The sequence below is a fragment of the Prionailurus viverrinus genome, chromosome B3 (genome assembly GCF_022837055.1).
Source record: "Prionailurus viverrinus isolate Anna chromosome B3, UM_Priviv_1.0, whole genome shotgun sequence".
In the NCBI taxonomy this organism is placed as follows: Eukaryota; Metazoa; Chordata; class Mammalia; order Carnivora; family Felidae; genus Prionailurus; species Prionailurus viverrinus.
Window position 1 is genome coordinate 75,449,641 of NC_062566.1, and position 72,089 is coordinate 75,521,729.

Genomic DNA, 72,089 nt, shown 5'->3' on the forward strand with positions numbered 1-72,089 from the left:
TGCTACTTGTGATAGACCAAGGAGAACTGAAGAAGGAAGGTGCAAATCTGTTTAGGGCTGCATTGTGGATGTCAATGTGTGTTCTTAACTTGGTTTTTATAAAGAATGGAGAGAGAAATATCACTGGAATGACTATGCCTCACTTCCTGGGCCCAAAAGAGCTGGCAGAATCTGCAAAGTTTTATTTCAATCTCTCTAAAAAGAGGATGTCCACCAATATGCTGTGTGAAATTCCCTATACAAAGAAGGTAAGAAACCCAGAACAGCAGTGTCCAAGATTCATGTCCTCTTATCCCATGTATTCTAGAACACAAAACATTGGTATATTGCTCTGAAGAAAGAGCTTACTAAGAAAAATAAGGAAGGAGACCCTGGGTGGCTCCGTCGATTGAGCGATGGAGTGTCTGAGTCTTGTTTTCAGCTCAGGTCATGATCCCAGGGTTGTGGGATTGAGCCCCTAGTTGGACTCTGCTGTGAATGTTGAGTTTCTTAAGATTCTTTCTCTTTTCCTCTGCCCCTCTCCCCCACCACACTCTCTCTAAAATAACGAAGGAAGGAAGGAAGGAAGGAAGGAAGGAAGGAAGGAAGGAAAAAGAAAACTAAGGAAGAGGATACAGATTCTGTTAAACTTTAAACCAAGACACTGGGAGACAAAAGAGAAACGCCAGTAGCATTTCCACGAGACAGAGGCTGTCCTCTCTGAGAACTTCTATCCTTAGAGTATCAAATAAATAAGATCAGATGGTTTTTTAAAAAGAGAACTATATAGGGGCACCTGGGTGGCTCAGTTGGTTAAGTGTCCGACTTCGGCTCAGATCTCACAGTTCGTGAGCTCGAGGCCCTCGTCGACCTCTGGGTTGACAGCTCAAAGCCTGGAGCCTGCTTCAGATTCTGTGTTTTCATCTATCTCTGCCCCTTCCCCACTCATGCTGTCTCTTTCTCTCTCTCAAAAATAAATAAACACTAAATTTTTTTTAATATATGGGATTGAAGCTTGGATGAAAGTCAGGGGTGGAATTGTAAATTTTTCACAAACACAGATACCATAAATAAAAAGAAATGAGAAACAATGGGGGGAAAGGTTTGCAGCACATGTAAGAGACAGAAGATTGGTTTTCAGTAAACTTCTACCAACTAAGAAAAAGGTAGATTGTGGGGCGCCTGGGTGGTGCAGTCGGTTAAGCCTCCGACTTCAGCCAGGTCACGATCTCGTGGTCCGTGAGTTCGAGCCCCGCGTCAGGCTCTGGGCTGATGGCTTGGAGTCTGGAGCCTGTTTCTGATTCTGTGTCTCCCTCTCTCTCTGCCCCTCCCCCGTTCATGCTCTGTCTCTCTCTGTCCCAAAAATAAATTAAAAAAAAAGAAAAAAAAAAGAAAGAAAAAGGTAGATTGTGAACAAGAACTTCACAGAGGAAAACAGAAATGACCAATAAGGAATAACAAGGAAAGATGCTCAGTCCAGTAATAGCCAAGGGAACAGAGGTTAAAAGCATAATATATATCATTTATACCCTTCAGGAAATTAGCAAAACAAAAATTATTTTCAATGTTAATACTTTTTGTCAAAGTATTGTATAAACAAGTTTAAGTGGCCACACATCTCACATGCCAGGTTTGCCCGAGTGGCATTTTCTGGGGGAATCCTCAAGGGGGAAGGACAAGTAGCAAGTGCTGCAGAGTACCGCATCACAGTACAGCACTGCCCAACTCAGATCCTTGCACTCTGATGCTTTTAAGCTGCAGGATTAGGGAAAGTCCAACCACCTCCCTGGAAGGATTAAAAACCAAGATTCAAAAGCAACATGATATGCAGAACACTTGCTACAGTTTTAAGCTGCTAGTTTGGTGTTCACAGTTGGGAAAAATGCCAGTCCCTTTCCTGGGAGTCAGGTAGATCTAAGCTTTACACCTGTGACTACATGTTATGGTAGGTTAGCAAAGAATTCACCCCTTTGCTTTCATAGTTAAGGAAACACTGGCCCCTCAACTGGCATGAAGGGGGAGAGGAGCTAGTGTCTAAGCCTTGAGACTGAGAAGTACTGGTGACCTTAACCAGGGGTCATAGCCACTTTCCATGGAGCTGTGCAGGAGTCCAGCATTTGGGGAAGCCAGCCAACAGGAGATCAGTCTTGAACAAGTTTACCTTACCTCTACGAGGGTTAGCAAGGATATGGGGAAATGGCATACAACACCAACAGACGTTTTACATTTTACAGCTGGTTTGGGTGGTAAGGGGCCTACTCCTTGTTCTCCAGAAATGCCCCAAAGAGACTGCAAGACCCCAAAGGGGAATAGCTACCAGTTTCTAAATGCTCCAAAAATCCCATGCCCGAAACACTATTGAAAAAGTTGTGGAGTTACCCTGACCCAAAAGAAGTGTGTGATTTGGACAAGGGACATTTCAGTTCAAAGCAGTGGAGATAGATGACCAATATCCACAGGATCTCCAGAATACCTTGAAACTTGTTGATAATATTGTATCCCCAGTGCAACCTTGGGGAGGAGAAACTTCAAGAATGGTGGAGGAGTTGCTACCAGCCCAAAGGGAAGGGGGACAGATAGTTGAAAACTCAATTGATTCAAATAAAATGAGGAACTGCTGTATTTCTTGCAAAAACGTATAATTTGCAAAGTTAAATTCCAGACAAATTTTATTGTACTTTACCATTTAACACATTATATCATATTCTGGGGGAATGAATACGGTTTCAGAAGTTCTGTGATTTGCTATTTCACAGTGGTTGGGAGCATTCAAAGTAAAACCAATCAGGTTTCAAATTACTCTGTGGTATGTGCCTGAGGTATGATTTTTAATTTCTTGAACCGTAGTTTCTGCAAGTATAAAACACGGATTATTGGGGCGCCTGGGTGGCTCAGTCGGTTGAGTGTCCGACTTCGGCTCAGGTCATGATCTCACAGTCCGTGGAGTTTGAGCCCCACGTCGGGCTGTGTGCTGACAGCTCAGAGCCTGGAGCCTGTTTCAGATTCTGTGTCTCCCTCTCTCTCTGAACCTCCCCCATTCATGCTCTCTCTCTCTGTCTCAAAAATCAATAAAGGTTAAAAAAAATAAAAATAAAATAAAATAAAACAGGGATTATTATTAATCATTAAGATTAATGCAACAATGTTTACAAAGCACTCAGCACAGTGATCTCAATCGGTGGTACTTTATGGATAATACTCTCCTTGTACGAAACTGAAAAAGCATAGAAAAGAGGAAAAGATCACCTGTAACCTGATCACCCTAGCATAAATGCCATTATTTTGGATACATTTCTTTTGAGGTAGATTTTTAACTCCAGGATTGTTGTTTTGTAATTGTTGGGTCAGCTTCATGAGGGCAAAGAGAATGAAACTTAGCATCTAACACAGTCAATGATACAAAGTTACTGAATTTAATGAGTCCATCTGTATTTTTTCCATATTTCTGTCTGGAAATAAAATGGAAGATGCTCTCAAATAGGCAGGAATTGTTCTTTTTAAAACATTTTTTACATAGTTTTTCAATAAGCAATAAGGCTTTTCATTTTTTTTAAATTTTTTAAATGATTTTGTTTATTTTTGAGAGAGAGAGAGAGAGAGAGAGAGAGAGAGAGAGAGAGACATATAATACGAGCCAGGGAGACGCAGAGAGAGAGGGAGACAGAATCTGAAGCAGGCTCCAGGCTCTGAGGTGTCAGCACAGAGCCCAATGCAGGTTTTGAACTTGTGAACCACAAGACCATGACCTGAGCCCAAGTTGACACTCCACCACTGAGCCACAGATGTGCGCCAAAAATTTTCATTTTTAAGTTGCCTATATTGTTTCAAGATATTTCAAAAATATGATTAGGCAGCCTCAAATATGTTAAGAGTATCTTCAACTCATTTTAAAGCACTCTATCTTTAAGTATTTCATTATTGTTTCTAATACATGTAAATAAAGGTAAGTTTTTTAAAGTGGTATTGTATACTAAGAATCCAATTACCCCATATATTTGAAAAGTCAGTTCCTCTTTTTTGTCTCTTTAAAAATAAAATGGCAATATGCATGTGGAATTACTAGCTTACTTAAGATTCTTAAAAATTGTGGGTTTTTTTGCCCCAAGGATTTCTTCATCTTCTCTCAAATTCCAATAAAGTTATTATTTACCAAAGGCAGATCATTGCCTGCCTTTATGCTCATTTGGTACTTTCCTTGGTAGCCTTCCTTGTGTCCCTCCTGTCATTAGTAAGAGAATGACTCCAAAGCCGCTCTGATAGCTTATCCTCCAACTCAGTACTCATTTACAAATCTGTGATGTGGGTAAGAGAAAGCTGACTAATTTTAAAACACGTAAACTGAATCCAGGGAATTAGCACAATCTCTAGAAGACACACTGGGTCTCATGTGAGAGTATAAATTTGCTGATGACCAGCTGTCGCTACTCATTCCCCTGATCTCCCACACATACCCTGAGTCTTTCAGTGGGAACTAGTCAGGCCTTCTCTTTCCTTCTCTGCACCCCAGCAAGATTCATTTTCCCCATGTTCTTAAACTAAGTCTCAGTAATATCATACATAAACATCCTTGAATTAGTGAATCAGTCCCTGCCTTTCTTGATTTATTAATATGTTTCACCACTTTACCTGTCATTAGCAGCTTTAATGTCAGGTTGCTGGGTGAAAGAAAATACAAATTAAATTTTGGTTTTGGATTTCATTGCTGAATCTGTTTGAATAAAAATCTGAAGTTTTATGTACTTAGAGAAAACACTATTAGAGTTTTATTTTGGAGAATATAGCCAAGGAATATCTGAAATAAATGTATATAAATGGGCTCATTTCAAATACTGGAAAAATAAAAAGTATGTAATGAAAAAAATTTTTAATAAATAAGTAAAAACTATTTTTAAATGACCTATAACAAAATAACTATACTTATAACTTGAAAAATAACAATTAAAAACTAAAAATAAAGAATAAACTCATCTTTTGAATCCTTCATTTAAGATAAGGAATTTAGCAAATTCTCCCCTCCCCTCCCTACTGTCCATCATCTTTATTAACATAACCTGAATGAATGGTTTCATCTATTTGATACTAAAATATTATTTTGAACATTTGGTGCTTTCCCCTAAAAATCTTTTTGACGTTGGTATTGTGCATTATAATTACAATAACTTTTTGGACCAGTGTTTAACTGAAATAAAATGTTTACCTGAAAATGCTAATCACAACGTTGTTATGACTACTTCATCCCTGAATTCTTCTGATTCCTTTCTCAGTTTTCATGTATTTCCTTTTCAAGTATTTTTTTTCAGTGAGATTACTTCAAAAAGTAGACTTTCAAATATCTCTGACATACTTAATTATGTCCATGGTATGGGACATACAGTGGATTTATAGCACATAGGTATTCATGCTACTGTAACAAAAAATCCTTGGAAGGTGCCAGTGATGATAGATTATGTCAATTACAAGAAAAGGTAAAGGTATATAATCTTATACTCAATTCACTTGACAGATATTTAAAAGGCTATTTTGTGTTGGAGTTTCTAGGCTTTTGGGAGATACTTAATACCTGACTGAATAAATAAGTACATCACAAATGTGTGACAAAGGACTTAGAAAAGAGGAAGATTAGGCGAAAGACAATCAGGTGATAGTCCCTAAAAAATTATGCAGAAAATGGATATGTAGACCTTGATCCATTTCCAGTAAGTCTTCATGAAATCTTTGATTTAAAACATAACTAACTCTAACAACAACTTACAAGAAATCCAGATTATACTGAAAACTGAAGAAAGTAAATAGATTTCTCTGCTACACGTGACCAATGACCACACATCTAGATAAATTCTAAGATTTTCTGTTATGTATGTTGATATGACTCTTAGTTATGAATACTTTATTATTTTAGACAATGAACTAAGGACAAAATTTCCTTATGCTTAGATTTTTCTGCTGCACTGGATCTCCTGGGAAATAAATATTTACTGTGTCATCTTTCTAATTAAAAATTTCAGGAAGCCTTATTTAGTCACCCAAGTAATGTTGCCAACATTGACAGATCAGTCAGGTATTCTAGGCTTTGAGCAGATTCGAGGTGGTCCAATTATTTATTCAGTATATCTGTACTATACAAATTAATTAATTGCTACTTTATTCTTTGCAAATAAAATTCATGGGCAAAAGACATACAGAAAAATTAAGCTTTCTGATATAGACAGAGAAACAGAATTGCTGCAAAGTTCACTTTTGCCCAATCACTTGAGTAAATTTCCAGGAAGACATAAGCATAATTATGATGACACCTTAGATTCATATATTTGTTCTTTTTATGAAGAACTCAAAGATAATTAACAGTGCAGACAAAATTAGACTGAAATAAAATCAGCTTACATGAGATGCTGTACTTATAGATTTTGTTAAAATGGGACATTCTAATCTTCTGGGCAACAATGTTAAAGTTTTGGTTTCGTCCAACCCAAATAATTACTATGTCTTAAACCTTAATCACTTTATTCATCCCCTGAGAATCATGTGAGAGGCTTATTATGGTCTTTCAAAAGAAAAGGCAGGAAGAGAAGACAAAAAAAGGTGAAAAATATGTCAAAGTCTATCTACAAAGAGGGACTGAGTAGGTAATATTTCCTTAGCATAAGGTGCCAATGCTGAAGTAAAGCTAGAATTTTGGAGCCAACCAAGAAAACAGCCAAAAAATATAGTTTGAATACCTTCTTTCTTTCCTAGAGGTGTCAAAAGGATGCCATGTGGGCTGCTCCAGCTTTGGAGGAACTCCAGAGAAATATCTCACCAAGGTTTCATGGCAGATAGGGGGCCAAATGCATCCTGGATAATATTCTTGTGGTGTGTGAAGAAGGTGTTAAAGAGCCAAAGAAAAGTCATTCTCAGGTTTCTCTGAGCCAGATTTAAATTAAAAAAACAAAAAACAAAAAACAAAAAACCTATAAAAGATAAACAGTCAAACCTGCCAGAGTTCAAGATGAGTTTTAGTTTTTTCATATATCCAATCTGTACCCACATCATTACATCTCCTTATGGAGATGAGGCTGTGTTATCCTAGCCTCTCATGACCTGTAGGAGGCAACACATCAGAAAAAGAATGGCAGACTGGAAATGCATCTGAGAAAAAAAATTAAGAAGTTCAACTTTATTTTAAAGTGGCCTTATCCAAGCCATTTGGCACAGACTAGGCTTCTGACACCCACAGTGGTGTATTGGAACTCATGAGAAGGTCCTGTAGGATTTTAAATATGTGTACGATAAAGATTCTTAGCGAATTCCCCACTGGGAAAATAGAGGGTACATATCAAAAGTTTATTCGCGCTGACCACCAATGCGCTGCTCTATTGTAGCCCTTAGACAGCTGTCTAAAATGAGGGAGGAGAAAAATTGCAGAAAGAAAAAAAAATCCTTTGGAAAGCACAAAAGCCTCCAAACAGTTCCAATGTTAAGAGTGTTACGATGTTAAAATATGAGGCACATTATCAGGAGATGAAAGTTCAAAGAGGCCTCAGCTTCGTGTTGGATAAACAGGAACATATGCCCAGCCTCAGAAATATTTCAAATGTGTTGTGAAACTTCGCTCAGTTAGGAGAGAAATGTTAGAGTTCAACTGTGAAAAATTCAATTGCATATTTGAAAAAAGCAGGTGCTGGGGAAGACCACAAACCTTCTAAGCGTGTCGGCACCATACACCACAGTGGCAAATAGAAGTGAAAACGTTATTAAGGCTTAGAAAGGTTTTCTGGGTGATACATCACATGAGCTGAAGTAGCATCTCCATGTCATTGTGGATTTGTGCATTCCTCTGAGGGAAAAATAAGCCAAAGTCTTAAAGAAGGAAATTGAAACACTGGAAATATTTCATAGTTGGTCTTAGTGAAAAATTTATAAAATTGATGGAAATTTGGGCAGAAGTCACTACCTACCACAAGTGAGAGGTCTGTCGAAAGAAAGAAAATAATAATTTTACCCGCAAAATCTAAGTCTAAAAATCTGCTCACCTGTGAAGTCCTATTCCAAAGGAATTTTATTTGTTGATTTACAAGTTGTAATGGTATAGGGGACTGGGAATCAAAACTTTTTTCTTAATCCTGTTAATGAAGGGATTTTAATATAGCTATTCTACTCTCCTAAGGGTCCATTTCAATTTCTTTTGTATCCTCAACACTGAGCACAGTATTCCATGAATAGTAAGAGAGAATCGATAAATGCTGAGTGATTAGCTAAGTAACAACCCAGTACCAGTGCCCCAAACAAAAGGAAAGTCAGGAAGTTCCAGGAACCCAAGGGGAGGTCAGATGGGAAACAGGACAGGCTCTGGCTCAGATGAAAGGACTGTCACCATTTCTTCAAGTTGCAATAGTCTCCTCTGTCCCAGCCACACAAGGTATACTGGGGCCAGACTATACATACCACCAAGCAATGCTCTGCCAAACTATCAACTCCAACATACTAAATTCTGGGCTTTTACTTTTAAATCTTATGATTTACAAATCGCATTGAACAGTGTCCACATAGAAACTGATGAGAATTATCACAATTTGAGTACTAATTGAAATTACTCATCTTTCCCTGTCTCTTTCCTTAAAGTCTTTCCTTGAAGATTAATTTGGAAAATTAATCCATGTTACTGCACCATGGGATCAAGAAGATAGCATCCCAAATTAACATATACATTTGTTTGTAAAAGAATATAGAGAGAAGAGAAAGTAGACTGACATAGTATCAGGGTTGAGGGAAGCATTTTAGAGCCAACCACTCTTCTGAAATCTGTATTGTTCAATCAATACCATCTCCTTTGCAGTGACCTTTCTTTTCAAATATTTTGGGGTAAACATTTTTAAAAAATACGGTAAAAATGCAAACACACACACACACACACACACACACACACACACCCCTCATAATAATTTATGTAGTATTCACTTTTTATAACAAATGCTTATAGTCTGTCACTTTGTTTCAAATTTTTAAAAAATAAAGCATTTCAGATAAATTTGAAACAGTATTTGTTACTCTTCCCCACCTCACCCCCCCTTTGTTCCTCATCCTCCAGAGGCTATCGTTATTTAATTTGTATACTTCGAGGTCTTATATATGCTTCCATTTTACATGTATACATCTATGTATAAATAATATATGATATTGCTTTGTATGTTCTTTCAATTATTCATAAATGCATTCATGCTATACATATTCTTAAATCTGATTTTTAATTACTCAACATTGTGTTTTACTTGTCCCTAAATACATATATAACTAGTTTGTTCACTTTATTTTGTAGCATTTCATTATACAACTGAGTATACCATAATTTATATTTAATATAATTTATTTCTCTATTCCCCTATTAGATATTTCCAGTTTATCACTACTATACACACTATATGAATATCCCTATACAGATCTCTGCACATGTATAAGAACTGTCTAAAGGTGCCCATACTTCCAAGTGAAATTACTGCATTGTAGGATATGAGTACTTTCATCTTTTTTTTTTCTTTTAAATTTTAGAAAGAGAGTGCAAGCAGGGGAGAGGGCAGAGAGGGGGAGAGAGAGAGAGACAGAGAGAGAGAGAGAGAGAGAGAATCTCAAGCAGGCATGGACCAACACAGGGCTTGATCCCATGTCCCTGGGATCATGACCTAACCAAAATCAAGAGTTGGATGCTTAGCTGACTGAGCCACCCAGGTGCCCCTCATACTTACTACATAGTACAAATAGGTTCTTTAAAGGGTTTATTTGAATTTACATTCCCACCAGCAATGTTTGGTAGCTCCTTCTTCTCTACAAGCTCACAACACTTCATACTTATATTGTCAGATCTTTTGCCAATCTGATGGTAGAAAATAAAATCTTACTTTAATTTCCATAATGATTACCAAGCTGGAAGATCTTTTCATAATTACTAGCCATGTGAGCTTCCTATTTTGTGAATTGTCTTTTCATACATTTTACTCAACTTTCTCTAGGATTTTATTTTTTTGTCATATTTATTTGTAGGAGTTCTTTATATATTCTGAATACTATGATTACATTCATACATGTTTGTAAATATTTTCTCTCTGTATGGTGTCTGCCTTGTAACTTTGTTGTAACTTATCAGGCAGACATTTTTAATATTGATACATCCATTTTCTTAATTCATTATGGTTTTATGGTTTGTTTGAAATATATCATACTGCAATTATAACACAGACATACATATGTAAAATATCAAAAGAAAAATATGTAAATGTATGCACACACACAAATATTACTTTCTCAAACAATCTGCAGAAGTTTAAGTCACCAAACCCATTGAGTGATTTCACTTAAAATCTATGCTATTCATCTGGGTCTACTCTGTTGCTTAGCAATTGTTTTCATCTCAAATTGAGTGCCAACCATATTGGGGAGGCAGTATAACAATTGGCATCAGACCTAAGAGCATGTCACAGCTCTTCCATTCACTAAATATATAACCCTCATCTCTCTTTGCCTCAGTTTCCTAACCTCTAACATGGATTTTTTCACACTATCTATTATATAGATTCCTCTGTCTTGATCTTCCAGTGTATAAAAAGGTAAAAATAATGGCACTCTTCTAAGCCCCTTACAGTTAACTCTTTTGATCCTTACAACAATGTAATGAAGGAGGCCCTATTATTACCTCCCTTTTAGATGAGGAAACTGAGGGACCAAGAGGGTAAATAACTTGATCAAGGCCATATATTTAATACACAGCAGAGCCAGGATTTAAATGTCCAGAAGCCATGCTTTATAGCACCTCACTGTATTGCCTCCCAATAATTACTTTCTTGTAAGTAAATGAAAGAATGAATGTAAAACATTTGACCTACTGCTTGGTCTATAGACATGCTCTACAAATGATATTTATTTTTATTTCCCATGAAAACTATTCTAAATTTTTACTTTATTCCAAACTTGAATATGTTCCCACATATAACTTTACATTAGTATGCCCCAATATCTTCTGTAGAACACTAGAACCATGGAATCTATGGACTGTCTATTAAAATTATCATATAAAGAGAATCTTACTACCTGCATGCTTTTGCCTTCACTTTTGGCTTCTCTCCTTCTCCTCTTCCACCTCCTCCTTCAAAATGCCTTTGAGAAACCTCATATGCCTTAATTTAAACTTAAAAAGTTAGGACCCTCAGGGGTGCCTGGGTAACTCAGTTGAGCATGGGATGCTTGGTTTCAGCTCAGGTCATGATCTCATGGTTCATGACAGCCCCACATTGGGCTTGGGATTCTTTCTCTCTCCCTTGCTCCTGCTTGGGATTCTTTCTCTCTCCCTTGCTCTCTGCCCCTCCCCCACTCACTTTCTCTATCTCTCAAAAAAAAATAAACAAACTTCAAAAAAAATGTTTTTAAAGTTTGAACGCTCACACAGATACACTTTCAAATTTTTTCTTCTGACCTACATACAAAGTACCTAGCATAATGCCTGGAATATAGCATGTATTCGGTAAATGTCATCCTTTATTATTCAAAGTCTTTGTTGTCAATATGCTGCAGGATAATCACTTCCTCTTTACCAAATGACTTGGATTTCTGCAACAGCATGAGTGGGAGGTGGGTATAAGGAATAACAGGAGAGTAAAGGAAGTAATTTCATTTTCTCCTTTCCTTCCAACAAATTTCTCCAAAGAATTTCACTTTCTTTCCCTCTACTTATGTCATTAATTTTACCCACTTTTGCCTCTTCTAGTATCTTAACCCCTCTTTCAAATCTTCATTCAATCTTTATTCACTACTATTGACTCTATTTTATATCCATTTTAACATATCTCTCTTTTATTGGCTCTAAGATATCATCACTTACAAAGAAGAAAAAATGTTGCCATTAAATTACGATAGAACACGTTATCACTCACATATATTCACTATATATCATTCTTGAGCCTACATGAAAAGGAAAATATAAGCAAATAAATTGGATAAGTTATCCCTAAAACTGCACTCACAGTCCATTCCTCACACATTCAGGGTTGTTGATGTTATTTTCCCACACAATATTATGCTCTGTACTATCAAAAGCATGATACACCATTTCCTAAGAATATCCATCATTTGTCTCCAAGACATTCCTCCAAGTGCTTCACCCATTCTCTAAGCCTGAATATGCACATGCTGAGAGTGACTAAGTCATCACTGCTGCCTAGCTAATAGCAACTATAAAATATATCTCAATTTCAAAAATGTGAAAACATGAACCAAGAAAAAGTATGCCACAGAAACAATGAAATATACTAGATTCTTCTCTTTGGATTATAACATGATGAAGTCACCTCATAAAGTCAATGAGAAATTTGAACACTGAACTTGGAAAATAGTGAAGAAAAGCAGATGGGACCAAAACTTTCTTTCTTTGAACCAAGAGTGTGCTTGTTAACTTAGTAACATTTATTTAGATTCATTTATCAAAGATTTGGAATCAGAATTTTTACTCTGTTCTTTGTGCTCAGTATGATCTTTCTGTACATCATATACTTTTTGAAAATTCAACCGGAGTGAGCTTTTCTTTCTCAGAATAATGATTTTTATGGCCTTATGAGGGCTATAATATTTATAATATACTTTATAATAATATATTGCAATATACTTTATATTTCAATATACTCTAATTCAGATAATTAACTCAGACCTCCCCAAAATGCTGATTCCATCTTCTAGCCCATTTTTTTAAATTCTAGCAATATTGTTTGGTATACAAATGACTAATGATTTCCATATATTATTGAGGGAAATATCTGCAAAGTTTATTCTTCAAAATTGGCAACATTTTACTTGTTTTTGGCAAGGAAATTCTGGCAAAACTTGAGAGATTATAAAAATAGCTACTCTAAACTGGATTAATCCGCCTTTTAGATACAAGTAGGTGAATTATTTAATATATAATTTTAAAAGATTATATTTTTATAATAATAATATATATGTAAATTACTTGATATTTCTCATTTCATACACATTGTTGGCCTATTTCTTGAATTCCTGCATTGTCCTGAGCTATTTCCCCCAGAACAATGGAGCATTTTAAAGCATAGGTCAAAGAAACAAATAAATAAGCCTTGAAACAGTGAAGTTCCTTTTTTTCCCTACCCCCACTTGCTGACAAGGGTACAAAATAAATAATATTATTGATGAAGGTAAAAAGAAATGAATATATTCACTACCGCTGTGACAATGTAAATTTGAACATCCATTCTGAAGGATATTTGACATTCTATATTAGAAACTTAGGTTCTGTAAATGCCTTGACCTAGCAGTTCAAATTGAGAAATTTATCCTAAGGAAACAGTTAGAAAAGTCCTCAAAGACATAGATGGGTTCGTCACAGTCATTTAGAGTTGGGAAGAATCAAAACAATCTATATGTTCGGCTATTAAACAAATTATGATACATCTATTTTAAAAATTCTTTAGCCACCAAAAAACATGAAATAGATCCATACTTATAGAAATGGTACGGCAGAGATAATAATGCCTACTAAACATTTTATTTGCTCCTTTTATTTCCTGTCATACACTTGCAGTGAGGTAGAGCCATGTGATTCATCCTGGCCACTGAAATGTTTCCACCTTTCAGGCGTGCCACTTCCAAGCTAAGGCAATTAAAAGCCCTTGTAAGCATTTTCAAACCTCTTCCTTCTCTTATCTTGAAATCCAAGGAAGTGGGGCATTCCAAACTGTGCAGCTGCAAGAAGATGGGTCTTCCATCAGCCTGGGTTCCTAAATGAATGTGTGGTACAGAGCCCTCTGCTGACTCATTTGACATACGTAACAGGAGCAAAAACTAAATTTTTTTAGTATCAAATCACTAAAATTTTGGGACTTGGTTACTGCAGTATATATTGTCCAATCCTAATACACATTCTCTAAGTGTCACAACATATTAAATGAAGCACTAGGTACCAAGGGTACAATATATTAAAAGGCAATACCTAAATAGCTTGTTTTATATATAAAAGGACAGTATCTTAAAATTTGTCTTCATTATTATTTGCTATACCTTGATTTTTAGAAATGAGCATGTTTATCAATAAATAAAATTAATTTTTTTCACTTTATAAAAAACTTTAGAACAAAATAAATTATATACATTGCTCAATTAAAAAAAAAAAAACCTCAAGAATGGATACATAGAAGACACAAAAAAAATCCAAATTTACCAGCTCTTTTGCAAGCTAATAGCGTTTAGAAACATGGGATATAGAGATGTATAGACAGACAAGGTTACTCACTCTATTGCGTGTGTGTGTGTGTGTGTGTGTGCGTGTGTGTGCATGTGCGTGTGTAAAAGGGTGCTTATACGTTGCAACCTTGAGGCAAGTGCAAGAATATTCTTGGTGGTAGAAGGGAAGTTGTGGTACACCATATAACATGGGATGGAGCATCAAGACCAAATGTCCTCTCTGTGGAAAATGCCTTGGAGGTAAGTAATAAAACTGGAGATGAAAAGCAGAACTCTGAATTACCCAGACGGCAGCAAAGGTAGCTGCCTGAGCAGAGAATAATACATATGTAAAGGTTTTGTGGCCATGATGAAATTCTAAAAGTTAGCCTTCTCCGGTCTGGCTCCCCTCAACCTCTCTTTCCTTCCTACCTTGTCTCTGGGCCTTCTACTGCCTTCTCTCTTTTGTGGCATTTTCTGCTTATTTTATTCTCAGGAACCATCATAACCTCAGGACATTTTCCATTACTCAGGAAATTTTCCATTACTATAAAAGAAGTCAGGATGACAAATAGAATATGTGTGGCCTTTCAGTTGAAAGTAAAGTGGGAAGAGTTTCTTCCCATTCCCTCATGGTAAAGAGTTAAGGTTGTAGAGAGAATGGAAAACGTGTGTGTTCCTGATTTAGAGAAGGTTATTGCCCCAGAGGCAGAAGATTGTTTTCCCTGATATTAGTCAGTTTACTGGGGTAAATGTTAGAGCCAAGAGCTTTCCTTTGTTGCTGCATAAGCATTGACTAATCCCTTTCTTCTCTTGCGTTTGAGAGGGCAAATCCAAAAGCAGGGAGCTCCCGAGATCTGTGACATGACATTGATGCAAAGCTTAAAAGATACTTTTCTTAAAAGCAGAGAGAACTGAATGGGGGTTTGGTTCTGTGCCATGGTGATAATGAGGATCAGCTAAGGAGGTCTGTTACTGGCAGAACTGGTGTGTGCTTTAAGACACACAGTAGTGCCAAGAAACAATACAAAGTGTGAGAACAAGCAGACTGAGTCACGATCCATTGCAGATTCTAAATTGTACACTTCTGTCTCTATATATAGCATGTCAAAAGTGTCATTTCTGCTGTCATGAGAACTTTTTAGATTGTCACCACCATAAGTACAGCGACAACAGTGGCATTTCTTTATATTAACTTCATCTGAATCCCACAGCCAGATGTAGCTTCCCCTGACGTATTTGACTCAGAGAATATTAGGCTGGGAGAATCTCTGGGGGAAATGGGGCAGTTTCTTGATTCTATGTAAAGAAAAGTCGTTCTGGTTGACATAGACTACCGAGTGTTGTACTTTTTTGGATCTGGCTGTCAGAAATCTCCAAGTATGGTGTGAAAGATGTAGAATGTTCTTTCAGCAAAGCTATTTTTTCACCGGTATTATGTGGGTTTGAAAACAGAATGGGAGCGCCCTCGTTAATAATCCTTCTGCGTCCTGATTGCGCAGCTGAGGTGCTGGAGGCAAGGGGCTGTCAGATTTTCAAATGTAGGGGGAAAGAAAAACATTTTAAAGGGTCGCATGTATCTCTCTTCTGTTATTTCTGCCTTCTTTAAAAAACTACATCTGGTTCATCTGGAGGGGGTAAAGCTCTTATTTATGCAGACTTGTTATAAAATAAAATCTTCCTTTGTTACATGAGACAAAACAATTCTGGGGAGTGCCTTGGGGATGCTTTAATGAATGATCTCTTTTATTTATTTCTTTTCCATGTGTATTAAAAAAAAAAAGAAACCTCTGGTAAAGAAAATAAATCTAGTTGGTCTCAAGAATACAGAAGTGTTCTGACCACAGAAATTTTACTATGACCTGATACAGAGAAAATTCACTTGAAATAAGCATATTCATTCACCCACTCAATGTGTGGGATTATGACGAATAAGAAGCCAGGGTCCTTACCCTTTAGTGCTACAGTATGAATTGTTTTTAAGCCCCACATTAAAATGTACATAGAGTAAAACTCACTCTTTTTGATGTATAAGTCTGTAAATTCTGACAAATGCATACAGCTGTGTAACTGCCACCATAATAAAGATACAGAATAGTTGCTTCACCCCAAAACATCTCCCAAGTCCCTTTGTAGCCAAACCTTGCCCCCATCCCCAAACCCTGGCAACCACTTGTTTTCTGTCTCCATAGTTTTGCCTTATCCATAATGTCTTGTAAATGGAATCATACAGTATGTAGCCTTTTGGGTCTGACTTCTCTCACTTAGCAAAACACATTTAAGATGCATCTAAATTCTTCAGTGAATACATGGTACATTCCTTGTTATTGCCGAATAGAATTCCATTGTATGGATGTACCAATTTGTCTATCCATGAACTAGTTGAAGGACATATGGGTGGTTTCCAATCTTTGATGACTATGAATAAAGTTGCTATACATATTTGCATATCAGCTTTTCTGTAAACATAAGCTTTTATTTCTCTTGGGTAACTACCTGGTAGCAGGACTGTTAGGTTATATGGTAAGTGTATGTTTAACTTTAAAAGAAACTAGCCAACTGCCTTCCATGGTGGCTATATCATATTATAACCCCACCAGCAATGTACAAGAATTCCATTTGCTCAGAATGCTTACTCACACTCGGTATTGTCAGCTCACTGAAAAAAAAAAATTATCCATTCTAATAGTTGCAGTAATAGTTGATTATGGTTTTAATTTCCCTAATTACTAATGATGTTGACCATCACTTCACGTGCCTATTTGTGATCCATGTATCTTCTTTGTTACTGTATTCCCCCATATTTTTTGCTGTTTTTGAAAATTGGATTCCTTGTTCCTGAGCCCTGAGACTCATTTATATATTCCGGATAAAGTTTTTCATTAAAGGGGTGCCTGAGTGGCTCAGTCGGTTGAGCATGTGACTCTTGATTTCGGTTCAGGTCATGATCCCAGCATAGGATCCAGTCCCAAGTCAGGCCCTGCACTGGGAGTGCAGCCTGCTGAAGATTCTCTCTCTCTCTCTCTCTCTCTCTCTCTTTCTCTCTCTCTCTCTCTCTCTCTCCTTCTGCCCCACCCCTGCACATGCTTTCTCCCTCTCCCTCTCTCTCTCTCAAATAAAAATAAAAACATTTTCAAAAAGCTTTTCATTAGGTAGGTGTTCTGCAATTATTTTCATGAAGCCTATGGCTTATCTTTTCATTCTTTCACCAGCATATTCTATAATGCAGATTTTCATTCTGATGAAATCCCATTTATCACTTTTTCTTCTGGTGCTCTTAGTATCATATTGAAGAATTTTTCACCTGGCCCAAAGTCACAAAAATTTTCTTTTCCTTTTTCTTCTAGAAATTTGATGGTTTTTGATTTTACATCCAAGTCTATGATCTGTTATAAGTTAATTTTTGCATAAAGTATGAGTCAAGGTTTCTTCTCTCTTTTCTTTTTTTTTTTTTTTCCTTGTCCAATTGCTTTAACATCTTTTGATGAAAGTACTATACTTTTTCCATTAAATTGCCTTTGCACCTCTGCCAAAAGTCAATTGATCAGGGTCTATTTCTGACTCTCAGTTCAGTCTTATTGATCTCTTTGTCTATCTTTTCACCAATACCACATTGCTTTGATTACTATCATTTTACAGAAAGTCTTAAAATCAGATGGTGTGAGTCTTCCAACTTGTTCCTTTTCAAAATTGTTTTGGCTATTCTAGTTCATTTGCATTTCCATATGAAATTTAGAATCAGCTGAATTCTACAAAAAAAAATGTTGCTAGGATTTAGATTGGGATTGTGATATATATATAGAGAGAGACAGAGAGACAGAGAGAGAGACAGAGACCTATATAGACATTAAACTTCTGCATAACATAACTAAAAATCCTAAGAGGCATCCTAGAATCAATCCACATAAGCTAACATGCTTAATTGTGAATTTGGCATTTGACAGTTACATAACCTCTCTCTTTTATAATTGTACCCATTGGATAAAACATTGAAGAAAAATATTGAGATTACCAAATCTATTTCTTGGCCCAATACATTCTGGTGGCAGGACTCAGCATAAATAACAACTCAGTTTTCAAGTGTCCAAATCAGCAGAATAGGCCTTAGAAGCCAATGTAATTATGTATAAAAGGATAGCTCATCTTCATAGCATACTCTGCTAACGTGTGTCAAAATACTGAACTTCAAAATGGAAACATGATTCTCTCTGCCCAGGAAGACTGAGTGGTGTCACACAGAGAACCACTATTTCCTACAGTGTCCCTATCTGTTTGTCCTATTTGAAGAATGACAACACAGCTGCTTAGGGACACAGGCTCCAAGTTAAATTATGAGAAGGAGAGACGTAAAGGGGTAGTCACATCATACTGGAATAATTCCTAGTCCAAAGAGAGCTTATGAAATGGAACCTGAAATTCATATTCATGGGGCTCTAAGATCACCCTATGTTAATATCATAGAAAAGCATAGTATGCTTTTCAGTGGTTCATCTACACCCTGTTTGATTCTGCACTTCAATTAGATTGTTTGATGAATTGCCAGTTTTCTTGGTTTCCTGCAGATTTCCATTGTAGAGGTTGTAAAAATCTTTTAATTGCATCAAACCAAGGAACCCTTTTTTGTTGACATGGGGTCAGCTTGTGTCTTGAGAAATTTTCAAACAAAGTCTGCGAATAAAAGTATAGCAGCATGTTTTGCACATATAACAGGAAAAATGAATGAGAATTGGTTTTTTTCTTATTGTCACATACTTTCTGGCATCATTTTAAATTATTTATAACACCGCTGTCATTAATATTATGTTCACTTGGTTGAAATCACTTTGTTTTTCCTATTTGGAAATAGAGCTGCTCAAGACTGATAAATAATAACACATTATATAAGTACTGTGTAGATTATTTAACATTCTGATTAATGAGATATTTCTACCCCAAAATAACAATCTTCAGTGCTTTGCAGATATAAGCTTGTCAATCTCAGATCATGAATAGTGTTTACATTTGAAAGTTGAATCTGGTACATTGGTAAAATGGTTAATTTTGCCCTCAAACATTTTTTTATGAAATCACTGGTGCAAAAGTCAGGATAAAAAGTTCTCATTAAAAACTGATCTTGTCTGTATGACATGCAGTCAGACCAAACAACACCAGCTCATGCAGGTTCAAAGAATTTTCAGAACATGGATTCAAATTCTGCTAAGGTTGTTTTCACCTTGGTTATTTATCCAACTAGCAAATAAGCATGGTGAAAACTACAAAGGAGGTAGGAGTAAAAGTGAGCGTACTATCAAGGAGGTGGGGGGGGGGGAGGGGAGACACAACTCACCTTGCTGCACCTCTCTCACTCTGAGGAGCTGATCCAGCCATACAAGTTGGAATCTCAGGCTCTGTGCCCTTACTACTATAGGCTAGAGGATGGCAGGGGCATCGGCTCCACTCTATTACCACCTGAGGAAATTCTTGCTTTGCCCAGTTACCTACTTGCTGCATTGTCAGCCTTTCTTATCAGGGCACTAGGCTAGGCCATGACCTAGCACAGGTGTTCTTCCTCCAAACGTGCTGCATTTAGAATCGCATCCACTTGGTCCTCATTAGGCTATCTGCTTCTCTTTGTCAAGCATACTTCCACTGGCAGAGGTTTTGTGAAGGTTTGTCATGGCTTTACAAGAAAGATATGTCGGAGGCTCCTGGGTGGCTCAGTTGATTAAGCGTCTGACTTCGGTTCAAGTCATGATCTCATGGTTCGTGAGTTCTAGCCCCGTGCTGGGCTCTGTGCTGACAGCTCAGAGCCTGGAGCCTGCTTCGGATTCTGTGTCCCTCTCTCTCCCTGCTCCTGCCCTGCTCACACTCTGTCCCTGTCTCTCAAAAAGTGAATAAATGTTAAAAAAAAATTTTAAAGGAAGATACTTCCAGAGCAAAGCATATTTAAGCATTCAGATTCCTCAGCCTTTGTGACTAATTTTTAAATAATCTAAAGAGGCTAAGGAAGTTCTCAGGAAGCTAGCTAGGATGCAGGCACAAGAAGAGCAATTGGTAATCATAGAATAAATTAAAGCCTGATTGCTTTGGATTATTTTTTGTAGAAGCAGGTTTAAAAAAAATGCTTCATGCAACCCCCAAATCATCGAACATATGTGATCTTAAAAAGCATCAAAAGAAAAAGAGACTAAAATATTGATTTGAAACAAAATTCCTCCAACTACTTTTCCAGGCTCTAAAGATTCCTGTGTCCCTGGATCCTCAGTCCTTGAGTCACTTCAGAGATATAAAAAGAAGTAGAATAAATTTCCTAACAACAGTTTATTCAGTCACATAGGACAGATTAAAATTGGGTTATGTCCATGTGAAGCAGTGTTCTTTATAGCTCGTTAAAGGAAGGTGAAGGATCCCTGCCCTACTATGAGGGGGTTGCCTTCTAAACTCATGCTTGATGCAGTCAAATACCCTGATGACTACACTCTCTCCACAATAATGTATCAATAAACCATTAATCCTTGGTATCTGTAAGGGGAAGTGAAGACTGGGGGTAGAAGAAATGTGTTACTGCAGTTAGGAAGGGATTTAGAGAAGGCAGAAAGGAAGAGGAATGCTCAGTACATGAATGTCATGACTCCTGTGCACTCTCACTGATAGTTCAAACCAGGAGGGATGGGAAAAGGAGCAGTAATAAGAAAAAGAGTTGAGACACCAGACTCTCAGTGAGTTCTCAGCGGCACTATGATTGGAGATAGTACTTCATGGAAACTTAAAAATAGTGTTTATAAGAGGAAAAAGAAAAACCATGATTGTAGACATTTAACTCATCTCCTTTCCCAATTGCTATGGAAATGACTACAGAGCATAAAACTTGTATGCCAATGCTAGTGCTGGAAATGAGGGAAAAAATGCCACTCACATGCCAGACACTTGAAATTTTCTACTGTAGTGAAGGTGATATAGAAGGCCAGTCTGTGACTTTCCATACTCTGAAATTACCTGGGAAATAGATACAGAAGACCCTGAAAGAGCCCCACTAATACACTACAGCTAAGAGGAATGGGGGCAGGATATAGGGCAGTCAGCCACAGCAAACAGAAAATAAGTGTGGATGAGCTTCCGTCTAGAGCAGATGGCCCCAACAAACCAAGAGTTGGCAGAGCAGGGCTTCCTCTGAAAGATATGGAAAAGATATAGTAAGTCAAAAGGAGACCATCTGGAGGAAGCAGAGGAAATGCCTTTCCTAAAATAGATTTACTACAAGATGAAAAGCTCATTTTATAAAATGTCTAACTTAGGATCTCAAAAATATATGTCAGCTATCAAAAGGAAGAAGTTAAGAAAAGTCAAATGCCATAAAGGTAAAAAATAAAATTATTCCACTAATACCTGGGAAGGGGCAATGAAGAGCAGACTGGATGTTGCAGAAAATTCACTTTTGACACTGAAGAAAATTTTTTCAGGATGAAAATGATTTTGGAAAAGATGAGCTCTATGGAGAAAAAAATTCTAATCATGCAATGTATAATGGATACTAGAATGATAGAAACCAAGCTAAGAAAGAAAGAGAAACAGAGTAGAAGCAAATAATTAAGGAGGTTTTAAAAATTAATAAAGCTTGAATCTACAAAGCAGAAAAGTTTCTGAAAATTGCCAACTCGAGAATAAATTTAAATGTTTTTAAGTTTCTTAAATACTACCTGTATTCATCTAGAATATTAATCCTCAAAACTCACATGATTTAATAACTTTCTAAGGCAAGACATTACTTGAATCTTTTCTTCTGGGGCTTTACATTCTAACAGCATTAACTAGTTATGAACATTTCAAATGGCTTTTTAAACACTACTCTTCTATCTAACTCTAAAGAAGATTCACATCTACTCTAAATGTTGAATAAAATCTACCTGAGACTCAAGGGGGCGCCTGGGTGGCGCAGTCGGTTAAGCGTCCGACTTCAGCCAGGTCAGGATCTCGTGGTCCGTGAGTTCGAGCCCCGCGTCAGGCTCTGGGCTCATGGCTCAGAGCCTGGAGCCTGTTTCCGATTCTGTGTCTCCCTCTCTCTCTGCCCCTCCCCCGTTCATGCTCTGTCTCTCTCTGTCCCAAAAATAAATAAACGTTGAAAAAAAAAATCTACCTGAGACTCAAGAATTTTAGGGTAACAAAACTAAATTAAAATCACACCTAATTAAGAAAACTAAAAATATATCGTGCCTGGGTCGCTCAGTTGGTTAAGCATTTGACTCTTGGTTTTGGCTCAGATCATGATCTCACAGTTCATGGGTTCGAGCCCCACATGGGGCTCTGTGCTGGTAGCACAGAACCTGCTTGGGATTCTCTCCACCTACCCTTGCCCCTCCCCAACTCACACTGTCTCTGTTTCTCTCAAAATAAATAAATAAACTTAAAAAAAAAAGAAAACTAAAAATATCAGACTAATTTAGTTGGCATGCACAAACCAGAGAGAGATACTCACTCCCTGCGTAGATCGAGAAATTCAATCTAAGCTTGAGAACACTGAATCCAGTTATTTCAGATAAGGCAGCTAAAATGAAAGGGAAGAACATTTTCAGCAATTTATTCAATTCTAGATGGAAATTGGTGTCCCAGTGTCCATTGTACCACAGGAGAAAGCATATACTGTGAATTTCGGTATCTTATTAGGCAATGGATTATGAGTGCCTATCTCTTCATGCTTGTGTCATTAATCTCTGCCAATGTATGGGATATTTAGAAGACACTCAAAATGCCTAGATAGAGCAAAGGGTAAATGGAATATTTACCTCTTATTGAGCTTGACTAGCAAAAACCAATATATGTAGGAATATATTTCAAGCGTCCCATAAGTATTGGCACCTTGTCTCTTGAATTAACATATGATACCACCCACCAGTGGGCTGCTCTTACTCTTCGTCCCTTTCCTGAATACCCTCTCCTGAATGGCTTCTTTCATTCATCTGTATTAACAATCTGTTTGGAACAAGTCTTTTGGCTTTGACCTGGGCATCAATTCCAGATCACATCCTTCCCATTTTCTCATAACTATGAATCTCTCCTGCAGATAATAGACACTATGACTCCTAAGTCTTGCCTAAACTCTGTAGGAATTCTCTTCCCACAATCAGGGAAGGAAAATCATTCATATAAATGAACTTCCATAAGGTCGACAGAAATCACAATTTTGAAAGTGACTTATAAATTGATTTAGGTTTTTCCAGTTAAGATGCATAGAGGAAAAACTTCCCAAAAACTTATGAAATATAAACCAGCTGCTAACACTGATAAGGAACTTACTGAGTTGAGAGAATTACAAAAAAATATACGGTTCCTCTGAAATTTAGAAATGTATATATTAGGGGCGCCTGGGTGGCTCAGTCGGTTAAGCATCTGACCTCAGCTCAGGTCATGATCTCGAGGTCTGTGAGTTTGACCCCGCCTCTGGCTCTGTGCTGACAGCTCAGAGCCTGGAGCCTGCTTCAAATTCTGTGTCTCCCTCTTTCTCTGACCCCCCCTCGTTTCTGCTCTGTCTCTCTCTGTCTCAAAAATAAATAAACGTTAAAAAAAAAAAGAAATGTATACATTAGTCTCAGAATTATCCTTTAATTTGTGGCTATGTAGCAAAAATATGGCTTTTATTTTATTTCACTTGGCTCTGTGAAAGTATCTTCTATTTCATGAAACCATAAATCCAAAAGTGAAAGCTTCCATTAGTGATACAGACTGGAATCATAACTGATATGTGTCTTGGCTAAAAAATAGCCAAGGGGTACCTGGGGTACTTGGGCAGCTCAGTCTGTTAAGCGTCCAACTCTTGATTTTGGCTCAGGTCATGATCTCAGGGTTAGTAAGATGGGGTCCAACATTGGACTCTGCACTGACAGTGTGGAGCCTGCTTGGGATTTCTCTTTCTACATTTCTCTCTACCCCTCTCCTGCCCACTCTCTTTCTCTATCAAAATAAATAAACAGTAAAAAAAAACAAACAAAAAAAAAACAACAAAACCACAACATACCCTACAAGTTTTGAAATGAAAATCAGAGGGCCTGGGTGGCTCCGTTGGTTGAGCATCCCACCTCGGCTCAGGTCATGATCTCCCAGTTTGTGGGTTTGAGCCCCACGTCAGGCTCTGTGCTGACAGCTCAGAGCCTAGAGCCTGCTTCGAATTCTGTGTCCCCTCTCTCTCTGCCCCTCCCCCACTGGCGCGTGCGCGCACGCGCGCGCGCGCGCGCTCTCTCTCTCTCTGCCTGTCTCTCTTTCTCTCTCTCAAAATCAATAGACACTAAAAAATGAAAATCTATTAAGTAGCAGTATTTTCATTGATTTGTTAAAAAATTATAAATGACTACCAATATGTCTTTAATGGTAAGCTTTCATATAAATAGAGTAAAACTACCTTTATAAGACTTTAAAACTAGATATTTTAATATATCATCAGCTCTAATTTATATTTTTATAAATTTTTAAAATCGTTATAATCTGAGTACACATACCATTTGATTGAACATCCCATTACTAAAAAATGTGAATGACCTGGCCTAGATAATAAACTGTCTATACAATGAAATGCATGGGCAAGAAGAATGACTATGAAAAATTAGATTGTAACCACTGCTTAAGGTGCTGCTTATGTGACCATTTGCCAGTAGAGATAAACACAAAGAGACAGAACTTACAGACTCATCACAAATGTCCTTAATCATATATCGTTGTAGAGATATGAAATAAGAAGTATGTTTATTAAATTAACTCAAAAGTCTAAGCAAACAATCCATGGAGATTACAATATATTGTAATATATTATTACAATAAATCTTTTGCATCTGAGTACAGTTCATGCAAAGCATTTGTTCTTGTCTCTAATTCCTTAAATGTGTTGGGATAATCAAGCACTATATTCTGCTTTTTGTCTGTATTCTACCAATAACCAGACCTGAAAAAAACCTACACATTAATGGTAAAGAACAATAAGAGATTTAAAAAAGAATGTGTAGGGGCGCCTGGGTGGCGCAGTCGGTTAAGCGTCTGACTTCAGCCAGGTCACGATCTTGCGGTCCGTGAGTTCGAGCCCCGCGTCAGGCTTTGGGCTGATCAGAGCCTGGAGCCTGTTTCCTATTCTGTGTCTCCCTCTCTCTCTGCCCCTCCCCCGTTCATGCTCTGTCTCTCTCTGTCCCAAAAATAAATAAACGTTGAAAAAAAAACAAAAAATAAAAAAGAATGTGTACAATTTCAGTTCTTGAACTAGGGTAGGCAGATTAGTGACACTGGAGTAATCTAAAACACATAAACCTGTGAGGAAAATTAGTATTTTTCTTGTGTTTGGAAGCATGATGTAAGGAGATGTGCTTACATGTAACTTCAACTTTGATTTGTGATTTTTTCACATATTAACACTTAAGGTCACTGTTGCTTTTTGTTACTCATTTACCACACTGTCCCAGCCTTAAGTCCTTCACCAGAACTACAGATGGAAAGAAAAACAAAACCATAAACAGACAAAAGGGTTTCAATTAAATGAAGAAAATGTAACATTCATGAGAATATAAGTGTGATGGGTGGGGAACATCAGTGATGGAGGGCAGCATGAATGTGTTGTCTCTACAGGATTACTTGCCCCAGTGATACAGTGTATCATGGGGGCATACCTTCTCAGAGAAAAGAAAATGTAACTATCAGAAACTCAAACTTTAACACGTTGGCAAGTGACATTAGCTACATACTCTGTAAGAGAGAAGTCTTGTTTCTATTTTGTTCTATAGCAGTGTAGAAAGAGACAAAGTTTGACAGGAAAGAATCTAAACGTGAAAAAAATATGAGTTTTGGGGGACCTGGGTGGTTCAGTCGGTTAAGTGTCTGACTGTTGATTTCAATTCAGGTCATCATCTCCTGAGTTTGTGAGTTGAGTCCCATGTCCAGCTCTGTGCTGACAGGGCAGAGCCTGCTTGGGATTCTCTGTCTCCCTCTCTCTCTGCCCTTCATCTGCTCTATGGGCTTTCTCTCTCTCTTTCTCAAAAATAAATAAATAAACATTTAAAAATATATATATGTGTCTTGTCTATCTGCAAAAGAAGCCTACTGCTCTCAGGCCCTACCATTTACCGTATTTTAATTGTCAAGTATGAGTCCTTAAATTCTAATTTTCTACCTATCTTCTTTAGCATACTTTTGGATATTTTTGTCTTATATTTTGGTTTGATTGTACCAAGATCAGCTATCTTTCCCCAAGACCAGTTCTAATAACCTGTTTTTTTCTTTTTTTAATTTTTTAAAATGTTTATTTATTTTTGAGAGCGAGAGACAGGCAGAGTGTGAGAGAGGGAGGGGTAGAGAGAGGGAGAAATAGAACTTGAAGCAGGCTCCAAGCTCCAAGCTGTCAGCACAGAGCCCGACGCGGAGCTTGAACTCACGAACCGTGAGATCATGACCAGAGCCGAGGTCAGATGCTTAACCGACTGAGCCACCCAGGTGCCCCAACCTGTTTTTTTTTCTTTTAAAAAAGATGCATTCTTCTCCCATTTTCTTCAGCCAAATTTTTTACAGTAGCCTGCCCTCAGGGAAATGCAGTACATAAGGAGACACCCTTTGTCTCGTCTTCTCAAGGCTGCCAGTATGTCAAATTTCAGAGTGGATGTATATATTCCATTCATGGTAACATGTGCACTTTTCCACAGTCTCCAGACCCTTGGTTTTCCTGCCTTTTGCCCTTCCCTTTAGACATACCATCACAATGAAACATATTTTTCTAGACATTATAAATTTTGGATTTTATATACTAGGGTAGCAGGATAAATTATTTGTAAGTTGTTTCAGTTTGTGTATTTCTGTGGTTGGACTGTTTGGAAACTTAAGAACAGTGTTTGAACAATATTTTGAAATTGAAACCACAAAAGGACTTCAAAGTACTCATCTAAAGCTCCTCTAACTTTCTGAGAAGGTAGCTTTTAATTTAAGATTCACTGTTAGGTGTGGATGAGGATTGCTAGCTTACCTGAACCAGCTGCTAGCACTTCATGTTACGTTCATAATAATGAAGTGAGAATTTTGGCAAGTGAAAACTGTTGTTTAAAATCTAAGAGGCTGGAAGCATCTGTCAAACAGTGTATTCAGGCCCAAACCTAATGGTTTACAAACCAAATGATGAGTGTGTACATGTTATGAATTGCTGCTGTATGTTGCTTTCCTAAGTTTTGTACACAAAGTGGTTAAAGTTTTCATTCTACTGATGTGATTCATCAATACAACAGATGAGATGTTTGATAGAAACATGGCTGTCATTTTTAATGAACTCATAAGCTATTGTTCAGCTCCCTTTTATGCTACAGGCCCAGCTGAGAGCCTAAGAATTTGTGTTTAATCAGACACAGTACATGTCTATCTTTCACAAAACATCGGGATAATTACCCCCATAATTTTTTGGAAAATCTTAACTTCTTAAGTCTGTCAAACCTTATTTGAGAAGACTCAGTTTAAGTCTTTGGAAGATCTCATTTTTTTTTTTAATTTTTTAAGTTTATTTATTTTGAGAGAGAGAGCACAAGCAGGGTAGGGGAAGAAAAAGGAGAGAGGAGGAAGGAGAGACAGGATAGAACCCCACGTAGGCTCTGCACTGTCAGTGCAGACCTTGATTCAGGGCTCAAACCCACAACCCATGGGATCATGACCCGAGCCAAAGGCAGACGCTCTAACCGACTGAATCACCCAGGAGCCCCGGAAGAGCTCGTTTTTATATAACCTTTTTACACTTTCAGTTCATCATTTAGTGTATTTTGATTTCTCCAATACATTCCCAAAGCTACTAACACACAAGAAGGTACAGTTGATAGCAGGAATGCAGAAAAGTTTGGGTATAGAAGGAAAGCATACTGGCATTTGAATTGAATTTTGAGAATGAAAGAGAAAGAATTTAGAGAAGAAATGTCAGTAGCCATAACTTCCAGAGACCAACCAGTGATGAGAATTGCTAGGTGGTCTACAACTGGTACACTCATACTTAGGCCAGGAATTCCCATTTAGCATCCTACCACAAATTCTTAGGTTTTACTCCTATTTGTCTGTAAGTGCAGTCAAGTCTATTTAGGGTTTTTTGCCCCTGCTGCCCACCTTATGAATTCTCTTCTCATTAAGGTCTAACTGCAAACCCTGTTTTTCAGTGTCAAGCCACTCAACTAATTGTGCACACATTTACCTTGGTTAGCAGCAGAGTATCTAGAGACTGCAGCTAGCAACAAATTCAGCTTCTGCAAAATCATAGAAGGGGGAGTGGCTCTTATTTTGGTTCTTTTCCTTGGGATAAATGACTTCATTATATCATAGCATAAGACACTATGTTAAACATTGGAAATGTAGTGATTATTAAGACAGGCATGGTCCATGTTCTTGTATAACTTCTGAGGATGACTTCTAACCAGTCATTCGTAAGTATAAAGAGACACTTCAAAATCCTCAGATAAAGAAAATTAGTTGCACGAAAGGGAGTTATTCTCTAAGTTAGAACACTGCGTGGCAAGAAAAATCCAGTTTGAATTAACTTAAGCAAAAACACAGACCAAAAAAAAGGGGTCAAGGAGGTGTATGGAATTTGGGAGCTTACACACACAGAAAATGCAAGGGTATATATAGTTGGTTTTAGTGATAATTACTGGAATGAGAAATCTGAAACAGCAACAGAAGTCTCTCTAAGGATTTTCTCTGCTAGTATCTTGGCCTCATTCTCTTCCATTCCATGGGGGTTTAAGCCACACATAGGGAACATAGTAGCTGGTTACACTGGTTTCAGACAATTTCAGTTTTATAACTCAAAAAGCCAAGTAGCCTTCCTGCTGGCTTGTAAAAATCCCAAGGAAGAATTAAGATTGGTCCAACATGGGACTCCATGCCTAGACCAGTCACTGTGGCCAGAACGATGAAGTACTATGGTAGGCTCAGCCTGTGGTAAGGGCACATACTCTGAGTGGGAGACACCAGAAAGGCATGCTTACAGTGAAGGACGAACACTGGGATCAAAAGAGGGAGGAGGGACTGTGACAACAACGATGATAATAACAATTAATATAGAGGTAAGGGTCATGCAGAGCAGTCAGAACAAATAAAAACTAAAACAGAGTTAGAGAATACAACAAGAGACAACTTAAAGATGTAATTCCTATATCCATAAGAATTGAGTATAATGCATCATTAAAAAGAACAATTTGTCGTGAAACTAAAGGAAAACTTTAATGTATCTATGGTATAGGATCATGTGTTGAGAATGCAAAAACAAGGAACCTAACCAAGGCAATAACCCAGCTGACAGTATTACAGGGCTCGAAGTAATGTTAAGTAGAATGTATTTTAAAACACACATTTAGCACCCAATATATACTAAGCACTATTCTAATTCAAATTATTCTAAATCAAATTCATTTGATTTTCACTGCACCCATATTAGATAAGTATAGTATTATTCCCATTTTACATATAAGCTTAGAGAGGCTAAATGACTTGCCCGAGATGACATAATTGTGGAGGAACAGGATCAAAAAGACATGACCACCGACTGACCTGTGAGCTGAACCCTGGCCCTTGGAGACTCCTTACCTCCTCCCCTGTCCTTGGAATATTGGTTCCACTTCCCTTTCCCATTCCCAGAAGCTACTCCAAGTTCATAGCCTGGAAGTAATGACGTGATGTTGAAAAGATCTGCACAGTACACAACTGGGCCCAGTTAAGGCCTTTTTATAAATTTTCAAGATTTGGTTGGTGGACGCAGGGATCCATTCATCTTGCTGCTGCCAAAGGCAAGGAAATTCCCTTTGCTATTATAAAAACAGCCCCCTACCAACCTGTAGTGGCCTATCTCTTTCTTCAATCTCTCCCTGCCTTCTGCATTTGGGAGCTGGTTTAACATTATACCAGAAAAGTTCCTGAGGGGGTTATGGACCTACAGTAACTAACAGAGCCAGGATTTAAACCCAAGCAATAAAATTGTGCTATACCTATAAATTAAGATGTCTGTTATTAAGTTAGTAAGTATCCCTATGCTTCACAGACAAGATAAGCACCTGAGATTGAGGTGCTCAGCTATGCACCTCCAGCCAGCATGTCTTTATGGAACTCAGAGAGACCAGGGAGTTTTCATATGGTCTTCTGTTTTAAGAGTTTGAAACATACTTTTCATACGGTCTTCTGTTTTAAGAGCTTGAATGTGAAATTTTATTGGGCTTTTCCTCTGTCACATATCTTCAAAAGATACATCATTGTTAAAGATCAGGCTCCCATAATATAATCAGAATATTAATGTTAATATATAAAAATTAAAATTAATTTTCCAGAATTCAAGATTAGTGAGGATGAAAACACAAAATAAGGTGTTGAAACCTCACATCCCAATCTCCTAGATATAAACAGGCCAAAATTCCTATATGGAACCAAATCGTAAACAGGCTTGACTGTAATAATTAAGATCCATGATAACTGCCAGAATTTAGGCAATCCGTGGATAAAGTCATGAAATCCATGGATCAGGAGGATCTTCGTATGAATTCTTGTGGAAGGAGCAAAGATAAAGAGCCCACAGGAACAGTCTTCCAAAGTATAAGATGGCTATGTTAGAAGTGCATTCCTGGATTCTTCAACATATTCAAATGTAGCTGGGGGGTGGGGGTGCTGACATACACACCACCTGTGCCTTTCATACAAAGAAGGGGCTTACATAGTGGCTAAAGAAAGACATGTGGCTTGTTTGCAAGCTCCTGAGCTTGAAGTCGCCTGCCCCTGCTCTTCCAGTGCATCTCTGTGGAAACAGGAAAGCTAGAGAGCTGTGCCAAGAATATCCTTCTCCATGCTCTCATTTATTTTCTTTTTCTCTCATGGCGGTAATATTATTGAAGTATATTTTATAGATGGTAAAATATACAGCTCTCAAAAATATAGGTTGATAAGTTTTGACAAATGTATACATCTATGTAACAATCACCAAAATTACCCTAATCAAGATAGAGATCCATGACTTCTTAATGTTAAGACCTGAGCTAAATCAATTGTGAAACTGTGATGTGTGGGAGCTTAATCATTCCAGGTTATTTGGAAATCAAATCTAATGATATTTTTACACATGCAGAGCATTGACATGTGGCCTATAGCCTTACATATTTCCTTTATTGTAAGGAAAGAACTATTTAACATAGTTTAATAAAGCATTCAAGATAGAAAAAGTACAATATAAAAACAGGAAGCAGGTGGATAAATTCACAAAGCAAGAAGCAGTAAGTAAGTTAAAAAGCAGTTACCAAGAACTAACCCAAAAAGTCAAGGGCTGGTTTCCTGGAAAGAAAATAACACATGCAAACTTTGAGGAAACTGATAGAGGAAAAAAAAAAAGAAAAAACAAATGTATAATCTTAAGAAAGGGGATGTAACCACAGTTATGGAAGAGAGATTTAAAAGAATAAGAAACAGGACATGCTAATAAACCTGAAGTCTAGTATAATAAATCCAAAAATCTAAAAACTATTCAAAAAATTTATTATAGATTCAAAAAGGAGAAGGCTATTAAGTACCACAAGTACATATGGGAGAACATTTTTACATCTTGGGCTGGTGAATGCCTTTGTGGACATAATTCCAAATTCAGAAGCAACAAAAGAAAAGATCTACATTAATACACTTAAAAAAAATAGAAGCTTCTATGTGGAAAAACATACAAAAGCCAAGAGCAAAAAAAGTGGTGAATTCTTTTTGTAACACACATTAAGGATCAAAATGTTAATCTCTTTATTATTTAAAGAGTTCTTATTAATCAGTAAGGAAAAACTGACAAGTCAGTATAACAATGGGCAAATTACATAAAAAGACAATTCAAAGAAGAATAAATAGATGACCAATATGCAGTTAAACAGATGGTTCAGATTGGTAAATATCAAAGAATAGAAAAGCCCAAAGAACTATGAGGAATCAATATTTTACCAAACAAGTTGAGAAAGAATTAAAAGATAAATAAGACCCAATATTGGGGAGGATAGGAGAAATGAAGCATCCACATCCAGTACAGAGGAGTGTAAATTGGCCTTGAGCAATTTTGTAATGATTTAAATATTCAAATCTGCATACTTTTTGACATCATTCAAACTATTGGCATTTATTATAAAGAAATAATCAACATATTAGAAAATATATACACAAGGCAATTCATTGCAGCAATTTACAAGAGTAAAAATTAGAAACAACTTAAATATCTTTCCATAGGATTTTGTTATGTCTTTGCATACAATCTATAAAAAATGAGTTTGAATTATATATGCAGATAATGATAAGGAACCAACCCTGACCTGATTATTTTTGTAAATAAAGCTTAATGGATCACAGCCACACTTACTCATTTACTCATTGGCTATGGCTGCTTTTGAGCTCAAAGGTAGAACTGAGTAACTGTGACAAAGGCAGTATGGTCACAAATCCTAAAGTATATATTTATCTGGCCCTTAACAGAAATTTGCCAAACTTTTCACTGATACAGAATAACATGTGTAGTAAGAAAAGAAAGGGAAAGGGAAGGAAGGGGAGAGGAGAAGACGGAGGGTGGAGGAGAGGCAGAGGGGAGGGGAGGGCAGAGCAGGGCAGGGAAGGGCAGGGAAGGGAACTATTACATACAAACACATATGTGGATAAATAGATATAGAAATAGATACGTAGATATTCTAGAATTCTTTAGTAAGAACATCACAAATGAATCTATTTGAATCTGTCTGGGATAGTTAAATACACTGACATACCTTTGGATACTTGATCTGAACATAAATTTTCAACATACAGATCATCATAAAGATCCAACAATGAACTCAAGAACAGAGATGTAAATGATATAGATGATAGAGCGGAGTTTAAACTTAGTTATTAAGTGAGCAACATTCTATTTTCTTGCATTTTCTCTATAGATAGGTTTTACTGTGGTGTGCTTCTTTCTCTTACAAGTTAAATTGAAGAAAACCAAAATTTTTTGGATTCTTATATCAAGAACATACAATGGAATATCTAATATGAAAGTGGACATATTCATCTGGTTAATTTTCTATTCAAGTTGTCCTGTTAAAATGATTATTCCTTTTATAATATAATAAAACCTTGAAGTGTAATTCATAAAAATGTAGATGTGTGTGATTGAATTATCACCTGATTGAATGCAGTAACTTTGATTATCAGTGATATAATTGGAGGTACCGCAATCTATTATAATATATTTTATTATAATCCTTTCTATTACAGCCAAAACAGTTTTAGAGAGGTTGAGTTCAGAAATGGAAAAAAATTATGCAACTTTGTATTTAAATCATTCAAGGGCCCTTTATTTATTCACATAAAGCCCTCTCTTGTATGTTTCCTCATTTTTAGAAAGAAATATTTGACATTTCTCTCCACAAAGTTTCTTTCCCAGCGTGCTATTACTAATGTCAACAAAAGCAGCAGGAGATCCTCTGAAGATTTGGAGAAAACAGTTGAACAGGCACAAATGACCCCAGTTTGCTTAGAGTAAAATGAAGTGTTTACCTCCATATTCAACTGTTTCAGAAAATTCAGGAGGAAATTTAAGCTTTAAATCAGTACTCTTCAAATTCTGTCCCTTAGAACACTAGAGCTCTGTGGCAGTGCTTCAGAGGCTGTTCAAAACCTTATTTCCTAAAAATATATTTTAACTATTTTTAAACTGATATTAAAAACAAGCATATACTTATGAGTTCTATATCAAATTCGGATATCTATTAGATTATAAAATCCATTTACTTGGGTTCCTCCCTCATTTTTGTGCTGACTTTAAAATAAAGCTTCTCCTCCAACTTTGCATGTACTTGAGTATTGGAAATGTGTCATGACTTGGAAAAATTGTAGTTCTTCAGCACTTCCTTTATTTTCACTTAAGATTGATGTGTATTGGTTCCTATAAAGTTTGCAGGTAAATACAGATTGGTCACAAAGCCATTATGTATGCCAGCTACTTTTCTGCATGATCTTTTGCATTAAAACAATTTTTTACCTTGCATTTTTTGGGGGCATCACCTTCCATTGTTGACTCTTAAGAGTCATTAAAAGAGTGACCGAGAGCTGTTCTGAGGCCTTCAGTTCTTTAGGTCTCCATCAGGGCTCTGGGACAACCCTACCCTTCCTTGACACCCAAGTGAGGAGCTTTTGGTCAGGGTTCTGAAAGTCACAGGCGCATCCACCCACCACATGCTCTTGTCACAGATCAATGAAATGGTCAGTTGAGTGATACTGAGCAAATTAATAAAATGTTATATCATAACATAGGTAGCTTGGTGTTAATCGTGAATTCTGATGGTTTCCAGTTATAGATGTATATTCAGAACAAGGAAGGTCAATAATTATTTTTAATAATTTAAATTTGAATAAAAAATTCCATTCTAAGGTGGTTTCAAGTTTCTGAATTAGTTTAATTGAGGAGCAAATTTAACTGAGAAGAAAAGGTAAGCAACTAAAAATTATTACCATTTGCAAATACTTATTTATATGAAATGAAAGTTTCTCAATATTGCTCAATCTTGCTAAAATCCTTCCTAACGTCTAGTCCTCCTACTGACTCCCTTGACACCATTCCCTATGGCTGTTTTTTGAATTCCGAATATTCTTTCATTATGATGAAAGGGATGTATGTGGCTTTTGGAATGATATCAACTCCTCATAATTTGGCTACTTGGCCTTGATGCCTTTAGCTCCTCATCCTTTATAACCTTACTTTCCTTACCAGCAAACCAACATGGTTGAGAGGATTAAAGTTATGTAAGGATTATGAGGTTATATGAGTTGCCTCACACAATAAATACATACTATTTTTAATACTTTTGGGGTATTTTTTCCTGCTCTAGTAAACTGTAGGCTTGATGACAAAGAATATTCAACTCTGTTCCACTTCTGAAATAGGCACATAATGTTTTATTGTTGAAACAAAAGAGATTAATAGATTACTCTTATCAAGGTTAATGTGATAGTTTGATAGATTCCTTGTAATAATAAGAGTAATATATTCTATATTGCACTTTTCTTCCTAAGAACTGAAAATAAAACAATTAGGACTTGCCAAACTTCATAACACATATGGATCAGGGTGATAAATAATAATGGCCCTTAATTCTTGAGTTTCTAAATATTGGTAATTCTTATTTCATAGGAAGTAGAATATATAAGATTTTCCTTAAAACTATACAACAAAGCAATGAAGGATTAAGGGAGAACTGGAACAAAACCACACTTCCCCAAGAAACAGTATTCTTTCCTCAATAGCATTTTGTCACTAAAATCAAAACAAAAGCAGTATTTTCTTACTGTCTAGAATCAGCAACCACTGAAGATTTTGACCAGAGACATGGCATGGTCTAGTGAGGATTCCTGAGGTATTGGAGCTAATGTGTGAATGAAAAAGATAAGTATGCTTAGTGTCTACTATTTCTTTGTACATTATAATAATTTTTCCTAATATTTCAAACTCAAAATGTTTAAAGGATGCAAAGAATACAACAAACATATATACTTCAAACACATATACCACCTAATTGTTTTTAAAAGGTAGGATAGAGGAAATAAATTATTATAAAGCCCTACAGGTTATTTCAAACTTAGGTTAGCTATAGCCCCAGATCACACATATATAAAGTACATAGTTTCTTGACCAACCAAAGTTAAGTTTGGAAAGGCTCTATACCAATCAGACATTGCTTACTGCGGGCCACACTGAACCTTATACTGTGTGAGATGTAAAATGTAATTCAATTCAAGCCATTGTTGGATACCAGTGTCTTCTAGGAAATAGAGGTGTGTTTATAAAAGTCTGCAAAGAATGGTATTTAAAAAACATAAATAAATGGCATTTAAAACATCCCTTGCCTTCCAAAGTTTATATGCTAAGACATAATTGAATAAGAAGCTTTCTATTAGATTATCGATAATCCTTTCATTCTCTTTTAATTAAACTGTATACTCATTTAGCATGCAAGGACAGTAACACTAAAAATGAAAAAAATAGCACTGATACACGACATTCTTTTATAGTCAATAGCTGAGCAGGAGTGGGATGGAAGCAGACTGAAAAAAGGACAAGAAGGTTTCAGATTCTTGATGTTGCTGGTAATTCACGTGAATCAGCCCTAAAGAGAGAGGTGGAGCCCAAGGTGCCTGCCCCACATCAAATGTTCTTAGCATCTTCTTCATTTTTAAAATTTTTTTAATGTTTCTATTTTTGAGAGACAGAGAGAGACAGAGTGCGAGCAGGAGAGGGGCAGAGAGAGAGGGGGAGACAGAATCTGAAGTAGGCTCCAGGATCCAAGCTGTCAGCACAGAGCCTGATGTGGGGCTCAAACCCACAAACCATGAGATCATGACCTGAGCTAAAGGTGGATGCTTAACCAGCTGAGCCACCCAGGCACTCCCCTCCTCATTTTTATCTAAAGTGTCAAGCTGCAAACTGTTTAGGTCATATGTGAAGTGTGGTTAGTTTTGAGCATAGACATCCTTCGTGGCTATATGTCCACAATGCATTGAAGTTGAAGTTAAGAAAAAAAACAAAGGGATGGTTGGTCATGAAGAATATGGTTAAAATAGTGAGTGAAATTTTTTTGTACAACTTACATCATGGCAATAATATTACTGTCCCATCTTTATAGTTTTTGAGCATAAAATATCAACTCAATAAAGCAGAATACATGTATACAAATACATTGATATATTTTAAATTATATATGTATGTGTGTATATATGTGTGTGCATATGTCTGTATAACATTCCCATTACACACACACCTACCTATATACTGGAATCTTTCATCCTTCTGGTTCTATTGGCCAAGATAGGTAGAGATTGAAAAGTGAGAGATAGAGAGAGGAAAGAAAGAATTGAAACTTACTGTAAATAAATGAAGTCTTGTTTACAGCAAATCCTTAACATTTGTTTTACAACAGTTGTTTCCATGTTCAGCCCACACCAGCTGTTCCCCAAACATAGAGTTTTAAAAACTAATATGCTCTGTACCAACACAATTCTCCATAAAATGTTTAATGCATTGTAATCTTTGTCTTGTCACTGCTCTTGTTCTATCTACATCCAGCCCATCCTAAATTTCAGTAGACTTTTGGGGAAGTAGCCATTTGTAGAATGGAAAAAAATGGTTTATATATTTCAAAACTATAAGGTGGCTGATAAACAAGATTTGCTAAAAAATGTTTCCTGCACCAGGACTGTGTTTAGCCTTTAAATACCACTGTGAATGTTGAGCCAGATGCATTATTAATAAATGTCATCTTTTCAAGTGAGTTCAGTATTAATATTGATACAAACTTTCTTCCTGCTCTTAATTTTGCATCTCAATAAAGATATGAATGTTGGCAAGCACTGCTATTGACAATTGATAAAATTATGCAAACACAATGTTTTTGCAGCTTTTGAGTAAATACTGCATGCTAATGAATTCCAAAGTGTTTTCTGTGTTCCTGTAGGAGCGGAATTTGTGTAGGCGGACTGTGCCATAGATGTGCTTTTCTAAGCCTGTTACACTTATCTCAGCAGAGCTGTTGTTTGCCTCCTAATAAGCAATTTGGTAGTTTTATCATGAGCTCTGAGGCCCTCCAAAGATCATTTATATAATGACATCTTGTGGAAGCAAGCCTCTCTAGAACTTTTTGACAGTAATAATTATTTCGCATATTCGTTCTGAGGCTGCAGCAATGTTTTCAAAAAGCTTCCTGCTAATTTTCAGTCTAAATTTGATGCCACAGGTTTGTTCTTCAGTTGTCACAAAACGTTTGGGGCCATACAGGGACATACATTTTGAAAAAGATTTTTAGAATACCCAGCTTTATAAGGAAAACATTCACCTAGCTAATGATTCTTTTATATCCCTGTCATTGGATTTTCAGGAGATACTTTGGGGAATTAATACTCAATGCACAAAAGAAAACCTAAATACAGGGGAGGCAGAAACAAGTTAAGAATAACTTACAAATACCCAAATGCGGTCTTTCTAAATCTGCACTTGATACCCAAACTGGTTCCTTGTCTTCAAGAAATGTAGCAATATCAATTATTTGAATGTTCATAGAAATTAAAGAATTTTACTCTATTGGCAGATATTCTGAGGACATTATTTAAAAGAATAAAAGGGAAACTTTGAGTAAATTTGGTGGTATTAATTAGTCTTAAAAGCAGTGTATTTCTATTCTAACAGGTCTGACCCAAACCTCAATACAAACTTTAACTTCTTCCTAAAGGATTCTTCCTAAAGAGAATTAACTAAAATTAGATTTTAAAACAAAATTAGGAGACTACCATATCAGTGATCTCCAAATCTTTGTGATTGTGATGAAAAATTTAGACACTTCCAATAGTATGTAGTATCTGTGTAATACATATATATACTACATATTCATAAACATTATGTATGCTAGGAAAATAGCAAAATGGGAAAAATAGGAAAAATTTCTATTTTTCTAGGAAAGCTTATAGGCTAAGATAAAAATAAGCATAAGTAGATGTTTAGATTGTCAGTCTCTAATGGGTACACTCTACTTTGGAGAACACTGCTCCATAATAATAGCAAACGCTTACTGTACCAGGTCTCTTTCTAAGAGCTTTAGATATATTAACTCAATTAATCCTCCGAACAACACTCTAAAGGGAGTACTGCTATTATATCCATTTTGCAGATAAGGGATCTGAAGGTTGAAGGAGTTGAGGAATTTGCTTAAGGTCGCACAACTAGGAAATGGTAGAGCTGGGGTCAAACCGAGAAGGTATGGTACAGAGTATGGACACACAACATCCATTCCATATGAAGAAAGGCAATTTATTAGTGACACTCCATACTTAACATGTAACCTCCCAACCCTTTATCCCATCTCACCTCATTACCTTATACTGAATTACACCATTTTTTAACTTTTTTTTTTTTGAGAGAGAGAGAGAGAGAGAGACAAACACAAGCCGCGGAGGCAGAGAGTGAGGGAGACAGAAGCAGGCTCCAGGTTCTGAGCTGTCAGCACAGAACCCAATGCGGGGCTCAAACCCACGAACTGGGAGATCATGACCTAAGTTGAAGTCAGATGCTTAACCAACTGAGTCACCCAGGCACCCCTAAATTACACTATTTTTAAGATCAAGAAGATACCTCTTTAAAAGTAAAAACAAGTTATGAACAGAGAGGAGGTAAAAGTGCTTTCTATAACAGAAGTGTATACCCTTTTGTTTACTTTGCATTTCTTCTAATGCTCCCCAACTACCCCACCCAGTGATCTCTTTAGAAAAAGCATCGATCATGCACAGAAGATCTCGTGATGAGAAAAAAGAAATACTTGGCCCAGGCATCCTTTTTTTCTTTTCATTTGTTAATTAAGTCATCTCCATTACATTATTTTCTTTGAATTGTGTTTTGGAGTATAGTATAAATAGTTTCATTACTTAAAATAAAGAAAAAAGAGAATATTTTTTAAGGGAAAAGTGAAATTCTGTTGAATATGGAATCTCATGCAGTCTGACCTGGGTACATAGAATATTTTTTTTATTGGTAATTATTATTTCATAAACAGAGAAATATGACTAATTGGTCACACTCATTTACAATAAGAGTACAAATGAAGCTACTTAGAGGAATCTTAATGGAGAATATATAAGACAGGCCATAGTACAGTAGAATAAATAATCACAAGTCACAGTCAAAGAGTTAAACTACAGATAGGGAAGGTCCGTTATTGATTCAGAATTGTAACTGGCACCTGCTAGGTGCTCAAAACATAATTAGACCTGGCATTGAGGTTACACAAGGAGTTAGATGATCCTTTCTATTCTATCCTAGGATGTAACTCATGTCATTACGTAACTCATTGCATCACTAAATATATTGTTTTGGGAGAGAAAATGGATTCCCAAATCTACTTTGGGATTCAAATCATGGGAAAACACAGTGTTCCATAATATTGCTGAAGAAAGTAACGATTGCTCAGTGAGAAGGAAACTAGTCTCCAATAGTGATTTTCCAAGTCTTATCGCCCAAATCAGTGTAGCTATGAGCCACCGAAAGAAGAGAAAAACTCTTCTCACACCCCAACAGCTACACTCTGGAGGGAAGGTAATTTGGAAATAATTTTCCTGGCTTCTAGGAAGGATCTCTGCTCCTGGGATAGCTTGGTCTTGCTGTTCCCAGGCAAAGTGTTTCAGGATTTGTTTGTAATGACTGTTTGCTATTTTCTGTATTTCGGATTTTTAAATAACATTTCCTTAGCAGGAAAGATATGTCTTTAAAGGACAAACTATAATAAAAGAAAGTTAGTGGGTCTACCTGGAAGCTTGACAGTTATGTATTCATTTCAGGTAGGGCATTTTCAAAGGGAAAAATTTCTAGTTACTTATTCAGAACAGCCATTCTATCAATGCTTTTCCCTTGTATTCTTGAATCAGAGCTCCTCAGTATTACTCTGATCATGATAAAAAAAAAGAGGAAAAGTAATAAACTTCCACAAATTTAAATTAATTAGGTGATTCAAATGTTTTCCTCAATCTCTTTTTTTCTATCTCATTCAATCTCATTTTTCTATCTCATACAGGTTCTATTTTTCCTCAGATACCCTTACCAAATGCTTTCTTCACTGAATAATTATGTTTCTATGTCTGAGACTTCCTCCAGGGTATACCTATACCTGAAAATGTACCTGACTCTCACCTCTGTATCTTAGTTTTTAAAACACTCCGCAATTTCTCCTTTTCCTTTAATCCTTTCTAGCTTTAGGACAGGAAGCAAATATCAACTGGTTCTACATAACAAAAAATTAACTCTTCCTAAATACCAGTCCTTGGGCCACTGCTGTTATAGAATTTGTACCATCTGTAGAAAGTGAGAAACAGAGTTGGAGAGAGGAAGATGGCGGCATAGGAGGACTCTGGGCTCACCATATCCTGCTGATCACTTAGGTTCCACCTACACCTGCCTAAATAACCCAGAAAACCGCCAGAAGTCTAGCAGAACTGAATCTCCGGAGCCAAGCGCAGACGAGAGGCCCATGGAAGAGGGTAGGAAGGGCAGAGAGGTGGTGCGCACTACACGGACTGGTGGGAGGGAGCCGGGGCTGAGGGGCAGCCTGCCGGCCAAGCAGAGCCCCTGAGTCTGGCTGGCAAAAGTGGAGGGGCCAGACGGAGTGTGTTCTGACAGCAAGCGGGACTGAACATCGGGAAGGTTATAAGTTAACAGCTCTGCTCAGGGAACAGGAGGGCTGGAGGACAATGGGAGGGAGAGTTGTTGAGCCACGGATGACAGAGCTCAGCTTGGAGGGGAACAAAGGCGCTTACCAGCACCATCTCCCTCGCCCATCCCTCAGCCAAAATCCCAAAGGGAAGCAGTTCCTGTCAGGGAACGTGCTTGCACCAGGCAAACACCCAATGCTGTGCTTCTGCGGATCCATTCCTCCGGCGGGTCTGACTCCCTCCTGGTGCCGCAGGGCCCCTCCCAAAGCAGAAAACCAAAGGAGAAGCGAGCTGAGCCTGCCCTTCCTGCCCCCGTGCACCTTGCCAATCCACCCCAGCTAATACACCAGATCCCCAGCACCACAAGCCTGGCAGTGTGCATGTAGCCCAGACGGGCCACGCTACCCCACAGTAAATCCAACCCCTAGGAGAGGGCAAGAGAAGGTACACACCAGTCTGACTGTGGCCCCAGTGGTGGGCTGGGGGCAGACATCAGGTCTGACTATGGCCCCACCCACCAACACAAGTTATTCAAGACAGCACAGAGGAAGTGCCCTGCAGTTCTATCCAAAATGACTAAACGGAAGAATTCCCCTCAAAAGAATCTCCAGGAAATAACAACAGCTAACGAACTGATCAAAAAGGATTTAAACAATGTAACAGAAAGTGAATTTAGAATAATAGTCATAAAATTAATTGCTGGGCTTGAAAACAGTATAGAGGACAGCAGAGAATCTATTGCTACAGAGATCAAGGGACTAAGGAACAGTCAGGAGGAGCTAAAAATGCTATAAATGAACAGCAAAATAAAATGGAGACAACCATGGCTTGGATTTAAGAGGCAGAGGAGAGAAAAGGTGAACTAGAAGATAAAATTATGAAAAAAGAGAAAGCTGAGAAAAAGATAAAAAATCCAGGAGTATGAGGGGAAAAGTAGAGAACCTAGTGATGCACTAAAGAGAAATAATCTACGCATAATTGGTATTCCAGAGGAGGAAGAGAGAGGGAAAGGTGCTGAAGGTGTACCTGAAGAAATAATAGCTGAGAACTTCCCTGAACTGGGGAAGGAAAAAGGCACTGAAATCCAAGAGGCACAGAGAACACCCTTCAGACATAACTTGAATCGATCTTCTGCACGACATATCATAGTGAAACTGGCAAAATACAAGGATACAGAGAAAATTCTGAAAGCAGCGAGGGAAAAACATGCTGTAACATATAAAGGGAGACCTATAAGACTCATGACCAATCTCTCTACTGAAACTTGGCAACCATAAAGGAATGGCAGGAGATCTTCAATGTGATGAACAGAAAAAATATGCAGCCGAGAAGCCTTTATCCAGCAAGTCTGTCATTTAGAATAGAAGGAGACATAAAGGCCTTCCCAAACAAACAAAAACTGAAGGAATTCGTCACCACTAAACCAGCCCTACAAGAGATCCTAAGGGGGATCCTGTGAGACAAAGTACCAGAGACATCGCTACAAGCATGAAACCTACAGACATCACAATGACTTCTAAACCCATATCTTTCTATAATAACACTGAATGCAAATGGACTAAATGTGCCAACCAAAAGACATAGGGTATCAGAATGGATAAAAAAACAAGACCCATCTATTTGCTGTCTACAAGAGACTCATTTTAGACCTGAGGACACCTTCAGATTGAAAGTGAGAGGATGGAGAACTATCTACCATGCTACTGGAAGTCAAAAGAAAGCTGGAGTAGCCATACTTATATCAGACAAACTAGACTTTAAATTAAAGGCTGTAACAAGAGATGAATAAGGGCATTATATAATAATTACAGGGTCTATCCATCAGGAAGAGCTAACAATTATAAATTATAAATGTCTATGCGCCGAATACGGAAGTCCCCAAATATATAAAACAATTACTCACAAACATAAGCAACCTTATTGATAAGAATGTGGTAATTGCAGGGGACTTTAACACTCCACTTACAGAAATGGCTAGATCATCTAGACACAGCATCAATAAAGAAACAAGGACCCTAAATGATACATTGGATCAGATGGACTTGACAGATATATTTAGAACTCTGCATCCCAAAGCAACAGAATATACTTTCTACTCGAGTGCACATGGAATATTCTCCAAGATAGATCACATACTGGGTCACAAAACAGCCCTTCTTAAGTATACAAGGATTGAGATCATACCATGCATACTTTCAGACCACAATGCTATGAAGCTTGAAATCAACCACAGGAAAAAGTCTAGAAAACCTCCAAAAGCATGGAGGTTAAAGAACACCCTACTAAAGAATGAGTGGGTCAACCAGGCAATTAGAGAAGAAATTTAAAAATATATGGAAACAAATGAAAATGAAAATACAACAATCCAAACGCTTTGGGATGCAGTGAAGGCAGTCCTGAGAGGAAAATACATTGCAATCCAGGCCTATCTCAAGAAACAATAAAAATCCCAAATACAAAATCTAACAGCACACCTAAAGGAAATAGAAGCAGAACACCAAAGACACCCCAAATACAGCAGAAGAAGAGAAATAATAAAGATCAGAGCAGAAATAAACAGAATCTAAAAAAACTGTAGAGCAGATCAATGAAACCAAGAGATGGTTTTTTGAAAAAATAAACAAAATTGATAAGCCTCTAGCCAGGCTCTCAAAAAGAAAAGGGAGATGACCCAAATAGATAAAATCATGAATGAAAATGGAATTATTACAACCAATCCCTTAGAGATACAAGCAATTATCAGGGAATACTATGAAAAATTATATGCCAACAAATTGGACAACCTGGAAGAAATGGACAAATTCCTAAACACCCACACACTTCCAAAACTCAATCAGGAGGAAATAGAAAGCTTGAACAGACCCATAACCAGCAAAGACATTGAATCAGTTATCAAAAATCTCCCAACAAATAAGAGTCCAGGACCAGATGGCTCCCCAGGGGAATTCTACCAGACGTTTAAAGCAGAGATAAAACCTATCTTTCTCAAGCTATTCCAAAAAATAGAAAAGGAAGGTAAACTTCCAGACTCATTCTATGAAGCCAGCATTACTTTGATTCCTAAACCAGACACAGACCCAGTCAAAAATGAGAACTACAGGCCAATATCCTTGATGAATATGGATGCAAAAATTCTCAATAAGATACTAGCAAATCGAATTCAACAGCATATAAAAAGAATTATTCACCATGATCAAGTGGGATTCATTCCTGGGATGCAGGGCTGGTTCAATATTCGCAAATCAATCAATGGGATACATCACATTAATAAAAGAAAAGATAAGAACCATATGATCTTGTCAATCGATGCAGAAAAGGCCTTTGACAAAATCCAGCACCCTTTCTTAATAAAAACGCTTGAGAAAGTCGGGATAGAAGGAACATACTTAAACATCATAAAAGCCATTTATGAAAAGCCCACAGCTAACATCATCCTCAATGGTGAAAAACTGAGAGCTTTTTCCCTGAGATCAGGAACATGACAGGGATGCCCACTCTCACCGCTGTTGTTTAACGTAGTGTTGGAAGTTCTAGCATCGGCAATCAGACAACAAAAGGAAATCAAAGGCATCAAAATTGGCAAAGATGAAGTCAAGCTTTCACTTTTTGCAGATGACATAATATTATACATGGAAAATCCGATAGACTCCACCAAAAGTCTGCTAGAACTGATACATGAATTCAGCAAAGTTGCAGGATAAAAAATCAATGTACAGAAATCAGTAAGAAATCAGCATTCTTATACACTAATAATGAAGCAACAGAAAGACAAATAAAGAAACTGATCCCATTCACAATTGCACCAAGAAGCATAAAATACCTAGGGATGAATCTAACCAAAGATGTAAAAGATCTGTATGCTGAAAACTATAGAAAGTTTATGAAGGAAATTGAAGAAGATATAAAGAAATGGAAAAACATTCCGTGCTCATGGATTGGAAGAATAAATATTGTCAAAATGTCAATACTACCCAAAGCTATCTGCACATTCAATGCAATCCCAATCAAAATTGCACCAGCATTCTTCTTGAAGCTAGAACAAGCAATCCTAAAATTCATATGGAACCACAAAAGGCCCTGAATAGCCAAAGTAAGTTTGAAGAAGAAGACCAAAGCAGGAGGCTTCACAATCCCAGACATGAGCCTCTACTACAAAGCTGTAATCATCAAGACAGCATGGTATTGGCACAAAAACAGACACATAGACCAATGGAATAGAATAGAAACCCCAGAACTAGACCCACAAACGTATGGCCAACTAATCTTTGACAAAGCAGGAAAGAATATCCAATGGAAAAAAGACAGTCTCTTTAACAAATGGTGCTGGGAGAACTGGACAGCAACATGCAGAAGAATGAAACTAGACCACTTTCTCACACCATTCACAAAAATAAACTCAAAATGGATAAAGGACCTGAATGTGAGACAGGAAACCATCAAAACCCTAGAGGAGAAAGCAGGAAAAGACCTCTCTGACTTCAGCCGTAGCAATTTTACTTGACACATCCCCAAAGGCAAGGGAATTAAAAGCAAAAATGAACTACTGGGACCTCATGAACATAAAAAGCTTCTGCACAGCAAAGGAAACAACCAACAAAACTAAAAGGCAACCAACGGAATGGGAAAAGATATTCGCAAATGACATATCGGACAAAGGGCTAGTATCCAAAATCTATAAAGAGCTCACCAAACTCCACACCCGAAAAACAAATAACCCAGTGAAGAAATGGGCAGAAAACATGAATAGACACTTTTCTAAAGAAGACACCCGGATGGCCAACAGGCACATGAAAAGATGCTCAACGCTGCTCCTCATCAGGGAAATACAAATCAAAACCACACTCAGATATCACCTCACGCCAGTCAGAGTGGCCAAAATGAACAAATCAGGAGACCATAGATGCTAGCGAGGATGTAGAGAAACGGGAACCCTCTTGCACTGTTGGTGGGAATGCAAATTGGTGCAGCCACTCTGGAAAACAGTGTGGAGGTTCCTCAGAAAATTAAAAATAGACCTACCCTATGACCCAGCAATAGCACTGCTAGGAATTTACCCAAGGGATACAGGAATACTGGTGCATAGGGGCACTTGTACCCCAATGTTTATAGCAGCACTCTCAACAATTTCCAAATTATGGAAAGAGCCTAAATGTTCATCAACTGATGAATGGATAAAGAAATTTTGGTTTATATACACAATGGAGTACTACGTAGCAATGAGAAAGAATGAAATATGGCCCTTTGTAGCAACATGGATGGAACTGGAGAGTGTGATGCTAAGTGAAATAAGCCATACAGAGAAAGACAGATATCATATGTTTTCACTCTTATGTGGATCCTGAGAAACTTGACAGAAACCCATGGGGGAGGGGAAGGGAAAAAAAATGAGGTTAGAGTTGGAGAGAGCCAAAGCATAAAAGACTCTTAAAAACTGAGAACAAACTGAGGGTTGATGGGGGGTGGGAGGGAGGGGAGGGTGGGTAATGGGTATTGAGGAAAGCACCTTTTGGAATGAGCACTGGGTGTTGTATGGAAACCAATTTGACAATAAATTTCAAAAGATAAATAAAATTAAAAATGTTTTGAAAAATTAAAAAATTAAAAAATAAATAAAGTGAGAAATATAAGGTGTACACACACACACACACAGACACACACACACATACTTATACACCCCTACTGGTAGAAAGGTGCCTAATGAAACTACCTGTTCTTCGGAAGGTTTATGCTTTATTATGAAATTATGTTCTTATACTTTTTAAATATTAAAATATCCTATTTCTTATATAATAATAGCAATGGTAGATAAAGTTTCTTTAAATATTTTTTCATTCACTGTCAAAATTTGGCTATCCTCAAAATTTGTTTACAAGTAGGGCTCTATCATATTTGATTTTCAAAATTTTGGAGAGAAGTTTTCCTAGTTTTTAAAATTCAAAAGTCTGGGAACCACTGATCTAAACAATTGATTTGACTCATCTTTGCTAACCTCTTCATAATACAACACTTTTGATACATGTATCTTAACATATTATTATTTAATTAAATTACTAGATTCCATTAATGCCATTTCCTTTAATAATCTTACCACAGAGGTATAAAAATCAGAATGTATCTGTTTATCTTAGTCCATACAACTGTACAGGTATATATAGAGATCTAATAAATATTGTCCAATGCTTGTATTACATTTTTTTCAAGTATACTTTAGAAAAATAATTTGGTTTGATAGAATCATCTCTTTTAACCAATGTATTTCTAAAATGTAGTAAAGAAACAAATATGAGCAATATTGTATGCTGAAGTCAAAATGAAGTTGCTAGGCATTTAGCAATAATTCAGAAAATGATGTGCAAGGCGGTGGATATTATCTTCAGTAATAAACAGTAATGTATTCTCAAGGATTATAGCTAAGCTACTTCAATGCTTTTATTGAACATCTAGACAAGGCACTTCTGAAGAGCTAAGCCAATTTACTTTGAATTTGGGTTTGGTGCCAAGAGACCTAAATTTCATTTCTAGTTCAATTACTAAGCAATTGTGTGACCTTGGATGAATTGCCTCACCACCCTGAATCTTAATTTTCTTGTTCCTGAAAGACAAGGCATGAATTAGATAATTTCTAAAATCTCTGCAACTCTAACATTAAGTGAGTCTGAGATTCTGCTCTCCCTGATCCCAAAAGATAGCAAACGTTATATCCTGCTTTTGTACATAGAAATAATCTCTTCAAAGGAAATCCTACCATTTGCAATAACATAGATGACCCTGGAATACATTATGCTATGTGAATAAGCCAGAGAGAAAAAATACTGCATAATTTCACTTATATATGGGATCTAAAAAAGGTCAAACTCATAAAATCAGAGAGTAAAATGGTAGTTGCCACAGGCTCAGGGCAGTGGGGGAAATGGGAAGATGCTGGTCAAAGAATACAAAGATTCAGTTATGTGGGATGAATAAGTTCTAGAGATCTAAAGTACATACAGCATGGTGATGATAATTAACAACATTGTATTATATACTGGATTTTTTCTGAAAAGATCTCTCTTAAATCAGATCTTCTCAACACACACACATACACACACACATAAGGGTAACCACGCAGAGGAAATGAATAAGTTATTTAGCTTGATTGTGGTGATCTTTTCAATAACAATTATATACATATATACATATATATACACCAAATTGTATACCTTAGATATATATATATATATTTCTATATGTCAAAAATATCTCAATAAATTTTAAAAATAAAGAGATAATATCTTCCAAAGAAGAAGGAGGAGGAGGAGAAAGAGAAGAAGGAGAAGAAGAAGAAGGGTAAGAGGAAGGAGAAACTTCAGATTTTCCAAGTTTATTTGAATAACTAGAGCTGAGACACAGAAGTATGGAATCAACAATCCCAAACTCCAGTATTATAGGGGTTCCTGGGTGGCTCAGTTGGTTAAGGGTCTGACTTTAGCTCAGGTTGTGATCTTATGGTTCGTGGGTTAGAGCCCTGCTTTGGGTTCTGCACTGACAGCTTGAAGCCTGGAACCTGCTTTGGATTCTCTGTCTTCCACTCGCTCTGCCCCTCCCACATTCATACTCTGTCTCTGTCTCTCTCTCTCTGTCTCTCAACAATAAATAAATATTTTTTAAAGATTAAAAAAACTCTGGCATTACAGTCTACAGTTTCCTGGAATGGCCTTAATTATCCCACTGGTTGTGGCATATTAAAATCATCAAAGCAACTCAGTTTGAAATCTCTTCAAGAAAAACATGGTATAGAATAATTTGAGAAGGATTTCTGCAAAATGAAATAAAAGACAGGTTGCTGGGGGCCACCTGGGTAACTTAGTGGGTTAAGCAGACAACTCTTGGTTTCAACTCAGGTCATGATCTCACAGTTCACGAGTTTGAGCCCCACATCAGGTTCTGCACTGACAGCACAGAGCCCGCTTGGGATTCTCTCTCTCCCTCTCTCTGCCCCTTCCCTGCTCACACACACTCTCACTCTCAAGGTAAATAAATGAGCTTAAAAAAAGGGGGTGCTGGAACTTTTAAATGGCTTGGAATCACTATGACTAGACAATTCCAGTAAAGCAGAACAGTAATACAGTTATGAATATAGTCCCTGGTGACTTACTGCTTGACTCATCCAAAATCGTGCCCTTCCTACTCCAGTTAAAATGTTATCTCCCATCAAAATATGACATACAAAAACAACATGCCAGTAGCTCCAGCCTTTGGGGAACTGCAATGAATATCATTCAAATTAATTCTGACTGACATTTTGGTAAATCACCTCTCGAAGTCAGGAAGGGAACATTTTTAAAGCACTTGAGCATTGCCAAAACAGTAAGGAGTAAAACCACATTCATCACTCAGGAGGTAAAGTGCCAGGAGAGTCTGAAGCCAGAAAAATGGCAACCACATCATCTCAGTTGGAACATGAGTGATAGGTCTTTATCAACAACCATGTATTGATTTAGCAACTCCCACTATACAAATGGTATACCAGGTGAGATATATATGGCAAGAGAAATGTTTATTCACACTCACTTGTATTTTAAAAGGGCAGCTCAATAACTAAGAGCAAGACTTTGGAATCAGAAAAAACCTGTTCAAACATGGGCTCTGTCATTCATCAGCTTTTGCGCTTTAAGAAAGTTAATTTTCTAAACTGTAAAATGCAGGTGATGAAAACACATATTTCATATGGTAGATGGCAGGACTAAATGAGATCATGAATGTATAGTGCTCAGCACAGTGTTTGGACATAAATTAAATAATTTAACAAAAGCTAGCTATTGTTGCTATTTTATATATATATCAGTTAAAGCTTAGACCCTTACAAGTGGGACTAATTATAAATTAATGACATAGGATTCTATTTACAGTTCTATTTATAAATAACAATCCCTTTAGAGTAAGGAAACTAGTATTTATTGAGCATTTACCATGCTAGATACTCCACTGAGTCTTTTACATATATTCATACACATTAGCTCATTTAATCCTCTTGTCACAAAAAAACTAAGGTTCAAAGAGTGTGTAAGACTTTGCCCAAGGTGACACAGATAACAGTTCTTAAGGCCAGGATTTGTCCCTAGGTCTGTCCTCAAAGCCTGTCAACCGAAATCCTATACCTTTGTTAGAGATACTAAAACTGTTACCTGAGTCTGTTCCTCTCTCAGATTCATCCACTTCCTCAATTACTCCAGTGCTCCAGTTGGGTAGGTCCTCATCCCTAATAAACTTAACTATTAAAATAATGACCTAACTGGGCTCTTCTCCAGGATTTTCTTGCCCTAACACATTCTTACCTCCAGCTGCCAGAATAAACTTTCTGAAGTTCAGCTTCACGCATGGTACCCTGTTCCTCATTTTCAATGATTTCTATTACTCACTGAATTAAGTCCAAATACATCCAACTTGCCTTCAGTATTCTCAACAACCAAGTATAAGTACTTCTTTTAACCCTAATTCTCAGTTTAGTGCTACATTTTGGATGTCCTAGTTAACCTGAACTACCCATGGTTTCCTGGATAATGCCCAGCTACCCTGGACAAACTTCATTACCTTGCTTTGCTGCCTTTAATAGCCTTCTGTTCACCCCAGCCCTTAAAACCTCCCCTCACCCAGCCCCATCAAAAATCTTACTCATATTCTGGGGGCTCGGAGCAAATATTGTTTCATTAATCAAGGCCTTACTGATCTTTCACCTTTCTTTGTGGTCAATACCTCCTCTCAATATACACAGCTCTCTACTTTTGCCTCCATTATGGTATTTTATTTTTCTGTCATATTACTATCTTAGGTGAACATTTTCTTGAAAGTAGAAACTGAGTCATATTTATTAAGCATCCCAGGTATTTGAATATAGTAACAGTCATAGCCAATACATATATCACTCATTCTGTTCCAGGCATTGTTCTAAGATCTACATATATTAACTCAACCCATATAACAAACCTATTAGGTAGGTGTGGTAGGCAGCCTTTAAGATCGCCTGCAATTATCCTTGCTTTCTAACAGTCATACCTGTCTATAATCAACTCTTCTTGAGTATGAGCTGGACATAGCAACTTGTTTCTAATGAAAACATATGGCAAAAGTGATGAGATATCACTTCTGAGGTTAGGTTACAAAAAGACTGTGACTTCCATCTTGTGCTCCCTCTTTGTTCATTTGCTTGAGGGAGGCCAGTTGCCATATAGGGATCTATGTCACAAAAAGTTCACATGGCAAGTAAATGAGAGAAGTTTCTCTCCAACAGTCAGAGTAAACCTGAGAACCTCAATTTGATAGTGCATGAAGAAATGAATCCTGCTATGAATCATATCAGCTTGGAAGTAGATCATCACCCAGCCAAGCCTTCAAGTGAGACCACAGCCCTTGCTGATATACTAAATACAGCCTTAAGAGAGACTTTGAAGCAAAGTCACATCTGGATTCCTGACTCAGTTTTGTGGTAATTTGTTATATAGTAATAGATGATAAATACAATATTATTATTATGTCTATTTTTCAGATGACAATGTGGAGGCTCACATACTTAGTAAGAGACAGGGACAGGGTTCATACCCGGGCAGTATAGCTCCAGAATTCACATTATTAATCACAAAGCTAGCTTGCCTCATAAACGAATGAATAAAAGTTCTCTCCTTAAACTGGACACAGCCAAGTGATTAACTCAAATAAACAATTAAGAGCTGACTGCAAAAAAGTTTATAGTATCTTAATCCACAGTTGTACCAATGGATCTCTGTTGATATCAAATAGGCTTATATTAAATATACTTATTTCAACATGTGTTTATGTCTTTCTATGTGAAACTTGGGTCTCTCCTGTGTGGTTTTACTAATATGTACATAAACTTACATTAGGAGCTCTGTTTATCTCAGTTTACATTTAGAATTAAAACATAATTGATACTAAGTGTGGTAAGGTTGAAAAAATCTTTGTAATCTCACTATCTTGGATTTGAGGTCCACCTCTGACAATTTCTGCCACTGTGATATTAAGCAATTGACGTTAGGGGCACACTCTCCCTGAGCGATGGCTACCACCAATATATGGTGGGAATAGGAATACTACTGACCCTCACAGAGATCTAGGTGTAGTTTCTGATGTAACTAGATCACTTAGGGCAGTGCCTGATCATTTTCTCTTTAAGGTCTTCCTCACATTCCATGTATTCAGTAAGATCTTCCCTGGCCACAAAAGTAAAAAATGGCTGATTCCTCTTCAGGATTCCTCTAGCATTTATCTGTCTTAATCATGATGCATAATGATTACAGTATTTGTTACAAGGCAATAAAATATCTTAACATTTTTATGAATACAACTGAATTATTCATTCATAAAGTCTTAATTGAATTCCCTATGTGAGGTCTGCACCTTAGTAATGAGGAACTCACTAATATAGTGTTCTGAATAAAGAAGGTGGCTAGTAATTTTCTATTCAATTAATAAATGAATACTGTATTATACCATTTCACTACTAAGGACGAAAATGAATTATTTCACGTGTTTTCAAAATAACTGTCCTGGTATGGTTCACAAAATCTTGTCAAGAAGCAGAAGAATGACTTAGACAATTTCATGAAGCTATGTCTCAGTGTGCTGCAGGATCTGCATTTAGCCCATCACCAAGGTCATCCCATCTGCATCACAGGAGGGAAGTTTGGAACTACATTTCCCATAAGGGCATGGGCTTCTCATGGGCCTTAGTGCCTCTAAGAAGCACTCCCACTGAAGCTCACTCCTTAGTGGCAAGTACAGGCAGGAAGTTCGAATTACATGATATGTGGCCTGCTTTTGACATATTGAGGATTTCTACTAAGAATCAGTCACTATGAAAACCCAAAAGATTCCACCAAAAATCTGCTAGAATTGATTCATGAATTCAGCAAAGTTGCAGGATATAAAATCAATGCACAGAAAACAGTTGCATTCCTATACACCAACAATGAAGCAACAGAAAGAGAAATCAAGGAATCGATCCCTTTTATAGTTGCACCAAAAACTATAAAATACCTACGAATAAATCTAAACAAAGAGGTGAAAAATGTATACACTGAAAACTATAGAAAGCTTGTGAAAGAAATTGAAGAAGACACAAAAAAAAGGAAAAAGATTCCATTCTCCTGGATAGGAAGAACAAATATTGCTAAAATGTCAATACTACCCAAAGCAATCTACATATTCAATGCAATCCTTATCAAAATAACACCAGCATTCTTCACAGAGCTAGAACAAATAATCCTAAAACTTGTATGGAACCAGAAAAGACTCTGAATAGCCAAAGCAATCTTGAAAAAGAAAACCAAAGCAGGAGGCATCATAATCCCGGACTTAAAGCTATACTACAAAGCTGTAATCATCAAGACAGTATGGTAGTGGCACAAGAACACACACTCAGATCAATGGAACTGAATAGAGAACCCAGAAATGGACCCACAAATGTATGGCCAACTAATCTTTGATAAAGCAGGAAAGAATATCCAATGGAATAAAGACAGTCTCTTCAGCAAGTGGTGCTGGGAAAATAGGACAGCACATGCAGAAGAATGAACCTGGACCACTTTCTTACACCATACACAAAAATCAACTGAAAATGGATGAAAAGACCTCAATGTAAGACAGGAAGCCATAAAAATCCTTGAGGAGAAAGCAGGCAAAAACCTATTTGACCTTGGCTCCAGCAACTTCTTACTCAACACGTCTCCAGAGGCAAGGGAAACAAAAGCAAAAATGAACTATTGGGACCTCATCAAAATAAAAACTTCTGCACAGTGAAGGAAACAATCAGCAAAACTAAAAGGCAACCGACAGAATGGGAGAAGATATTTGCAAATGACATATCAGATAAAGGGTCAGTATCCAAAATCTATAAAGAACTTATCAAACTCAACACCCAAAAAACAAATAATCCAGGGAAGAAATGGGAAAAAGATGTCTTCCAAAAAAGACATCCAGATGGCCAACCAACACATGAAAAAATGCTCAACATCGCTCATCATCAGAGAAATACAAATCAAAACCACAATGAGATACTACCTTGCACCTGTCAGAATGGCTAAAATTAACAACTCAGGCAACAGCAGATGTTGGCAAGGATGCAGAGAAAGAGGATCACTTTTGTATTGCTGGTGGGAATGCAAGCTGGTGCAGCCACTCTAGAAAACAGTATGGAGGTTCCTCAAAAAATTAAAAATAGAACTACCCTATGACCCAGCAATTACACTACTAGGTATTTATCCAAGGGATACATGTATGCTATTTTGAAGGGATACATGCACCCCCATGTTTATAGCAGCACTATCAACAACAGCCAAAGTATAGAAAGGGCCCAAATGTCCACCAATAGATGAATGGATAAAGAACATGTGGTATATATAGACAATGGAGTATTACTCAGCAATCAACAAGAATGAAATCTTGCCATTTGCAACATCGTGTATGGAACTAGAGGGTATTATGCTAAGCGAAATTAGTCAGTCAGAGAAAGACAAATATCATATGACTTCACTCATATGAGAACTTTAAGACACAGAACAGATGAGCATAAGGGAAGGGAAGCAAAAATAATATAAAAACAGGGAGGGGGACAAAACATAAGAGACTGTTAAATATGAAGAACAAAAGAGGGTTACTGGAGGGGTTGTGGGAGGGGGGATGGGCTAAATGGGTAGGGGGTATTAGGGAATCGACTCCTGAAATCATTGTTGCACTATATGCTAACTGATTTGAATGTAAATTAAAAAAATAAAATTAAAAAAGCTAATATATGCTTAACATTTATTAGCCTTGAATTATATGCTAGACAAAATGTTAAATAGTCTGCATGAATCATGTGACTTTGCCTCCTAACACTAGAAATAGATATTTTTATTACCCCCCCCTCCAGTTAAAAATATATTAAACTGAGGCTCTTGGGTGCTCAGGTGGTTGAGCGTCTGACTTCAGCTCGGCTCATGATCTCACAGTTCATTGGTTTGAGCCCTGTGTCGGGCTCTGGGCTGACAGTTCAGAGCCTGGAGACTGCTTCAGATTCTGTGTCTCCCTCTCTCTCTCTCTCTCTGCCCCTCCCCTGCTCACACTCTGTCTCTCTCTGTCTCTCAAAAGAGAATAAACATTAAAAAAAATTATATATATATATATAAAACTAAGCCCAGTAATGTCCAGTGTCTTGCCCAAGGGCGCACAACTAGGTATAGACAGATGCTATTCACACTCAGAAAGTCAGACTCAAGAGTCCCTTCTCTTAAATATCACACATGTGCTCAGGTGGTTATATTGTCTGGTGCCCTGATTTCCACTAGGGATCAACTGGTAGGGAAAGAAGCATTTTCTAAAATCAATGAAATTATTAAAATCCTTGATCTCTTTGTCCACATAAAATTGCATTTGTAGCTCAGCATGTCTATCATGCATATAATTTTACTTAAGGGGAAGAAAAGGTTATGTATTTAAAAAAAGGTGAGGAAGCCATTGGAAGATGCCATAAATTTATTCTGTCAGGCAGGCCGAGTTGTGTGACAGTCAGAGACATGGCTTGATGCAGAGATGTGAAGTGTGACTTTTCGACTGTCACGCTGGATGAGATGGATGGATTTTGGAACACATCCCAGGAAGCTGAGACACTCATGTGGTCAAGTGTTGGTCTCTCTGATCAAATTTGATTTGCTGTCTCTGAAGTTGTTGGATTTTGCCAGCCCTCCAGATGCTGCATTGTGTCTTTGCAGACGCAGTTGGTTTGACACCATCTGCAAGACCCTGCATTGGTCCTAGCAGGATGAGCCATTGTTTCCTGAGGAATTAATGGACATTCTCACATTCTACCTGTGTTAATTGAGCTATTTTCACACATGCTAATGTGTCAGTTACCCAGGGCCTAGTTCTCACTTACATACTCTGCACTAGATATGCATATAAATGGGAGAAATCCCGAAACTTGCTGCCAAAATCCAGATAGCCTACTATTCAGCAAATAAGAACAGCTAGTGCTTGAAGAAATTATATTTCCAGAAATAAATGTACAGGATTCGTGTTTTGAAGAGTAAACTAGTGGGAGATTACCTAGACATTCCACTTTTTAAACAGTCTGATCCTGAATAAGTCATTTGGCTTAGCCATAATTTAGTTCCCCACAATGCTTTAAATCAGGACAATATTTTTCCATACTCTAGAGTTATTCCACTCTAACATCACTAGAGAGCAAAGCTCAAGAAAATGAGTGTGAGTCTAGGCTCCCATCCAAAGGTGTTTAGTTAATGAATTACCCAAAGTACTTGGTTATAGGGAAATTACACCTATCTACTGAAATAGATGCTCTCTTATCAGAAGCAAATGGAAATAATGGTTGCCAAATTCACACACAAAAAAGAAGTTAAAGTGGGAGATAGTTAAAAGAATATATGTCCTAAGCATTTTAAATTAAAATACATGGCTGTGTATTATTTCACCAATATTTATTATAAGGAACTAAGAAATTTTCATTTCTGTGTGGACCTTCTCATTGAGTGTGGGTCTGTCTCTCGACTGGCATTTCCTTTCATCTTTCTTGCATAAACCAAATCCATAATGTATTTTCTATGAATTCTAATTGGGGTTTATTCAACTATTGGAACTTAGACAACAGTCTGAGCATGGTATCCATATCAATTTTTATGTATTTCTTTGTCTCACCCAAATCTAATTCTACGACACATTTTTTTAGGAACTTAACTTTAACATGCTTTCCAAGGCATTCAATTTAGTTGTCACAGAAATGTAACTTCCTTTTTTGCACTCATATTTCATGGATGTAAAATGTTGTTAAAATCATAACTAGTTTTCTGTGGTTAATATAACAAATATAAATGGCATACATGAGCTTGGAAACAAAAACAACTAGCTCTTGGTAAGCATGCAAATCATCTTGTGGAAGCAAAAGTGTGTGGGTTCCCTAGCGAGTGGCCTACAGCCACTCCATGTGCTGTGTTTTGCTGAAAGAATGAAAGAGTTGATTAATCCACCAATTTGTGTATTTCTACATACCCAATATGTAGATACATGTTTTTTTCTACATGTACATATACATTTCTACATGTACATATATGACCTACTATAAAGTCCTCAATTGTGCAGGACTTGAATATCTGGCACTTTTTCTGACCATAATTGCATAAGGGATAAAAGCCTACTTAGCACCAACCTCAAAGATTCAAAACATGGCTGGAATTATACATTTTTAAGAATTATCCAAGCTATTTATATTACATAATGGGTAGTAGGTTTTACTGTCAAAAGAATTGCCAGCCATCTAAAATACAGCTTTATAAAATGTCCACAATTATCATAGCATTCCAGAACAAAGAGAGAAAGGAATTAGAATACAAACAGAATTGTATTTCCATCTTTCCTTCAGGCTTAGAGAATAAAGACCATTTTCTATTTTTACTTGTCCTAAAAAGTTAAAGACAACAAATATATCATAACTTTCAAAGGTGTCAAATTGTACAAGTTTTTTCTTTCTATTGCAGTCAGTATCTGTTCAAGATACATTCTAGATGTTTCAGGGACTATTAACAGACATTTACTAAGGGCTTGCCATGAAGAAAGAATAGTATTTGGGATATGCGAGTGTTAGCTAATGTCACACATTTTCTGGAAATCCTAGAGGCAGTCACTTTAAAGAGTTTCCCATCTCATTGGTAAGGCATGACCATATTTAAAATCTTTGTTTAAAAACTGTGAAAATGGGACCTTGACTTTATCATTTCGAATCTTTCTCTACAGATTACAAAAAAACTAACAATTCCACTGTCTCTAGAGATTGTGGGAATTTTTAATTTGGGGAAGACATGGCTACCAAAAGATTTCCTATCTTTCTCCATGTTTTGTAGTCTTTTGCATAAAGACCTAATATAGAATTCAGGTTGATAGAAAATTCAACAAAAGAGGTAAGAAATTCTACTTTAACATAAAATTTCTAACATGACATGCTATTTATCTGTTTAATACTTCTTGCTGTGCACAACATAAAATCAGTTTGTCATAACCTTAAAGCATTTTTTTCTGGTTCTGAAAGCTCCAGAATAAATTGCCATTCTTTGAGTTGCTCAGGCATAAAAATGAAAACTGAATTTTTTTCTTGGAAAAGATGAATTACCCCAGCTTGACAGAGGGTAATTAGCATACCCAAAGCAAGTTAAGAGAATGGGTTGACAAGCACAAAGAAGCCTAAGAAAACATGGGCACATTTTGCATGTGTTTTAATACATAAATGATTAAAAACATTACTATATATGTTAATTGCCACCAACTTCAACACAACCCTATTGGAAGACAAGATTAAGTCGTGGAAAACAGTACATCTTTAATTATTTGTCTATTCTATAAACAAGTTTAATTGGAATCTAAAAACAGCAAGGGACAAAAGCTCAGTTCATTAGGGACCAACTAACTGTAAAGGGCAGATAAAAACCTTTTGTCTGATACAGATGTACCTCCCGAGCACCATCAGATAGCACCAGGCAGTACACTAATCAGTAATAAGAGGTGTTCTCATTATTAAGCTTATAAAGCATAAACCAGGTCACCACAAACTTCGAAGGTACTGATCATCAATTATTTCGCTAATTGTTTGTTCTGTTTGCATGTCTCAGGGTAAAAGGAAAAAGTCACTGAAGTGAAAGAGACACCAATAATTACTACCTCAGTGACAGTTGGTTTTTAGTATCTCATTATTTATGATTTGTTTTGTTGTGCATATGTGACTTTAAGTCTACTGTATTAATGTATATCCAAGAAGCCTAGTGTGTAACACTTGCAGAAGAATTACACAAATTAAACAGCAAACTCAGGCATGGAATCTGCCCTGAAAAATCTTGCAAGACTGTTAATAACTCTGTATATGCATGTGTGTGTGTGCATGTATGTATGTGTGAATTCAAGAACCCTCACTTATGGCACGTTTAATTTGTGCTATTCGGGAAGTGCTATGTATCATGTTACAGCATAAAATGCCAAACTTTTTCTGGCCATTGCCATCTTGTTTGCAAGAAACACGGACTTTCAGACTGTCCTAGAAAGTGTATTAAGCCTCCTTAATGAACAACAACAACAACAACAACAACAACAACTTTAAGGTAATTATTAAGTTCAAGTTAACATGAGGCAAGGAAGCTGGAATGTCATGAAATCCCAGAATAGAATTTAATTTTCTCAGTCCCACTCATGATGAACAGAGATAGCTCAGAATGAAGAGATCACTTGCTTAGAGCTTGGGAGGTCATCAGTTCACAAAACAGCTATTTCTGACTATCTTTAAGCTGTAAAGCAACACTTCTATTTTATCCTTCTTTCTCTTTATTAATGTTCCATTAACAGATTAAATACTATATGAAACTAAAGGCTATATTACTAATTATTAAACTGAAGACAGAGAAAATTCTCTAATAAAGCATTTTTTTTTGTTTTTATGTCCTTATTTTGAGAGAAAGAGAGCACAAATAGGCAAGGGGAGAAAGAAGAAGAGAGACGATCCCAAGTAGGCTCTGTGCTGTCAGTGTGGAATCCAATACAGGGGTCGATCCCACAAGCCGTGAGATCATAACTTGGGCAGAAATCAAGAGTCAGGATGCTTAACTGACTGAGCTACTCAGGCACCTCTCTAATAAAAGCATATTTTTAAATGGGTATACAGAACTGCACACATAAACTTTTTAAAGGCTGAGGAAACTGATGAAGTTGGAGTCTATGTTAAAGTATTCCAAAGAAAATACTGTTTTGTTTACATCAGACTTCCAAAGAGTCAAGAAAAGAAAACTTTTCTTTGTGGAGGAGACCTTCCATTTTCTGTCCTGCTCCCCCATCCCATCACCACACACACATCTGACTTAATGCTACAAAGAGTATAAAACTGATAGGGTCTTGCTTTTATGATACATCAAATTGAACTTAAATCCTTAGTAAAAAGCATTATTAGTTTCCGTCCAGAAGAAATAAAGGTAAATAATTTCTATTGAACTAAATGTTAGTCCATTTTAGTAACTGGACAAAGCCCATACCTTTCTCAATAGAATCAACTTTCTCTGAGAAAACTGTGCTGATAGGGTAGAATCAACTTTCTCTGAGAAAACTGTGCTGATAGGGTATAAACCAATATGAGAATATTTCTGTTCTGAAGAAAGTAAAGCTCAATTTTCCTTCTAAATAGAAAAAAAAAAGGTTATTTAAAGATACCTAGTTTCCTTGCAAAACTAACATGGGGAAAAGAGTTAAGTACTTCATAGGAGAATAGATTTCAGGTAACTGCACCTGTACCATGGAAAATTACTCTTCAATTATGCATAGTAATTAGAGTTGTTGTTTAACTGTTATGAAAAGCCTGTAGTGTGTGAGAAGGTGCACACAGCTCTTAGAGAGATTCTGTCACTGCGGGTAGGTGAGGGAAGATGATTTGAGATAAAACACAGAATAGAATAGAAACCTGCTGGAGAAGAGGTCTTTGTATAGTACTTAACTGACACACAGTGGAGAACCTATTCAAACATATTTGTTGATCACTTACAATGTATCTTTCATAGTAAGATTAGTGAGATTTGTATATCACAAAAATCTCCTTATTAAAAATTACTAATGCGGGACACCTGGGTGGCTCAGTTGGTTGACCTACCAAGTCTTAGGTTTGACTCAAGTCATGATCTCATAGTCATAAGATTGAGCCCCTTATTGGGCTCTGTGCCGACAGCACAGAGCCTGCTTAGGATTCTCCCTCTCTCCCTCTCCCTGTCTCTGCCCCTACCCCATGCATGTACAGTCCCCCTTTCTCTCTCTCTTTATTTTAAAAATAAATAAATAAACTTAAAAAAAGCCATTTGAAATGTTCATAACTAATTAATGCTGCTAGAATATAAAGCCCCCAAAGAAAAGATTCAAGATTCTGGCTCTCCCTCTCTCTCTGCTGCTCACACACTTGTGCGCTCTCTCTCTCTCTCTCTCTGAAAAAAATTAATGCAATGTGATAAGTAGTGATATACTGTTATTAATTGTCAATATATTACTTTAAGCTTGGGCTTTTGAACTCTGCCCAGGCTTATTTTAAAATTAGTATTCACGAGGGGCGCCTGGGTGGCACAGTCGGTTAAGCGTCCGACTTCAGCCAGGTCACGATCTCGCGGTCCGTGAGTTCGAGCCCCGCGTCGGGCTCTGGGCTGATGGCTCAGAGCCTGGAGCCTGTTTCCGATTCTGTGTCTCCCTCTCTCTCTGCCCCTCGCCCGTTCATGCTCTGTCTCTCTCTGTCCCAAAAATAATAAATAAACGTTGAAAAAAAAAATTACTATTCACGAGACCAATGTAAAGGACTTAAATTATGTTCTGATCATAAGATAGGCAGAAGTATTAACCTAGTAGTTTTTAAATATGATGTTTTGCTCCTAACACTCTTGACTCCTAACACTTGAGATTTCAAATGATTTGACTGGCAATGAATAATAATGACTCAGGAAGGAATATCTTCATTCCACTCCTGTTATCTCCCCCTTGTCTCTTCAGTGGGATGGATCAACACAATTTTAAAACATCTGATTTTTGGTAAACATAGCAATTTTCCTTGATAGTATATATGGTACTGAAACCATGACCATGACTAAATAACTTTATTAAAATGTGATTAAAGTCATCAGATTACAATATTCATGTTCCATCAAACCTGTGAGAGAAGAGCCCATGCAAGAGTTCTCCTTTCAGTCTTATCTCTTTCACATTCATGTCATCATCATTATTGCCATCAACATCCTCAACAATAATAAAAAGTACCTATTAAACAACAGCTAGATAATTGCTGTAATTGCTATAGAGCTGAGCACAATTAAATTTGGTTCGGTATTTGTTGGTTTAAAAAATAAAATCATAAAAATTAATACCAAGCAATAAAATCTAGCCTCCATTAATTCTAGCATTTCTCCTTCACTTATACTACTGTCAGATAAATTGTAAACTCAATATTTCTTTCTCAGAAGATTCTTTTACATTTCTCTCCCCGCTTTACGTTAGCAGTGACTGAGTGACACCAAGCACCACAAACTTCCATTTGCAAGTAGAAGTTGCAGTTAATTGTTGATACTGATGTGAAATCCACATTGTATGCTTAATCTTACTTTAAGGCTCATAATTGAGGTGTCTGTGTTTTCTGCCTTCATTTTCCAGCCTTTCAGTGAGATAGGAAGCACAATTTAAAAACATCACCTCCCTCAGGACTGATTGTGCCTTAGAACTCCCACTGAAGTCAATAGGTGCTTTGTGTACACTCAGACTAGACTCATAATGAGCAGAGTTGATGAGAATCCAGCTTTCCGAGGATGACTAGTGCTGAGTCTTCAAGGTCATTCATCATTTTCATCTGAGAAGGCAGACTCTTTATTTGCTCTCTCTTCTCAAATAGGTATACAATTAAAGGAAGAATTATTCCTCCCAGTGGCAAGCACTTTATTAACAAAGGGCATGTTGAGCCCCCATCTCGTATCATTGCCAGATGGTCTGTGTGCCCAACAACTAAAGGCAGCCTCAGTGAATATCTTACTTTTTGCCTCAGAACTGCTGCCTATATTATTTCTCTGTTGGCAGAACGTAAAAGAAAATCTTCCTTAAAGGTTTGCACTGTATTATTTAATTTTCTCTGTAAACTTTGAGTCAGTAAAAAGAAAAATGGCACTTTTTAGATTATCTGTTCAATGATTAGGTTCAAATTAACATTTTTAAAATGCTAACAATCCAAGAATATGCGGTAGCCTGAACTGAGTAGTAGTTATGAGGAACTAAAGAAAGGCCTTTCATCACCAATATGTTTCTTATCAAATTTCATCAAACATATCCAAATATCACAGGACTTACAGCAATTTGTAAGGTGTATTCAACAGTATAATTCTTTGTTTCTGACAATGTCATTAAACTGACCACTAATGAAATTCTCATTGCGTAGTGAACGTAAATAAACTGAACGATGTTCTCAATCATGCTTGCCGACAAAGTGCAACTCCACAAAAAAAAAGCAGACTTTTTTTTTCTAGAAAGCAATATATGAAGGAGAAGGAAAGAATCTTAGGAGGAAGAGGGTATTAAAAAAATCAACAAAAGATATTTGTCTGTGATAGTAAGAATAGGACAGTCTATGCCGAAGTAACAACCCCAAATACCAAAGAGGTAATCCAGTGAGTTTACATTTATACTTTATATGTGGGTTGTACTGCTCTCCTCTACAGCTGTTCTCTAAGGGTTGGCTCAGCAATGTGAGCAGCTTCCATCTTGCAGCTATGCCAGCTGAAACTCTTGCCTTCCAAGGTCTCCACAAGAAGGAGAGAGAAAGGCAGAGAGGCACAGCAGGTCATAAATGACAAGCAATGATATGACTACCGTCCACTCAGTAGTCACTGGCTATGACTAGTTACAGGAAGCCAACTTACAGAAAGGAAGAACGTAAAATGGAAGGAGCACATGGCTATGTTGATGGCCACTAACTACCTCCATAACACTTTCTAGATAACACATTTTCTAAAGTGAGCTAAAATTAGTATGAACACATGCTGGCACTGATGCCAATGTGCCTTCTGATGCACTATGCCGAGTTAGAGTTTGCCATGATAAGAAACAAAGACAAAAAGCAAACAATCAACCCAAAACCCCAGACATGGTCCCTTTCCTCATGGACCTTCTTAGCTTAGTGGCTTTGGAAAGAAGCCCTTAGCTCTCAAAGTCTCATTCTTCCTATGTGCAGTACAAGGATAATAATAACACCTACTAGCAGCACTATTTTGAGGAACAAAGAAAAATGTGGTAAGAGTTAGATGAGATAACATATGTTAAACATAAAAGGATGCCTCACACAGTTTAGGTGATGAATAAACCTCCACATACACTACATAGCAGGAGGAACTTCACTTATTTCTGTCCCAAGATTTTTCACTGATATAAATCAGATGTTTGAGAAAATTTAATGATACCAAGAAGTATAGTTCAGAGAATCATCAGCAAGTCCTTTTTAGCCAACCAGTGTAACTTAGTATTCCAGTACTATAAATTATCATGGTTTCTCCAATCCTGTTAGCCCCAGCTTTGACCCACATAATGTTTGTTCTTCTTTAAGCCTATGACTCAGAAGCAAAAATAATGTCTATCCCTGTCATCTTCAGCTCCCAAAAGGTGGTTCCTAGTAGTACCCTTATGCCTTTAGCATGCCCAGCTGCTCCCATGGGCCCCAAAACATCACAATGAGTTTACAAAAACAGAGAAAAGTTATTGATAGATACTACCTAATTTGATTTAAAGAAAAGGGAAGATTCTAAGGCAAAAGTCTTGGCCTTGGCACAGATGAATTTAAGATGTAGATTACATATAACGAGAGAGTATGACAAACTTTAAGAGGCAGATAATTTAGCAGAGAGCTTTGATTTTAACTTGTACCGAAGGAAGCAAAAAGTAAGGACACCTACAGGTGAAATAATCATGTTTGTACTTTTGTTGTTTGTATTTCTCTCTACATCATTTTCTTTAAAGGAAAGGAAAAATGAGACTATATTATATTTGTGTGCTATTTTGTTTGGAAAGATAATTAGTAGGATACTTGGTAGCTTAACTTCTCTGATCTCTTTGAAGTTTTTCTTCTTTTGCTATTATTTGAATTTTTGTGTTTTAGCTCCCTTATTGGACTGTAAATTTACTGAGAGAAGGAAAGTCTTTTCATACTTTTCATCTTAGTGTTAAGGAGAATTGACCTTGTCAACAGATAGATCTGAGTTGGAGTCCTGACTCTCCACAATACATGTAACCCTAGGTAAATTATTTAACTGCTTTTGTTTCCTTATCTGTTCAAAGGAGAATAATAATACTTACACACTGGACTGAATATATCTCCCAAAGATTCATTTCTTTCCCAAAACCTCAGAATGTGATCTTATTTGGAAACAGGGCTCTTGTAGATGTAATTAATTCAGATGAGGTCATATTGAAGTAGGGTGGACCCTTAAACCAAAATGACTTACTGTCCTTATAAGAAGAGGAGAATACCACCTGAAGACACAGGGAGGGAAGACGGCCATGTGATGACAAAGGCAGAGATTGAAATTATGAAGTTTCAAGCCAAGAAACATCAAAACTTGCTACCATCAGAAGTTAAGAGAGAAACACAATATGGATCATCCCTCTGAGCCCACAAAAAGCAACCAACTCTGCTGACATCTTGATTTTTATTTCTGGCCTGACCATATGAGAATAAAATCCTGTTGTTTTAAGCTACTCTGTCTGTGGTAATTTTATACAGCAGCCCTATAAAATGAATACAACTTACTTTATAGAATACCTATAAATTTTAGTTGAAATAATTTACATAAAGTACTTTTAACCATGGTGCTTAGTATATATTAATCACATAATAAATGTTAGCTTTCAAATATTTACTGATTAAAAGAAAAAGAGTCAATGAAGAATATACCAGCACCTTGACCTCTTCATTCAGATATTTTATTAGAGAATAAGGTAGTTGGAATCCTCCTTTCTAATCTCCAAGAGTAGAATGAAGCATGTAATTATTAAAACACATTTGTTGGGTTGGGAGCTCCCCAGTGTTCTATAGTGGCCAGTTTAAAGAATAAGCTGAAGGATACAAAGCTGAATTGAAAAATACACTAGAGGAGTTCAACAGCAAACTGGATGAAGCAGAAAAATGGATCAGTGACCTGGAAGACAGGGCAGTGGAACTCATCCAGGGCAGCAAAAACAAAAATTTAAGTAAAGATAGCTTCTTAAAGAACCCATAAAACAACATTAAGAGGAATAACATTTGCAGTTTAGTGCCCCAGGAGAAGAGAGAGAGAAAGGGGCAGAAAACATACTTAAATAAATAATGGCTAAAAACTTCCATAACCTGGGGAGGGAAACAGACATTCAGGTCCAACTAGCCCAGAGAGTTCCAAATAAGATGATTACAAATAAATCAACCACAAGATATATTACAATTAAAATGCCAAAAGTTAAATAGGGTGCCGGGGTGGCTCAGTTGGTTGAGCATTGACTTCAGCTCAGGTAATGATCTCATGGTTCGTGGGTTCAAGACCTGCATCTGGCTCTGTGCTGACAGCTCAGAGCCTGAAGTCTGCTTCGGATTCTGTCTCTCCCTCTCTCTGACCCTCCCCCAACTCACACTCTGTCTCTGTCTCTCAAAAATGAATAAACATTATTAAAAAAAGCCAAAGTTAAAGATAGAAAATCTTGAAAGCAGCAAAAGAAAAACAAATTGTAATGTATAAGGAACCCCCTGTAAGTATATCAGCAGAATTTTCAGCACAAACTTGCAGATCAGAAGGGAATGGGATGATATATTCATAGTACTAAAAGGAAAAAACTTTCACCCAAGACCACTCTACCCAGAAATGTTATCATTCAGAAGTGAAGGTGAGATAGAGTTTTCCAGACAATCAAAAACTGAAGAAGTTCATTGCTACTAAAGCAGCCTTACAAGAAATGTTAAATGGACTTTGTCAAGCTGAAAAGAAAAGACATAATTGGTAATAAGAAAACATATGAGAGTAAAAATCTCACTGCTAAATGTAAATATATTGTAAAGGTAATAGATTAATGATTTACAAAGTTAGTAAGAAGGTTAAAATGAAATATTAAAACTAACTATAAATATAATAATTAGTTAAGGAATAAACAAAATAAAAAGATGTAAAATGTGACACCAAAAACAAAGCATTATGTATGGGAGTAAAAATGAAGGATTTTACAATGAGTTCCAATGTTAATTTCCTATTAATGTAAAATAACCTATATATACATACATATGTATATATGTGTGTCTATGTATTGCATGTGAACCTCACAGTAACCACAAAGCAAAAACCTATAATAGATACACAAAAGATAATCATAAATAAATATAAATATAACAGTAAATAAAGTCATCAAATTACAGGGAATAGAACAAGAGAAGATGAAAGGAACAGAAAGGAACTACAAAAACAGCCAGGAAAACAATTAATGAAATGGCAATAAGTACATACATATCAGTAATTACTTTAAATGTAAACAGTTTAAGTTCTCTAATCAAAAGACATAGCATCACTGAATGGATAAGAAAATCTATGGGATGAAGCAAAAGCAGCTCTAAGAGAAAAGTTCATAATGATACAGTCCTATCTAAAAGAAAAAAAAAAGAAAGAAAGAAGAAAAGAAAGGAAGGAAGGAAGGAAGGAAGGAAGGAAGGAAAAATAAAAGTCTCAAATAAGTAACTTTGCTTTTATATGTAAAGGAACTAGAAAAAAACACATACACAGCCAGTTACTAAAATGAAGGAAATTTTAAAGATAAGAGAAGGAATAAACAAAATAGAGGCTACAAAGACAATAAGAAAAGATCAATGAAACTAAGAGCTGTTTCTTTGAAAAGTAAACAAAATTAACAAAACTTTAACTTGACTCACCAAGAAAAGAAAGAGAGGACTCAAATAAGTGAAATCAGAAATCAAAGAAGAAAAGTTGCAACTGATATGACATAAATATGAAGGATCACAATATGCTACTATGAAAGATTACACACCAATAAATTGAAAAAACCAGATGAAATTTATAAATTCCTAGAAACATATTATCTTTGAAGACTGGATCATGATGAAACAGAAAATCTGAATAGACTGATTGATTACTAGTAAGAAGATTGAATCAGTAATGAAAAATCTCCCAACAAACAATCATCTAGGACCAAATGACTCTAAGGGTTAATTCTACCAAACATTCAAAGATTTAATACCTGTCCTTTTCAAACTCTTTCAAAAAATTGAAGAGGAGGGAGTGCTTCTCTTTTGTTTTTTTTTTTGTTTTTGTTCTTGTTTTTTGGAAGATTTATTTTTTATTTTTTTAAGTTAATTTATTTTGAGAAAGAGAGAAATTGCGCATGAGTGCAAGTGGGGGAGAGGCAGAGAGAGAGGAGAAAGAGAATCCCAAGGAGGCTCCCTGATGTCAGTGAAGAGTCTGCCACTGATGTCAGAAACAGGAGATCATGACCTGAGCCAAAACCAAGAGCTGGTGCTTAACCAACTGAGTCACCTAGGCACACCTATTTTTTTAATTTTTTTAAGCTTATTTATTTATTTTTAGAGAGAGAGACAGTGAGCAGGGGAGGGGCAGACAGAAAGAGGGAGAGAGAAAACCCCAAGCAGGATCTGGGCTGGTAACCACAGAGCCCAACGTGAGGCTCAATCTCACGAACCATGAGATCATGAGCTAAGCCAAAATCAAGAGTCAGATGTTTAACCCACTGAGCCCTGAGGTGGGAATGCTTCTGAACTCACTTTTATGAGGCCAGCATTACCTCATAATAAAAGTAATTATAGGCCAGTGCCCCTAACGAACATGTAAAAATCTTCAACAAAACATTAACAAACCAAATACAACAATACATTAAAAGGCTCATACACCAGGAATGGGATTTATTCCAGGGAGACAAGGATGATTCAACATCCACAAATCTGTCAATATAATATACCACATTAACAAAAGAAAGGATAAAAATCATATGATCATCTCAACAGATGCAGAAAAAAAGTATTTAGAAAAATCCAACAAACATTTATAATCAAAACCCTCAACAAACTGGGTATAAAGGAAATATATCTCAACCGTATATGACAATCTAACAGCTAACATCATACTCAAGGTGAAAAACTGAAAGATTTCATCTAAGATCAGGAATAAGACAAGGATACCCACTCTCACCACTTTTATTCAACATAGAACTGGAAGTCATAGCCACAGTACTTTGACAAGAGAAAGAAATAAAAGGCATCCAAACTGGTAAGAAAGAAGTAAATCTGTCACTATTTATACATAACAAACCCTAAAGATTCCATCAAAAAACTGTCAGAACTAATAAATTTATTTAGTAAAGTTTCAGGATATAAAATAATATAAAGAAATCTGTGGCATTTCTATATACTAATAATGAAGCATCAGAAATAGAAATTAAGAAAATAATGCCATTTATGATTACAACAAAAGAATAATATACCTAGGAATAAATTTAACCAAGGAGCAGAAAGACACTGATGAAAGAAACTGAAGAAGATAAAAATAAATGGAAAGATATTCCATACTCATGGATTGGAAGAATCAAAATTGTTAAAATGTCCATACTACCCAAAGCAATGAACAGATTCAATGCAATACCTATCAAAATTCCAATGGCACTCTTCGCATAACTAGAATAAGTAATTTGAAAATTTGTATGGAACCACAAAAGATCCCAAATACCCAAAGCAATCTTAAAAAGAAGAAGAGGGCACCTGGGTGGCTCAGTCAGTTAAGAGTCCGACTTCAACCCAGGTCATGGTCTCGTGGTTCATGAGTTCAAGCCCGCATCAGGCTCTGTGCTGACAGCTGGGAGCCTGGAGCCTGCTTTGGATTCTATGTTTCCCTTTCTATCTCTGCCCTTCCTCTGCTTTCAATCTGTCTCTCTCTTTCCCATAAATAAAAAAATAAAATAAACATTAAAAAAATTAAAAAAAAAAGAACAAAGCTGGAGGTGTCGTGCTCTGATTTCAAACTATACTTCACAGCTATAATAATCAAAACAGTAAAGTATTAGTATAAAAACAGACACACAGATCAATGGAAAAGAAGTGAGAGCACAGAAATAAACCCACACATATTTGGATAATTTACAACAAAGGAGCCAAGAATATAAAACGAAGAAAGGACAGTATCTTCAATAAACAATGTTGGGAAATCTGGACAACTACATTCAAAAGAATGAAACTAGACCACCATCTTCTGTAATACACAAAAATTAACACAAATAAATTAAAGACTTGAATGTAAGACCTAAAACCATAAATTCTAAAAAGAAAACACACGCAGTAAACTCTTCAACATTGGTCTTAGCAATGTCTTTGTGGATCTAACTCAAAAGACCAGGGAACAAAGCAAAAGTGAACAATTGGGATAATGCAAAACTATAAAGTTTCTGCACAGCAATGGAAACTACCACCAAAATTAAAGGCAATATACTGAATGAAAGAAGATATTTGCAAAACATACATCTGATAAGGGGTTAATATCCAAAACATATAAAGAACTCAACTCAACAACAAAAATACAACATGATTAAAAAATGGACAGAGGATCTAAATATACATTTCTCCAAAAAAGATAAACATATGGCCAACCAGCACATGAAAAGATACTCAACATCACTAATTATTAGGAAAATGCAAATCAAAACCACAAGATATCACCTAACATCTGTTAGGATGGCTATCATAAAAAAGACAATAACAAACATTGGACAGGATGTAGACAAAAAGCAACTCTTGTACACTGTTGATGGGACTGTAAACCTGGTGTAGCCACTATGGAAAACAGTATAGCAATTCCTCAAAAAAAATTAAGAATATAACTACCATATGACCTAGCTATTCCACTTCTGAGTATTTATCCAAAGAATATGAAAACACTAATTTGAAAAGATATATGCACCCCTATGTTCACTGCAGCATCATTTACAATGAACAAGCCATGGAAACAACCTAAGTGTCCTCTGATAGATGAAGAGATAATGAAGATGGGATATATTTATACAATGGAATGTTAGTCAGCCATAAAAAATATGAAATCTTTCATTTGTGCCATCATAGATGGACCTTGAGGGTATTACACTAAGCAAAGTAAGTCAGACAGAGAAAGACAAATATATATGTGGTATCATATATCACTTATATGTGGTATTTTAAAAACAGAAGAAACGAACAAAGACAATAAGTTTCAAAACTCATAGTTACAGACTAGTGGCTACCAGAGATGAAGGAAGGGGTTTGGGGAGTGGGCAAAATGGATGAAGGAGATCAACTGTGTGGTGATGGATGGAATCTAGACTTGTGATGGCAATCACTTTGTAGTGTATACAGATATTGATTAAAGCTACACACCTGGAACTGACTTTTTTTTTTCCAAAAAAGGAAACAAGAAAGATTCCAAATAAACAACAACCTAACTCTATGCCTTAAGGAACTAAAACAAGAAGTCAAGTCTAAAGTTGGCAGAAGACAGGAAATAATATAGATTAGAGCAAAAATAAATGAAATTGAGAACTGAAAAACAATATAAAAGATTAACAAAACTAAGAGTTGGTTCTTTGAAAAAAATAAAATTGACAAATCCTTAGCTAGACTAATCAAGGAAAAAAGAGAGAAGATCCAAGGCAATAAAATTATAAATGAAAAAGGAGATTTTAAAATTTATATCACAGAAGTACAAAGGATCATAAGAGGCTGCTATGAACAACTACATGCCAACACACTGTAAAAGCTACAAGAAATAGAAAAATTATTAGAAACTTACAACTTGCCAAGAAATAGAATATGTGAATAGATCAACTACTAGAACAAAAGGTTAAGTCAGTAAACAAAAATCTCTCAGTGAAGAAAAGCCCAGGACCAGATGTCTTCACTGGTAAATTTTACCAAATATTTAAAGAAAAATTTACACCAATCCTCACATTCTTCCAAAAAAAATCAAAGAGGAAGGAACACTCCAAAACTCATTTTATGAGGCAGCACTATCCTTGCACCTAGAACTAGAAAAGGACACTACTAGAAAAGAAAACTACAGGCTAATATTCTTAATGAAAATAGATGCAAAATTTTTCAATGAAATACTAGCAAATCAAATTCAGCAGCACATTAAAAGAATCATTCACCATGCTCAAGTGGAATTTAT